The sequence below is a fragment of the Armigeres subalbatus genome, chromosome 1, assembly GCF_024139115.2.
Source record: "Armigeres subalbatus isolate Guangzhou_Male chromosome 1, GZ_Asu_2, whole genome shotgun sequence".
NCBI classification, from domain to species: Eukaryota; Metazoa; Arthropoda; class Insecta; order Diptera; family Culicidae; genus Armigeres; species Armigeres subalbatus.
In genome coordinates, this window is record NC_085139.1 from 15,115,661 (window position 1) to 15,187,749 (window position 72,089).

General features: G+C 39.9%; 1 pseudogene; it reads right to left on the minus strand.

The window, feature by feature from the left end:
- Nucleotides 1–20,815: 20,815 nt before the first annotated feature.
- Nucleotides 20,816–49,832, minus strand: LOC134205976 (poly [ADP-ribose] polymerase tankyrase-like; annotated as a pseudogene).
- Between the last annotated feature and the right edge of the window lie 22,257 nt (nt 49,833–72,089).

Consider the following 72,089-nt stretch of genomic DNA (forward strand, 5'->3'; position numbering starts at 1 on the left):
AGAATGGAACGGACCTGGGATTGAACTCACGACCTCCTGCGTATGAGGCAGAAGCAGTAGCCATATGACTACCAAGCCCGCTTCACAAGATCAGTTTTTGCTTGAGAATAGATAAAGAAAATGTAAAATACGAGAAGTAGAAGGCATTGATGGTTTTTTCTTCTTGAACCTGGAAAACTCAACTCATGACAGCATAGACAAGATCAGTTATTGCTTACGGGTAGATGTAGAAAATGTGAAATAGAGGAGCAGAATACATTGAAGACTATTTTTCTTGATTTTGATGCTTGATTGACATTTTCATCAGCTATGATAGATGGAGAACATATGAAATACAAGCGGAAGAAGACATTGCTGACTATTTTCTTGGTAGAAAGAGAAAGTGTAAAATGCGAGGAGAAGAAGACAATGTTGACTAGTTTTCTTAATTTTAATGCTTGATTGACATTCTTGACCCTGGAAAACTCAACTCACTTCACTTTTTGCTTACGGATAGATTAAGAAAATGTGAAATACGAGGAACAGAAGACAATGATGACTATTTTTCTTGATTTTGATCTTGGAAACCCCAATTTATGACAGTATAGACAAGATCAGCTATGGTAGATGGTAGTAATGTATAAGAAATAATAATAGCCCGTAAAATGTATTTGATATTTCTTACCGTGTTTAGCTCACGGATCACACCCTTCAGTATCGTCCCGGTAAACAACACCGTGAACGCGTACTACAAATTTGGAACTGTCACTCTCTCGGGAAAAGAGACAAGAGAGTAAAAATAGAAATGAGTAAATTTGGACTCGACAGTAAGCGAGAGCAAGGAAAGCGAAGATAGAGCAGGCAGTTAGTCGGATATAGTTGAACGCAACGGATGTGTTGCGATTTTGTGCTAGGACGGATTTGGCTTTTGTAACTGCACCAGCATTCGGCTGGTACAGTTACCACATCAGTCACACTTAAAACCCTGTATAGAACTTTGCCATCAATATGATTGTCTAATAATATTGGAGATACGGTGTTTTTTGGCATATTTGGCAGATTGGCATTTTTCCACGCTGACGGTCAATTTATTCGGTACGGCACCAGTCGGCAAATAGAGTTAACGATACTTGCAGCCTGGCAATCCAACGTTCGTACAACAATGTAAAGCTTCATATGATCAGCGTACACCAGTTAGAAGCATTCACCAAGACCCAAAGCAGCATCGTTGAAGGAAAGAATGAATAGTAGAGAGGGGAGAACATGTGTAGCAGAATTTCGTGGTCGATTTTATCGAAAGCTGCTTTCAAATCTGTGTGAATAGTATCGACTTGCACTTCGTCCTCCATGCTTGAGTCACTTCGATGTATAACTCAACAAATTCGTGGCAACCGATAGCCCGGGCTTCGTTGACGGCCGCTCGACAACGGGCCAGATCTTTACTGCACGGCAAATCCTTCAAAAAATCCGTGAATACCAGGTCTCAACTCACCATCTATTTATCGACTTCAAAGTGGCATACGACAGTATGGACCGCGTAAAGCTTTGGAAATTTATGGACGGGAACAGCTTCCCCGGGAATGTTACTAGACCGATCAAAGCAACGGTGGATGGTGTGCAAAACTTTATGAGGATTTCGGGCGAACACTCCAGTTCGTTTGATCACGCCGGGGACTAAGACAAGGTGATGGACTTTCGTGCCTGTTGTTCAGCATTGCGCTAGAAGGTGTCATGCGGAGAGCCGGGTATAACAGCCGGGGTACGATTTTCAACAGATCCAGTCAATTTATTTGTTTCGTTAATGACATAGGCGTTGTCGGCTGAAAATTTGCAAAGGTGGCATAACTGTATACCCTCCTGAAACATGAGGCAACAAAAGATGGACTGATGGTGAATGCATCGAACACAAAGTACATGCTAGTAGGCATACAAAACGCTCATAAGACCAGTGATCCTCTACGGACATGAAACTTGGACCATGTTAGAAGAGGACTTGGAAGCACTCGGATTATTCGAGAGACAGATGCTTAGGATCATTATTGGCGTTGTGCAAGAAGACAATTTGTTGGCGGCGACGGATAAACCACGAGCTCGCCCAGCTCTATTGCGAACCCAGCATCCAGAAGGTAGCTAAACCCGGAAGGGTGCGATGGGCAGGGCAAGATCGACATAGGACCACGGATAAAGAAGGCTAGGGCTGCTTTTGCGAGTTTACTAAATATATATGGGGATCCAATCAAATTAGTCAACACACTAAATCTTGAATAATCAACTCTAACGTGAAATCTGTATTGTTATACGTCAGTAAGACTTGTGTGTTTCAGCAGAGATCACGCAGAAACTGCAAGTATTCATCAACCGATGCTCACGTTTTATAATTCGGGCCTGTTGACCTCACAACTGGTCTCACACAACTTCATCGACGATGCCATCAAAAACCGATTTTCGGGAGCGTAAATGGAGGTGGGTCGGTCACATATTATGAAAGAGCGGAGATAAAATCTGCATGCAAGCCCTGGACTGGAATTCGACAGGGCATCGCAACAGTGGCAGAGCTAGGGGTTCGTGGCGACGTAGCCTTAACAGGGTTTCGACTTTTCGTTTCAATGAGACCAAAGCAAGCGTTTTTTGGGCCAAGGGAAAATCTTTTTTCGTTGTTTATGTTGAGGATCATCTTTCACCCATCAATATTTTCTCTAGAATTGCATTGGAAGATGAACGAAAATCTTTCCTATTAGATGAAAATCCTTTTTCATTTCATTACTTTCACCTCTCACTCACTTTTCGCGAGAATTATCGCAGAACAATTACAAAATTGTATGGCCGCGCCGGGATTCGAACCCAGAATAGTAACAATAATAGCTGTGGGGATGCGCTTACTTTAGCCACACCACCACGCTATCTGTATGAAAGCGTTAAGTTGTTTGTTCCCATAAGCTACTACCATTTGCATTGATGATGCCACGAAAAGACCACGAAAAGACCAGGCTGTTTTTCTTTCCCGAAAAGCGATTTCTCCCCGAAAACTTTCGTGAGGGAAAATCATGTGCTCCTGAGATTGAGTGAGCATTATGAACCCTGAGCCTTAACAAAGAATTAAAAAAAGTCGACAGGAATCTGTTCTGGGTTCAGGTCAAAGCTAAAGTGAGCAGCTGCTCAGTTGGTTCTATGTACACCAAGTGGTCCTCAAGACATGTGTACAGAACTGAACTGAAAGGCGCGAATCCTTATTTTTGTTATTCAAAAATTTATTTTTTTAAATTGTTTAGTTATATCCTAACTGTAACTGTTCGCGAATTGTTTCGAGGTGATTTTAAAACACGGTGGCTTAAGCGCCACTCTCGAAGAGAGACCACCGGTCGTGTTCATTATTTGCCCGACTTTTACAGACCCTTTACCTCTAGGATGCGGAGGGAGCGGCGGCCGGTCCGGAATAACCGTTCCCTCAAGCTAGTAGCTTCCTTTCCCTAACGACCCGGCTTCGCGTACCTTTCCGGTTCACCGAGCGAGGACTAAAAGGAAGACTACTAACCGTCGGTTCGGGTTCGGTCCAGCGTACGATTATTGGCGACGTACGGGGACCGCACTCTCGGGAATGATCCACGGGAATTGGCTTGGGGATCTTACCTTCGACGGTTGATTGGCGACCGCCGAGTTTTCGCTTTTTGACGAGCGACTTCACTCCTCCTCCGTTTAACTACCTTTACAGGCGGGCCTTAACGCACGCTCGAGCTCTCGATGTCCGTTGGACGAAAAGACGGACCCTGTAGACGCCACACGTAATCCCGTACCCGACTCCGGTCGAATACACAAAATCCAGCCCGTACCAAAAAGCGCAGTGCGCTGGAAAAGTCCAACGCGAATTCGTTTCGTTAAAAAAAAAACTTTACATTAAACATTAAAATCCGTTTTACCTTTTTGGACGTTTCACTAACTAACACGGTGTTCGCGGAATTAAAAAAAAAAACACGTCCTAATGACGTCTGCTACGTTAACTGTTAATTTAGAAATTTTATCAAAATAGACACAGAACAATTCACTCCAATCACACTTTACCTTTTAGTCAAACTAGCCAAAATCAACTTTAGTTATTGAAAAACTTCGTAATCTACTCGCAAACACTTCTAATCACCAGCCGTTCACTTAGCGAAATGATCGAGTTCTTGGCTGATTTTTATAAAGAAACTTATCGTTTGAAAAGTCGTCAATTATTTTAAATTTGCGCCAAATAAATTTGAAATTGCTACAAAGAGTCCGTGCCTTCGGTGAGTCGATAAAAACGAGCACATGAGAACACTACCCGCTCGGAAAGATCTTCTAGAAGTCTCCCGTGATATCTCTGAGACAAAAAAATGAGTCTCCTAGATTTTTTCTACGATGTCTAGTACCTGTCAGACCTCAAATCCGCATCAAATGCAACAACCGTTTCAACTGGTGTCTACCTCAAATTTTAGACGAGTAAACCGTTTGAACCGGAAAGGATTTGACATATCGGTTCTCTTAGATGACGCAGAGATATCTCCTAGACATGGGTACTACAGCTGTACTAGATTTTTACTAGATATGGTTGAGAAATGGGTACCACGATTCATCTTCTTAGTACCGTCAACTGGGGGGAAGATGATCATTTTTAAGACAAAACATGCAATAACAATGTGTGTTTACATTTTAAATCGAAACAAATATTTTCAAAACATGTACTGCTATACGTTGCAATAATCAACAACTTTAGTTTTCTGAAATGCGTTCACATTTATTAAAATAAATTAAATTATCACACAGTTTTTGAGTAATCTGGTTTGGGGTGAAGTTGATCAAGACAGCTCTACTAAAATCATTATGACCTAGCAGTCAAAATACACTAGGTTATTTGTATGAATGTTGAATTTACTACGTAAAGTCTAAGAAGTCAATATTTGAAACGAAAATAGCGTCATTTATGACTATCTCTCGCTTTCTTCCACAAAATACATTTTCATGATTATAATCGAAAAACTCGGGTTTTCTACCTAGCGGCAATATTACTTGAACGGAGAATATTGTTGACTACCGTTTCATAAAAAAAATTGGCACTTTTGACTGACACATCAAATGATCATCTTCACCTCAATGATCATCTTCCCCCCAGTTGACGGTATTCTTTTTATTTATTTTTTATTTTTCGGTTTGATAACAAAATGTTTTTTAAACATATTTATTTTAGTTTTTTTTTTTTTCTATTTAATATTTGTACATTTCTAATGTATAAATAATAAAATATTGGAATTTACCATCTGCTTCGTTGACAGTCGAAGTTTGTTTTATTCGACGAGCACTGGAACCCCCTCTATGGGGGACAGAGGACAAAAATCGATCCATTTTAATGGAGTTCGGAAGAAAGGAAAGTCTGAGGAAATGCAGAGCGGATTCTTTAAAACGGCTTCATGCGGAAATTGTGGGCGGCTTCATTCGGGAACTCTATGTCGATTCCTTTGGTGATATTGGATAGATTCATTCGAGAATTATGATAGGAATCCTTCGGGAAAATCGGGCAGATTCTTTCGAGAATTATGGGCAGCGTCAATCAAAGCTTGGCTTTCCGAAAATTCAGATTCCTAGAATAATGCTAAGCGCGGTTTCCTTTGGGAATTCTAGGAAATCATTGGCACATTCATTAGAAAAAATAAAGCAGATTCCTCCGTGAAATTCGGAGCGATTTCTCAAAGAGTTCTAGGGTGGTATGGACTTCTAAAGTACTGTGCAAATAGATAGGACAAGTAATGGTCAAGAAATGATTCCGCTGCTCACATTCCTTGAATAGTACGGAGCTCGCAAGGAAAATGAACAATTTAGGAATAGCAGGCGTATTGCAGTGAAGATAACACAAACCGATATCTTTCCTTGCGGAATAATGCACTGATGCATTATTCCGCAAGTAAAGTGACGTTTTGTTTTCTCTACATTGTTTTTTAATTCGAAATTAATTACAGATCTACTATTCTACTACCGGTTTTGGTGATTCTCAGATGTACCGATATGGGAGGAAGGAAGTGCTGCGAATGGCCATGGTCTAGGAAGCAGTTGCAGGTCGTTTGCGTTCGTCAGCCGGCGGGCGCAATAGAAGCTGAACTTCTCAATACTAGGATTAATCTAATCTCTTTCCCTTGGTGGACCTGAGCCTTCAAATATCGTTTACTGATTTTGATGGGATAGCTTATGGAGTGCGTGTGCATCTCTGAGTTTTTTCATCACTGTGAAAGCTATTTCCAGATCGGGTGTGATGTTGCAGTTCTGAATGGAATGGCTACCTCTAAACGTTCGCAGCATATATCACCTACAACACACCTGCAGTGCTACAATATCGAATACGTAATAGGTACTTCAGATCATCGGCAATCATACGTGTGTTTTCGGCGAAGAGATTTGCAGTTCCAAATGTTATCGTAGCTTTGTTCTTCACCGATTGTTCCGGTTCGTATTCATTGTAGATGGATTTCTGAGTGATTTCTAGAAGTAATTTCTGTGGGAATTTCTCGATGAATTCCTGAAGGAGGTCGTGGAGAAAAGCGAAAGATTTTCGAGAAGAAATTTCAGGGAATTTCCCGGAAAAAATCCTGAAGGGTTTTATAAATGATTTATTGGCAAAATTTTGAGGTGAATATTTCGGCAGGAAATGCTGGGAGATTTTGTTAAATATTTTCCAAAGGAGTTTCCAGATGGATTCTTGGAGGAAATTTTAGAGAAATTTTCAGAAGATTCCATAAAAAAACGATTTTCCGGGCACACTTTTCTGAGAAATTCTGGGGGAAATATTTGAAGGAATTTCTGGATTAATTTTGGGAGACTTTCTGGAAGGTATTTAAGTTTTTCTGGAGGAATTCGCAATTCAACTCCCTTGAGAATTTATGGATAAACTCTTGAAAAAAAATCCTAGATAATTCCTGGGGGTAGTTGGTGGAAGGGTTTCAAGGAATCATATGCGAGTTTCAAACTGAATTCAGAGAAGATTTATGAGGATCTCTAGATGATTTATATAGAGCTCTCGAAATGAATTATGAGAGTTCTTTGGAGAATTACAGAAGGAACTCCAGCAAGAACTTCAGCAAAGCAAATTTTCTAATGAATTACTGTTTGATAGAGCAGGAGGGGAAGGTGGACAGTTGTCGTCATCTTATTTTTGTTCCTATCTCTCGCTCAAATGACTTTTCCCGTCAAAAATATTTTTGAGCGTCAACGTTCCCAAAGAACCAATATTTTTTCAGGTGGGTGGCACGACGCCATGTTTTTGCAGCCAACATCTCAGTGTAAAGTTCATGATAGTATGTGTTTTGTTTACAAACATCACATATGATTTTCATTGGGATACAGAACTGTCAGTGGGATACGGTCGCGCAATGTTGGCTGCAAAACAAACCTATTGTGTGAGATAGGGATGCCACCGGGCTGTATTTTTTAAGCTCCTCCCTACATAAAAAAATTAAAACAAAGCTTGAAAAAGTGCTACACGTATGAACCTGTCTGAAACATCAGCCTGACAGACATTTGCTCAGTTCATCGAGATGAGTCGATTGGTAACACTATTGGTCTCCGAGCCTTCTATAAAAAGTTCGTTCTTGGAGTGAAATGGTAGCCTTTCGGTACAACTTTGTTGTACGCGAAAGGCAAAAAGAGCTTTTTTTTATTTTTTGTCTAAAATTTCAAAAATAGTCATAGGTGTTAAAAAATATGGGTTCTTTGGAATAAATGTCCTTCAATACATTAAATAATCGATTGAGCGCATAAAATTGATAGTTAATGTGTTTCTGCGAGAACACAAGAATACTAAATGATATGAGTTCAAAACAGTGCAACGTACTTGTAAGTATCAATGAGTGTTCTTAACTTAACCTATTATCATTACATCCCCCACTGCACCGGAAGTTCTTCGGATTGAGACCAAACGAAAAGTAGGTATACGGTACATTTTTTTTGGTTCTGTGTCGAATTGAGTTGCCGCATGTTTTTATATAGTTTTTCAATATATAATTTTATTATTTTTCTTCATTGACCGATTCTCAATATATTACAATCTCCTTCACTTCCGAATATCCCTACATTGAGGTATATAAATCGATATGCTGCATCACCTGCAAATAGCAAAGCCAATGAATGAAACCCTGAAACATGTACATAACATTTAATAACCATAACATCTGAGTTCACATGCATCAGATGACGTATGTGGCATTGTTTGCTGCGCTCCATGATATTGTAGGTTTCTGTAAACGCATTGAAGTTCTGTTCCACATGCGCTTTTAACGGATGTCCCATAAAAGGCTGAAAGCAGGAAAATCTGAAACTGGGAGTATAACAAATATTGGACAATCCAGACGATGAATGAAGCAAAAGGAATACATAATAAATAGTAAAGAATAAAAAATAAATAAATATAAAGAATAAAGAATAAATAATAAAACATAAAGAAAGAAGCATGAAGAATAAAAAATGTTTTAAATACTTTTCCGTAGACGGTGGTTGTATCTGCTTTTGATAACGAATTTTTCTCCAGTCTGTATTGAAAAGACCAAATTAACCCACCTACGGTGAAGATGCCATTCTAGATTCAATCGTTTTGTTTCGTCTCCATGTGATACTTATCAAAATAATAGCCAACCTGACGGCTTTTCTCCAGGAAATCCGTTGGAAAATCCACAAGAAATTCCACCGGAAGCTCCTCCAGGAATGCCTTCGAAAGCTCCTCCAAGAATTCCGCCGGAAGCTCCTCCAATAATTCCTCCGGAAACTCCTCCACGAATACCTCCGGAAGTTCCTCCAGGAATTCCCCAAGAAGTTCCTCAAGGATTTTTTCCGGAAGTTCCTCTAGGAATTTCGTCGGAAGTTCCTCCAGAAACTCCACCGGAAGCTCTTCCAGGAATTCCTCCGGAAGCTCATCCAGGAATACCTTCGAAAGCTCCTCCAGGAATTCCTTCGGTAGTACCTCCAGGAATTCCTCCGGAAGTTCCTCCAGGAACTCCTGCGGAAGTTTCTCCAGGAATTCCTCAGGAAGTTCCTCCAGGAATTTCTCCGGAAGTTCCTCCAGGAATTCCTCCGGAAGTTCCTCCGGAAGTTCCTCCAGGAATTCCTCCGGAAGCTCCTCCAGGAATTCCTCCGGAAGTTCCTCCAGGAATTCCTCCGGTAGTTCCTCCAGGAATTCCTCCGGTAGTTCCTCCAGGAATTCCTCCAGAAGTTCCTCCGGAAGTTCCTCCAGGAATTCCTCCGGAAGTTCCTCCAGGAATTCCTCCGGAAGTTCCTCCAGGAATTCCTCCGGAAGTTCCTCCAGGAATTCCTCCGGAAGTTCCTCCAGGAATTCCTCCGGAAGTTCCTGCAGGAATTCTCCTCCAGGAATTCCTCCGGAAGTTCCTCCAGAATTCCTCCGGAAGTTCCTCCAGGAATTCCTCCGGAAGTTCCTCCAGGAATTCCTCCGGAAGTTCCTCCAGGAATTCCTCCGGAAGTTCCTCCAGGAATTCCTCCGAAAGTTCCTCCAGGAATTCCTCCGGAAGTTCCTCCAGGAATTCCTCCGAAAGTTCCTCCAGGAATTCCTCCGGAAGTTCCTCCAGGAATTCCTCCGAAGTTCCTCCAGGAATTCCTCCGAAGTTCCTCCAGGAATTCCTCCGAAGTTCCTCCAGGAATTCCTCCGGAAGTTCCTCCAGGAATTCCTCCGGAAGTTCCTCCAGGAATTCCTCCGGAAGTTCCTCCAGGAATTCCTCCGGAAGTTCCTCCAGGAATTCCTCCGGAAGTTCCTCCAGGAATTCCTCCGGAAGTTCCTCCAGGAATTCCTCCGGAAGTTCCTCCAGGAATTCCTCCGGAAGTTCCTCCAGGAATTCCTCCGGAAGTTCCTCCAGGAATTCCTCCGGAAGTTCCTCCAGGAATTCCTCCGGAGGTTCCTTCAGGAATTCCTCCGGAGGTTCCTTCAGGAATTCCTCCGGAAGTTCCTCCAGGAATTCCTCCGGAAGTTCCTCCAGGAATTCCTCCGGAAGTTCCTCCAGGAATTCCTCCGGAAGTTCCTCCCGGAATTCCTCCGGAAGTTCCTCCAGGAATTCCTCCGGAAGTTCCTCCAGGAATTCCTCCGGAAGTTCCTCCAGGAATTCCTCCGGAAGTTCCTCCAGGAATTCCTCCGGAAGTTCCTCCAGGAATTCCTCCGAAGTTCCTCCAGGAATTCCTCCGGAAGTTCCTCCAGGAATTCCTCCGGAAGTTCCTCCAGGAATTCCTCCGGAAGTTCCTCCAGGAATTCCTCCGAAGTTCCTCCAGGAATTCCTCCGGAAGTTCCTCCAGGAATTCCTCCGGAAGTTCCTCCAGGAATTCCTCCGGAAGTTCCTCCAGGAATTCCTCCGGAAGTTCCTCCAGGAATTCCTCCGGAAGTTCCTCCAGGAATTCCTCCGGAAGTTCCTCCAGGAATTCCTCCGGAAGTTCCTCCAGGAATTCCTCCGGAAGTTCCTCCAGGAATTCCTCCGGAGGTTCCTTCAGGAATTCCTCCGGAGGTTCCTTCAGGAATTCCTCCGGAGGTTCCTTCAGGAATTCCTCCGGAGGTTCCTTCAGGAATTCCTCCGGAAGTTCCTCCAGGAATTCCTCCGGAAGTTCCTCCAGGAATTCCTCCGGAAGTTCCTCCAGGAATTCCTCCGGAAGTTCCTCCAGGAATTCCTCCGGAAGTTCCTCCAGGAATTCCTCCCGAATTCCTCCAGGAATTCCTCCGGAAGTTCCTCCAGGAATTCCTCCGGAAGTTCCTCCAGGAATTCCTCCGGAAGTTCCTCCAGGAATTCCTCCGGAAGTTCCTCCAGGAATTCCTCCGGAAGTTCCTCCAGGAATTCCTCCGGAAGTTCCTCCAGGAATTCCTCCGAAGTTCCTCCAGGAATTCCTCCGAAGTTCCTCCAGGAATTCCTCCGAAGTTCCTCCAGGAATTCCTCCGAAGTTCCTCCAATAATTCCTCCGGAAGTTCCTCCAGGAATTCCTCCGAAGTTCCTCCAGGAATTCCTCCGGAAGTTCCTCCAGGAATTCCTCCGGAAGTTCCTCCAGGAATTCCTCCGGAAGTTCCTCCAGGAATTCCTCCGGAAGTTCCTCCAGGAATTCCTCCGAAGTTCCTCCAGGAATTCCTCCGGAAGTTCCTCCAGGAATTCCTCCGGAAGTTCCTCCAGGAATTCCTTCGGAAGTTCCTCCAGGAATTCCTCCGAAGTTCCTCCAGGAATTCCTCCGAAGTTCCTCCAGGAATTCCTCCGAAGTTCCTCCAGGAATTCCTCCGGAAGTTCCTCCAGGAATTCCTCCGGAAGTTCCTCCAGGAATTCCTCCGAAGTTCCTCCAGGAATTCCTCCGGAAGTTCCTCCAGGAATTCCTCCGAAGTTCCTCCAGGAATTCCTCCGAAGTTCCTCCAGGAATTCCTCCGGAAGTTCCTCCAGGAATTCCTCCGGAAGTTCCTCCAGGAATTCCTCCGGAAGTTCCTCCAGGAATTCCTCCGGAGGTTCCTTCAGGAATTCCTCCGGAAGTTCCTCCAGGAATTCCCCGGAAGTTCCTCCAGGAATTCCTCCGAAGTTCCTCCAGGAATTCCTCCGGAAGTTCCTCCAGGAATTCCTCCGGAAGTTCCTCCTGAATTCCTCCGAAGTTCTTCTAGGAATTCCTCCGGAAGTTCCTCCAGGATTTCCTCCGGAAGTTCCTCTAGAATTCATCCGGTAGTTCCTCTAGGAATTCTTCCGGAAGTTCCTCTAGGAATTCGTTTGAAAGATCCTCTAGGAATTTCTCCGAAAGTTTTTCTAGGAATTCCTCCGGAAGTTCCTCTAGGATTTCCTCCGGAAGTTCCTCTAGGAATTCCTCCGGAAGTTCCTCTAGGGATTTCTCCGGAAGTTCCTCTAGGAATTCCTCCGGAAGTTCCTCTAGGAATTCCTCCGGAAGTTCCTCTAGGAATTCCTCCGGAAGTTCCTCTAGGAATTCCTCCGGAAGTTCCTCTAGGAATTCCTCAGAATGTTTCTTCAAGAGTTCTTCCCAAAATCCAAAAAAAATCCATCAAAATTTATCCAGCAATTCCTCAGGACGTTTATTCCAGAACTTCTTCTAAAAACCCCAGGAAGTTCCTCCAAAAAATATTTGAGAAGTTTCTCCACGAATTCCTCCGAATGTTTCTCCAAGAATTCTTCACGGAACTCCTAACAGAATCCATTCAAACTCCTCCAGCAATTTTTCAGAAAGCTTCTTCAAGAATTTCTTCGGAAGTTTTTTGTAAGACTTCCTCCGTAAGCTGCTTCAGGTGTTCTCCAGAAGTTCCTTCAGGAATTCCTCCTGAAGTTCCTTCAATATTTTCTCCGGTCACCCAGGAATTCTTCGGGAAGCTTCTTCCGGAAGAATTCCTGGAGATGCTTCCGTCCTTGAAAAACTTCCAGGGGAATTCCTGGAAAAATTTCCAGATGAATTCCTGGAGGAGCTTACGGAGGAATTCCTGGAGGAGCTCCCGGAGGAATTCCTGGAGGAGCTTCTGGAGGAATTCCTGGAGGAACTTCCGGAGGAATTCCTGGAGGAACTTCCTGAGGAATTCCTGGAGGAACTTCCGGAGGAATTCCTGGAGGAATTCCTGGAAGAACTTTCGGAGGAATTCCTGGAAGAACTTTCGGAGGAATTCCTGGAAGAACTTCCGAAGGTATTCTTGGAGTAACTTCCGGAGGAATATCTGGAGGAATTCCTGAAGAATTCGTTGTTGAACTTTTGAAGAAACTCCCGGGAAATTTTGGCGTTTGAAACCGATGCACGCCGCGCCGCCGCCGTTCACTAACGGCATGACGCCGCCATGTAATGCACACAACATGGGATATGTAATGCCAATGAAGAAGAGAAGAATAAGAAGTACTTGGAAGTAGATGAAATGTGACTGGAAATGTGTATTTTTGGCAAGAGCTATATAAAACTTCAGTAAAAATATACGAAACTTTTCTGCTTAACCTTCCTAGTGCATTGAGGTCCATTTCGATCCAAGCACACCCAAAACAACGCTGTAACTTTGTAACGTAATGAGATAAAAATCTGGCCAATTCTAAAAGTTCATCCCAGAGCTTCGAGATTTTTTTGTAACCATCCATTCTGGCAAATTGTGGGTGCAATCAATAGTAAAAGTCTTTTGTGACCTCCAAATGCTCCAGAAACGGGTATCCGGAAGATCCGGAACATCTATAAAAGAGGCTAATTCCAAAAAATAATCCCAGAGCTATGCGATTGTTTCGTAACCATTCATTATGGCAAATTGTGGCTGCAATCAAAAATAAATAAACCGTCTAAGACGAATTAAGTACTGTCCATTTAATTCCACCAGTTAATTTTCGTTATCTTTGCAGATACGTATTTCGACCACAACTGTGTGGTCGTCTTCAGTGTCTTGTACTTGACTCGACTTAGTCGACTTAGTTGACTTAGTCGAGTCAAGTACAAGACACTGAAGACGACCACACAGTTGTGGTCGAAATACGTATCTGCAAAGATAACGAAAATTAACTGGTGGAATTAAATGGACAGTACTTAATTCGTCTTAGACGGTTTAATACATTCCACTAAACGAGCTTAATATATTTTTCCAAAAATAAATGTCTTCTGCGACCTCCAAATTCCCCAGAAATAGTTCTCCAGAAGAACAGATTCGCGATTTTTTCGCAGCAATCCATCCTGGCGAATTATGGATGCAGCCAATAGTGAATGTCTTCTGGCATGCGAATTGTGGGTGCAATCAATAGTGAAAGTCTTCCGTGACGCCCAAATGTCCCAGAAACGGTCCATCGGAAGATCTGGAACATCCGTAAATGTGGCCAATTTTAAAAAGTTCTTCACAGAGTTTTGCGATTTTTGCGTAGCAATCCATTCTGGCGAATTATAAATGCAGTCAATAGTGAATGTCTCCTGTGACCCTAAAATGCTCCCGAAACGGCTCTCTGGAAGACTCCGGAAGACAGTGACCAATTCCAAAAGTTCATACCGATTTTTTCGTAGGAATCCATCCTGGCAAATTCTTGGTGCAATCAATAGTGAAAGTCTTCTGTGACCCCCAAATGCTCCCGAAATGGCTTTCCGGAAGATCCGGATCATCCATAAAAGTGGTCAGATCCAAAAGTTTATCTCAGAGCATCGCGTATTCAATTCCAAAGTAATGTCGGAGGAATTGCCGGATGAACTCCCGGAAGAACTTCTGGAGGAATTCCCGAAGAAACTTCCAGAAGAACTATCGGAGGAGCTCCCGGGAGAAGAAGAAGTAGGAGAAGAAAAATAAATTGAAAAAACTTCCGGATGAATATGCGGAAGAGCTTCTAGATGTATGTCTTTAGGAACTTTCCGAGGAATTACTTGATGAACTTTCGAAGGGATTGCCATTATGAATGCGCAGCTTTAGGATGAACTTTTAGGATTAACCTATTTTACGGATGTTTCGGATTTCCTGAGGACTGTATGTGTGGTCATTTCGGATCACAATAGACTTTCACTATTGATTGCACAGACGTTTCGCCGGTATGAAAGCATCGCGAAACTCTGTGATGAATTTTTGAAACTGGCCACTTTAACGTATGTTCCAGGAAAACTTTCACTATTGTCTAAGACGAATTATGTACTGTACTTATGTACTGACAGTACTTAATTCGTCTTAGACGGTTGAATACATTCCACTATAAGAGCTATATATATTTTTCTTTCACTATTGATTGCATCCAAAACTCGTCAGGATGGATGATTACGAAATAATGCGAATCTCTTGTATGAACTGTTTTAGAAGCATTTGGAACCGTTTTGGAAGCATTTGGTCTCAGAGCACTTTCACTATTGATTACATACACAATTCGCCGGTATGAATGGTTTCGAAGAAAAGGGGGAAGCTCTGGGATGAATTTTTGGAATTGGCCACTTTTACGTATTTTCCGGAATATCCGGATGATCGTTCCTGGGGCATTTAGGGGTCACTGAAGACTTTAGTATGGATTTGCACCAAAATTTTCCAGATTTGATAATTACGAAAACATCGCGAAGCTCTGGGAAAAACTTTTGAAAATGGCCACTTTTTCGAATGTTCCGGATCTTCCGGAGAATCATTTCTGGGGCATTTGGAGGTCGCAGAAGACATTTACTATTGATTGCACCCACAATTTGCTAGAATGAATGGTTACGAAAAAATCGCAAAGCTCTGGGATGAACTCTTACAATTGGTCTCTTTTACGGATGTTCCGGATCTTCCAGAAGGCCTTCAATGACCCCTCAAGGGTTAAGAAATGACGCATACAAGATAGCAAATATAGTTGGGATCATTAGAGCACATATTCGCAAACAATTTTTTAGAACGATACTAGAAAATTAAGTGCCAGATTGAGATTGAGAACCTCAATGAATCACCTCATGGTCTTATTCTAGAAACCTACAGCTTTCATTGACAAAAAAATAATGAAAAATAAACAGCGCGTAAATAGTTTTTAGTGTAAGTTTCAGTGAATTTTGCTATCTGCGTATACACGTCATATACATCATCTACTCAGTGAACAGCGGTGAATATAATGATCAACGTAAGTTCTAAGTATAATTAAGAAGAAGCAACAATATAAAATGTGTAAAATAATGTATTAAGCTCATATTGTCGACCAACACTACAGTTTTAAATTTTTAATTTAAAGGATTTCTAACAATTCTACTAAAAATCTGTCAAAACCTGTATAAGAACTAGGAATATGCGAAATTGTTAGATTCTTTTGCAAATCTTATCTTACTTACAATCTTATCTTACAATTTTGCAAGCTTTTTAACAATGCCTAACAATTTTTGTTTAAGAATCTAACAATTTCAAATATGTCTAGTTCTTATACAGGCTTCGACAGGTTCTTAGCAATACGAGTAATAATAACGTATCATGACGTTCCATATTGAGATATACTTTATCAAGTATTAAAGCTTGTGGTCGGAATACCCCTTAAGTTTAAAATATAGAAGGTAACAGGGTGTTCAAAGCACAACTGATAGAATATCTTGATGTCATAGTTCACAAATCAAATTTCCACTGAATAATGTAGAGCCTCGTAGTCTGATTATTGTTAGAATCGATTGATACAGAACATAGAAAATAGTGAAAAAAGTACTAGAATGCAATATTGTTTTTTTTTTCATACTCACTTACTTAATACTCACTACTAAATTTTAACTTTAGAGTCATTCCATCATATGACGCGTGTTCCGTTTTGTGAAAAGATTCAATTTAATTTGATTCAAAAAGCGGTCGAAATTTAACACGACACTCTGAAATTTCCGTCGAAAAATTTCTCTCCTCTGAAAAAAAAAACACAATTGTTTGTCATCTGGACCAAACTATAAAAAAAGAAAACCAAATTAAAAATAATAACTATTTCGAAGCAAGGTCTATATAAGGCTTATCAATTATCCCAATCTCGTGCTCGAATATCCGGCTGTAGTCCCACAGAAGTTGTATAGTCAATGCACATGGTAATAAATCTGCTTTTGAGAATCCTTTCTGGATGGCATTTAGCATTCCGTATTGCCGCATTTATTACAGTACCATCTGTAAAAGTAATGTATGAAATAAGATGAATGATGTAAGAACCTTGGTGTGAAATATATTTTTGCCTTAAATTTGTTAGTTACAATTACCTGCATGACATTTTGTCAAACTCACTAACGAATGAACACAGAAAATGCTTTATTTTTCGCCTACTTGTTCAATTACGTCGTTCTTCCATCAACATTACTTCGGTAATTATATCAAATTTTCCTTGAGCATTTTCCTTGAGATCTGCGTACTAAGCTTCTGTATGGATTGAATAAGGAAATTCCTCAAGAAGTATGAGCGGATTACTTTGTGAATCCTGGGCGGGTTCCTTCAAGAATCGTAGGCAGATTCCTTTAGGAATTTTGGGTGGTTCATTCGGGAATCATGAGTAGACTTCTTTGGTGATACATATTGGGTAGACTTTTTCATGAATTGTGAGCAGATTCATTTGGGAAGATCGGGTAGAATCTTCCGAGAATTCTGAGAGATTCCATCGAGGGTTCTGATCAGATTACTTCTGAAAATACGGGATTAAATAGAGAATTCTAGGTGAATTCCTTCGAGAATTATGAGCGGATTACTTTAGGAATCTTACTTAGACGGAATTTTAGAAATTTTGGGTGGTTTCCTTCAAGAATCCTGAGCGGCTTCCTTCGGGGATGCTGAGTTGATTCCTACAGAAATTTTGGGCGGTTTCATTTGGGAAATCTTGGCAAGTTCCTTTGGAAATATTGGGCTGATTCCTTCGATGAATCTGAGCAGATTCTTTCGGGAAGTTTGACCAGATTCCATCGATCACTTTAATCAGATTTCTTCGGATAATTCAGGCTGACTCCACAGAGAATTTTGAATTCTGTGTGTCCTGAGGAAATGCATACGTAACCTTCGGTTTATTCGGTAAAAATGGATATATAACTTTAAAAATATTGAGCAGATTCCTTTAAAAAATTTGAGCGGATTCCTTCGGGAAATTCGTGAAGATTCTTTAGGTTATAATACAACGCAGATTTCTCCGAGTTTTCCGAAATTCCCAATGGAATGATCCCGGAATTGATGAAATGAAATCTCTCAAAATTCCTGGAGGATCTCTACCTGAAGTTCCAGAAGGAATTCTCTCAGAATACCTGGAAGAATTCTCCCGGAATTGCTTGAAGAATTTGTCCGTAATCCCTAGACAAATTCTCTTGGATTTTCTGCACAAGTTCTCTCGGAACTTGTGGAGGAATTCTCCAGAAATCATCGTAAGATTTTTTTTTGAAAATGAAATACATAGACGGATTCTATCGAAACTTCTGAATTCTTCCGGTAAATTATTCGGTAAATCATAGAAGAATTTGTCCAACATTCATAAAGAAATTCTACTCGGAATTCCTCCGGAGCTCTTGAAGGAATTATTCGAGAATTATTGGAGGAATTCTTCCGAATCTCTTGGAGAAATTCTCTTAAAAGTCATGGAGAAAATCTCTTGGAATTCCGGGAAGGAGTCTTCCAAAATTACTAGAGGAATTATCCCAGAGTATCTGGGCGGATTCTCCCGGACTTACTGGAAGATCTTAACCTGGAGTTCAAGGAGTTTTCTCGGAATACCTGGACAAATTATCTCGGGATTCTCGACGGTCGTTTTCCGGAGTTACTGGACGAATTCTCTCAGCCTGGGAGGATTACTTGGAGAAACCTGGGCGGATTCCGTAGGGAAGCATGGGAGGAGGATTCCTTGGAAAACCTAGGAGGATTCATTGGGAGAACCTGAGAGGATTCCTTGGGAAAAACTGGGAGGATTCCTTGGGGAAACATAGGAGGATTCCTAGGATAAACTTGGAAGGATTCCTTGGGGAAGCCTGGGAGGATTCCTTAGGAAAACCTGGGAGGATTCATTGAGAAAGCCTGAGATAAGCCCTTAGGAAAAACTGGGAGGATTTCTTTTGGAAACCTGGGAGGATTCCTTTGGGAAACCTGGGAGGATTTATTGGAAAAACCTGAGAGGACTCCTTGAGAAAAACTGGGATGATTCCTTGAGGAAACCTGGGAGGCTTACTTGGGAAACATGGGAGGATTCCTTGGGAAAACCTTGGAGGAATCTTTGAAGAAATATGGTAGGAATCCTTGGGAAAACCTGAGAGGATTCATTGGAAAAGCCTGAGAGGATTCCTTGAGGAAACCTGGTAGGATTCCTCGTTGAAACCTGGGAGGATTCATTAGGAAAACCTCTGAGGATTCCATGTGAAAAACTGGGAAGATTCCTTGAGAAAATCTGAGATAATTCCGTGGGAAAAACTGGGAGGATTAATTGAGGAAACTTGGAAGGATTATTTGGGTAAACCTGTGAGGATTCCTTGAGGAACCCTGGAAGAATTCCTTGGGGAAACCTGGAAGGATTCCTACGGAAAACATGAGGATTGTTTGGGAAAACCTGGGAGGATTCCTTGAAGAAGCCTGGGAGGATTCCTTGAGAAAACCTGAAAGGATTCATTGGAAAATCCTGGGAGGATTCCTTTGGGAAAACTGGGAGGATTCCTTGAGGTCACCTGGGAGGATTGATTAGGGAAACCTGAGAAGATTCATTAAGAAAAACTGGAAGGATTCCTTGGGAAAGCCTGGGAGGATTCCTTGAAGAAGTCTGGGAGGATTCCTCGAGGAAACCTGGGAGAATTCCTCATTGAAACCTGGGAGGATTCATTGGTAAAACCTGAGAATTCCGTGGGAACAGCTGGGAGGATTCCTTGGGAAAACCTGAGAAGATTCCGTGGGAAAAACTGGGAGGATTCCTTGGGGAAACCTGGGAGAATTATTTGTGGAAACCTGAGAGAATTAACTAAAATAAAGAAGGAACGCCAGCTTGATTCCCGAAGGAACTCCTACTGGATTATAGAAGGAATGACTACTGGATTCGCAGAGGAACGCCTATTGATTTCCAGAAGGAACGCCTACCGGATTCTCAATGGAACGCCTATTTAGTTCCCGAAGGAATGCCTGGTGGATTCCCGAAGGAACGGCTATTGGATTCTCGAAGAACGCTTATTGCATTCCCGAAGGAACAACTTCTGGATTCGCGGAGGAACGCCTAATGGTTTCTTGATGGAACGTCTACTGGTTTTCCAAAGAGACGCCAACCAATTCTCTATAAGGAACTCCTACTGGATTTGCGAAGGGACGCCTACTGGCTTGCCTATGAAATGCCTATTCGTTTTCTGAAGGAAAGTCTATTTGATTCCCGACGGAACTCTTACTAGATTCTCGAAGAACGTCTATCGGATTTTCGAAGAATGCTTATTGTATTCCCGAAGGAACAACTTCTCAATTCGCGGGGGAACGTCTATTTATTTCTCGAAGGAACGTTTACCGGATTATCGATGGAACGCTTATTTGATTCGCGAAGGAACGCCTGGTGAAATCCAGAAGGAACGGCTATTGGATTCTCGAAGAACGCTTATCGTATTCCCGAAGGAACAACTTCAGGATTCGCGGAGGAACTCTTACTGGATTTTCTAAAGAACGCCTACTGGATTCCCGATGGAACGTCTATTGCATTCTCGAAGAACGCTTATTGTATTCCCGAAGGAATGACTACTGGCTTCGCGGAGGAACGCCTATTGATTTCCCGAAGGAACGCCTGGTGGAATCCCGAATGGACGGTTATTGGATTCTTGTAGGAACGACTTCTGGATTCGCGGAGTAAGGCCTATTGATTTCTTTAAGGAACGACTTCTAGATTCGCGAAGGAACGTCTATCGATTTCTTGAACGAACGTCTACCGGTTTCCCGAAGAAACGCCAACTGGATTCTCAAAGGAGCTCCAACTGGATTTGCGAAAGAAGGCCTATTGGATTGCCCAAGGAATGCCTATTGGTTTTCTGAAGGAAAGTCCATTGGATTACCAACGGAACACCATTTGGATTCCAGAAGGAACTTTTACTGGATTCTCGAAGAACGCCTGTTGTATTCCCGAAGGAACGACTACTGGATTCTCGAATGAACGCCTGCTGGAAAGAATGCCTACCGGATTCTCGATGGAACGCCTATTTGATTTGCGAAGGAACGCCTATTTAGTTCTCGAAGGAACGCCTGGTGGAGTCCCGAAAGGAACAGCTATGAGATTCTCGAAAAACGCTTGTTGTATTCCCGAGGGAACGAATTCTGGACTTTATATAAAATCTAATCCAAATCCCGTCAAAATCCAATATCATCCACCAGAGTGACCATTATCCCGGTGCTCTCTTATCGTCGGTTGCATTTCTTCTTCGACGGTAAGTAATCCCTTTTCGTCGGGAAGTAAATCCACCAGAAGGGTGCCCGGGTTCGGAGTTCGCTGCATTGCCTCCTGCATTATTCTGGCCTGTGGTGGCCCGGAGGGTGGCGATGCCTTTCAGAATTTTTTTCACCGCGAAGCAAATCTGTCACATCTTGGTCGCCTTCCCGAACCAAATCTTATGGCGTTGCCCCATCACGATTCTTCTTCGTTACGTCTGCTCCATGCTGCACAATTGGAAAAACGATTCATTATATTTTTTTTTCAAACTTGAATGAACAAAAAACTACTTCTATGAGCAGCTTTCCAATGTCATACTTACCCTTGGCAACTGCTTCATGAAGCGGACTGATCTTCCACAGATCGGCAACGTTCACATTGGCCCCGTGATTTATCGGTTACTTCATAATGCCCATACGAGCAAGCATTATGAAGCGGTACCAGCCCTCCCTTGTCGGATGCGTGTACCTCGGCACCATATTCCAAGAGGAACTCCACCACCGGGGCACGATTGTACCGGCGAATTGCAACGGCATCGAATGACGTCCATCCAGATCCCGACAGTTAACCGTCATCGGATTTGACAGGGCAATCCGTCGCACAGTATCCAAATCACCAGCCTTAACTGCCTCCAACAGTTGGCACTCGAGATCCACCGTATCCGATGGTGGATCCTGTAGAATTTTCAGTACATTTTCAGTCGCTAGCTAAGCAGCAGCGTATCCTTGGAGCGAAACAACACTAGTGTCAATATTGTATGATAATAACAGTCTACATGCTTGGTTGTTATCTTCCCGGGCGCACCGGTGAAGCGAACTCTGACCGAGCCCATCCAGTACGTCTATCTTGGCACTGTGACGTAGCAGCACATCCATTATCTCGTAGTGAAAATTGTCCGCAGCGATGTGCAGGGGCGTGAGAAAGTCTTTGTTCTTTTCGTTCAGTAGAGCACCTTTCCTGATGAGAACCTCCAATACCTTTGCCTTTCACTTCGGATAGACGGACTCAGCAACGGCATGCAGAGGAGTGTCACCACTGTACGGATGGATAAAATTTATAGTCTCATTGGTAAGGTTCTTTTTTAGTCGCCTGGCGGCAAGCGTCCAGTACACAATGTCCCTTGTATTCATCTGAAAGTGAGCAATATATTGTATAAATTTTATTCCATTGAGTTCATTTGAACCCCAACTTACATGTGATCTTTTCCTGAAGCTCGCGTGTTGGTGCGGAATCGATAGCAGATTTATTATGGCAGTTAAGTAGCGTCCGATCGGCACCTTCAGCCAACAACAGACTGCACACCTCCACCCGACTTTTGGAAGCGGCCTCATGCAGTGGTGTGAAGACCCAAAGATCATTTGCGTTCACGTTGCCACCGTGCTTGATGAGTAGTTACTTCGAAGTGACCGTAGGAACATGCGTTGTGCAGCGGCACCAGACTGCCTTTGTCCTTGGCGTGCACATCAGCACCATGCTGCAGTAGAATTTGCACCACCCGAATTCAGTTGTAGCCAGCGGCCAGATGCAGACGAGTGGACTTGCGACCATCACTGGCATGGCAGTTGACATTCAGTGGGGTCAGCTATACTAACAGTCGATCTTCGGACCCGAACCGCGCTGCCTCCAACAGTTCATCCTTCCTGTACTCACCCGTCAGAACCGGCCGGGTACAAGAATCAGCAAGATCCATAGGAATTTTGTTCTCAGAATTCCTAATGTTTGGATCAGCACTATGCTGCAGTAGGGCAATGCACACATCCACCTTACCCTTGCTGTCGGCCTCGGTATAGTTCCAGTTGTCCCGGGTATTTGGATTGGCGCCGGCTGCCAGCAGCAAGCGAACGACATCGGCATGACCAAACGAACACGCATTATGCAGCGGGTGGAGTCCTCCATCGTCTCGGGCCTGGATCGATGCACCGTTGATGAGCAGAAATTCAACCACTTCCCGGCGACCGTAACATGTGAAAAAAGATGGCGACAACAAAAAGCGCGGAATAAACTGGTCTAAACCGATTCAACTGATTAGCAAAGTGATGGAGGTGTAGAGGTAAACAAACACACTCGCAAAAACCCGAGGGCAAAATACACTTGGTTCGAACCCAAACTTATTTTGAAACTTGACTATGATGGTTTGTGTCCTAACGAGGTAGATTCCTGTTCGCTTTTAGACATCCTTCCGTGCGGGTACAACAGTACATGGTCAATTTCTATTTGGATAATAATTGAGTCAAGACACAAACCTCGTAATCGACATACAAATAAAAATTCAAATTTCTTTTCGTCCGGTTTGCAAATTATTCACGTAATGTAATGTTTCACTATTTGTCGGGTACTTATTCAAAAGAACGTATGTGATTTTGTAAACAATGATTTCAACGTCGATTTGTCCCATCTGATAGCACTCCCACGCAAACCAACACCACCAATAGGTAGCCGAATGCTTCCCCTACCTGTCTGTGGTGATGGTTTGCGTGGGAGTGCTATCAGATTGGATAAATCGACGTTTGAATCTTTGTTTACAAAATCACATACGTCCTTTTGAATAAGTATCCGAGATTTAAATAATTCCAAATAATTTTAACCTATGATTTTACTTGAAAAGAGAAAAACGTCATAAATTCTTATTTTGACTTAATCAAAACTTGATCGCAAAAACGAAATTATTTTTATTTTCTGACCCTACAAAACAAAGAAATTGCTACCTTAAAATTAATTGAAGCCATGTACATATTAACGCATAGAATATTAAGGAATGTAAACCTTAATTGTAGACTTAATCCATGCTTTGAAAAACAGGTAAAATAATGAGGAAACACTGTTTGATTCAAATCACTTGTAACGTTAAACCATTCCATCGTAACGGATAATTGAATTCACAACTCTATGAATCTCTTAATCGTAGATTACAATGGCAAAGCCTTCTGCGGGAAGCGAAACCCGTATAGGTGAGCTCGTTTTCCTCCAAACTGTTCCCTTTAATTCAATGAACCGTGTCAAAGAATTCGCTGACGGCAGCTACTCTTCCACCCGACCAACCAACCATGCTCATGTTTGCTTTCGGTTCCAGTAGTAATAACAGTCGTCATCATCATCCCCCGATAAAAAGTGATCACCGTTATCGCCCGAAGATGAAAGTTTGGAGTTTTCTTTCGAATGAGTTGAGGGGACACCAAGAGCCTGACAGGCGGAGCAGTTCCCTGTTTGGAGGCAGTGGAAAACGTGGATATCATTATACGCTTACCTTGTGTTATTATCTTCATTCTATTTCCACCCTCCGATGATACCGGGGATGACTATTCGCCTCGTTTGAACTAGAATCGTTCCCTACAATGGGGTGCGGGGATGGAACAACCCTCTGGAGTTTACTTTGGAAGCGATAGCCGAAGATTAGATTATTGTTTGGTAATAGAAACTTGATTGTGTTGGGTTCCGTTCTTCCGATTCGAAAGTTACCGACGACAGGTGCCTGCGGTGCTGCGGTGGAGGGTTGGAACTTTCATTGGCTCAACTTGTGTTTTACGAGCCGTAGGCATTCGGACGACAACCGCCGTACATAGTTGGGGAAAGTCGAAAATAATGGGAAAAAGGGTGGTGTGTTAGGGAACGCTGACAATCGTCAAGGGGAACGCCCCCCATTCGGACGACGCACGGTGTTGAGAAAATGACGAACGGTCAGAGAACCAACGAGACGTTTGCGGTGACAGTTTTATTGGAAATGAACTTCTATTAGGTTTTGATGAACCGCATGTTGTGGACATTATTAAGTGATTGGTTTTATCGTTTCATTCATGGTACGTGTCAGATAAGAGGACCTTTTCAGAATGGATGAGTCATGTTTGTCCACCATTAAGGTTTGACTGTAATAAAAATAGTTTGGTCCATATATTCATATTCAGGATGTTGGCCTTTAGGATAAAATGCAGGTTGCTAAATATGACGTCACTATGCTAGGCGGTTTAATGTCTCTCTCCTAATGAGAAGGGTCTAGTTCCGCAGTCATTATTATTCGAGATAGACTGTGTTTTCAATAGTCCTCTGAAAACGGTATTATTATTTTTATTTTCCATGATTTTCTAAATCAAAGATTAAGCGCGAACTCCTACAGGTGTTTGAAAATTTGGAAATTTTAGTTAAAACAGGTTCAGACGAAAAAGTCACCATTGGTAATACGTCGATCAATTTCGTTTTTATTACGGCACGCTGATAAAGTTTCTTGGAGCGATTCAGATTCTAATTTGTAGAAAAAAAGTGACTGAGAAAACAAAAAAAAACACATTTGAAGAAAAATGAAAAAGCCGATGAAAAACGGAAGCCGATTCGATTCAATATGAATTATATATCAAAACCAACCTAGTTCTATTGACCTCTCATTTATTCCATATGTGGCCCGCAAATAAAAAAACCCAACTCCCTCCCCATTTTCCCGCACTCCCACACTGGCAGTTTGATTTATTATCGCCAAGGGGTCGCAGAAATCCATTTGATCCGACGAAGAGCTATACCGATAGGCAACCGCATTCTATTTTCATCTGCTTATGCACATCGCACAATCTACCGATTTGAATTGCAACTTAGTTCGGTGCAGCTTTCCTTTACCGACGGCTCCGATTTTTCTCTTGCACAGGAACTTGGCAACTTGGTGCCAGAGCGGCCTGCCTCACGAAGGGGCACGGGAATCGTCGATCCAATCTTTAGCCACAGCTTCCCATTTATCTCCCGTATCGGAATTTGTGTCGCACCCATGTGTCTCCTGCTAGGGTTGAGGCGCGCGGTATCATCTATGAATATGTGAATACATGTGACGAAGTCAGCCACTGCTGCTGGGTGAGCCGGAGGGACCTCCTTCAGCCGGTCCAACTGTTCCATTCACAAGGAATTCCGATCGTAGCTGAGAAAGTGGAGTCTGGGGACGCACGAACACATGCTTTGCTCACGAAAGCGAGCGACGACGCTACAAGCATACATATTTTCAATAAGTCTAACCAGAAAAAAAAAGAGGAAATTGGATGATTTTTCGTTCGCTTTTTTTCGCCGGCGCATCCGTCCGCTGCCCAATGCCGATTCGTGCCGATTCTAACCGCGCATCGTTCTGCATCTGGATGGAGTGGTTGTAGTAAGGAGGTTGGAATGGGTATTACGAAATTATTCAAAAGTTCAGAAAGCGACTTATTACGAAGGAGTATCGAATGTGATTATGAAAGATGTTCTCAAAAAACTTCTCGAGGTAAATCAAGAGGAAAACGGACATTAAACATCTGTGAGAACTAACGTTGAAAGTCTTCAGGACTTTCATAAGAAGCTTTGCGGACTTCTGTCAGAAGGCTTCAGAGCTTCTGTAAGCAACTTCCGTCAGAAACTTTCAGGACTTCTGTAAGAATCCTTCAAAACTTCTGTCTAAAGCCTACTAGACTTATTGCAAGAAGTTTTCAGGACTTCTGTCAGAAGCAATGAAAACTTTTGTCAGAAGCTTTCAAAATTTATGTTGAAAGTCTTTAGGACTTCTGTTAGAATCCTTCAAGGTTTCTGTCAGAATCCATCAAGACTTCTTTCAGAAGTCTTTAGACCTCAGTTGAAAGTCTGTAGAAATTTTGTCAGAAATCTTCAAGACTTTCAGAAGTCTTTGGGACCACCATCAGAAGTTTTCAGGACTTTTGTCAGAAGTCTTCAGGACTTCTGTCAGAAGTCTTCAGGACTTCTAACATAAGTCTTAGGAGCTGCTAAGAAAAGCCTTCAGAACATGTGCGAAGACTTCAGGACTTATGTGAAGAGTCTTCAGGAATTATGTGAGCTTCAGGACTTCTGTCTAAAACTTCGCACGAGGCTCAGAAGCCTCCTTTCAAGAGGCTCGGAAGCCTCCTTTCAAGAGGCTCGGAAGCCTCCTTTCAAGAGGCTCGGAAGCCTCCTTTCAAGAGGCTCGGAAGCCTCCTTTCAAGAGGCTCGGAAGCCTCCTTTCAAGAGGCTCGGAAGCCTCCTTTCAGGAGGCTCAGAAGCCTCCTTTCAAGAGGCTCGGAAGCCTCCTCTCAAGAGGCTCGGAAGCCTCCTTCAAGAGGCTCAGAGCCTCCTTTCAAGAGGCTCAGAAGCCTCCTTTCAAGAGGCCTCAGAAGCCTCCTTTCAAGAGGCTCAGAAGCCTCCTTTCAAGAGGCTCCAGTCTCCTTCAAGAGACTCGGAAGTCTCCTTTCAAGAGGCTCAGAAGCCTCCCTTCAAGAGGCCCAGCCTCCTTTCAAGAGGCTCAGAGCCTCCTTCAAGAGGCCTGGAAGCCTCCTTTCAAGAGGCTCGAGAGCCTCCTTTCAAGAGGCTCAGAAGCCTCCTTTCAAGAGGCCTCAGCCTCCTTTCAAGAGGCTCAGGCCTCCTTCAAGAGGCCCAGCCTCCTTTCAAGAGGCCTGGAAGCCTCCTTTCAAGAGGCCTCAGGCCTCCTTCAAGAGGCCTCAGAAGCCTCCTTTCAAGAGGCCCGGAAGCCTCCTTCAAGAGGCTCAAGCCTCCTTTCAAGAGGCTCAGAAGCCTCCTTTCAAGAGGCCTGGAAGCCTCCTTTCAAGAGGCTCAGAAGCCTCCTTCAAGAGGCTCAGAGCCTCCTTTCAAGAGGCCCGGAAGCCTCCTTCAAGAGGCCTGGAAGCCTCCTTTCAAGAGGCTCAGAAGCCTCCTTTCAAGAGGCTCAGAAGCCTCCTTTCAAGAGGCCTCAGAGCCTCCTTCAAGAGGCCTGGAAGCCTCCTTTCAAGAGGCCTCAAGCCTCCTTTCAAGAGGCTCAGAAGCCTCCTTCAAGAGGCCTGGAAGCCTCCTTTCAAGAGGCTCAGGCCTCCTTTCAAGAGGCTCAGGCCTCCTTTCAAGAGGCCCGGAAGCCTCCTTTCAAGAGGCTCAGAGCCTCCTTTCAAGAGGCCCAGAGCCTCCTTTCAAGAGGCTCGGAAGCCTCCTTTCAAGAGGCCTGGAAGCCCTGGAGGCTCAGGCTCCATTCAAGAGGCCTCAGCCTCCTTTCAAGAGGCCTCAGAAGCCTCCTTTCAAGAGGCCTGGAAGCCTCCTTTCAAGAGGCCTGGAAGCCTGCTTTCAAGAGGCTCAAGCCTCCTTTCAAGAGGCCTGGAAGCCTCCTTTCAAGAGGCTCAGAAGCCTCCTTTTAAGAGGCTCAGAAGCCTCCTTTCAAGAGGCTCAGAAGCCTCCTTGCAAGAGGCTCAGGCCTCCTTTCAAGAGGCCTGGAAGCCTCCTTTCAAGAGGCTCAGAGCCTCCTTTCAAGAGGCCTGGAAGCCTCCTTCAAGAGGCCTCAGCCTCCCTTCAAGAGGCCTGGAAGCCTCCTTTCAAGAGGCCTGGAAGCCTCCTTTCAAGAGGCCTCAGAAGCCTCCTTTCAAGAGGCCCAGGCCTCCTTTCAAGAGGCCTGGAAGCCTCCTTCAAGAGGCCTCAGAAGCCTCCTTTCAAGAGGCTCGGAAGCCTCCTTCAAGAGGCTCAGAAGCCTCCTTTCAAGAGGCTCAAGCCTCCTTTCAAGAGGCTCAGAAGCCTCCTTTCAAGAGGCCTGGAAGCCTCCTTTCAAGAGGCTCGGAAGCCTCCTTTCAAGAGGCCTGGAAGCCTCCTTTCAAGAGGCTCAGGGCCTCCTTCAAGAGGCTCAGAAGCCTCCTTTCAAGAGGCTCAGAAGCCTCCTTTCAAGAGGCTCCTCCGAAGCCTCCTTTCAAGAGGCTCAGAAGCCTCCTTCAAGAGGCCTCAAGCCTCCTTCAAGAGGCCGGGAAGCCTCCTTTCAAGAGGCTCGGAAGCCTCCTTTCAAGAGGCTCGGAAGCCTCCTTTCAAGAGGCTCGGAAGCCTCCTTTCAAGAGGCTCGGAAGCCTCCTTTCAAGAGGCTCGGAAGCCTCCTTTCAAGAGGTTCGGAAGCCTCCTTTCAAGAGGCTTCTGAGCCCGAGTTCGGGATTTCTGTTAGAAGTTTTCTACATTTCTGTCAGAAGCCTCCATGATTTCTGTTAGAACTCTTCAAGACTTCTGTCAGAAGTCTTCAGGACTTATATCAGAAGTCTTTGGGACTTCTACCAGAAGTCTTTAGGACATCTATCAGAAGTATTTAGGACTTCTATCAGAAGTCTTTAGGACTTCTATCAGAAGTCTTTAGGACTTCTATCAGAAGTCTTTAGGACTTCTATCAGAAGTCTTTAGGACTTCTATCAGAAGTCTTCAGGACTTCTATCAGAAGGCTTCAGGACTTTTATCAGAAGTTTCAAGACGTCTATAAGAAGTCTTCATATTTCTATCAGAAGTCTTCAGGACTTCTATCAGAAGTCTTCAGAACCTCCAGTCTTCAGGACTTCTATCAGAAGTCTTCAGGACTTCTATCAGAAGTCTTCAGGACTTCTATCAGAAGTCTTCAGGACTTCTATCAGAAGTCTTCAGGACTTCTATCAGAAGTCTTCAGGACTTCTATCAGAAGTCTTCAGGACTTCTATCAGAAGTCTTCAGGAATTCTATTAGAAGTCTTCAGGTCTTCTATCAGAAGTCTTCAGAAATTTTATCAGAAGTTTCAGGACGTCCATAAGAAGTCTCCATATTTCTATCAGAAGTCTCCAGGACTTCTGTCAGAAAGTTTCAGAACCTTCAGCCTTTAAAGCTTACGCCAAAAGCCTCTCAAGATTTTTGGCAGGCCTTCAACAACCTTAAAGGCTTCTGCCAGAAGTCTTCAAGTTTTCTGACAGAAGCGTTCAAGATTCCTTCCAGAAGGACTTGCGTCCTAAGCTTTCAAGACTTCTGTCAGATGCTGACAGTGTTATCAGTGCTCTTTAGGGCATTTAGGTCGATGGCATAGAAAATGTTTTTGAAAAACTCGATAAACTTTGATCAAAGTATTCTGCGTTAGTTTCATTCCTACAGCAAACAACGCATCGCTACGCTCATGTTCTCAACCGGCTGGATCCATCCTCATACAGAATCCACATGACGTGAGTCTCTTCCTTTTTCCGGCAATTTTTTTTCCTCCTCATTCTGCGGCAAGTCGAACTAAGTGTTTCTGTGGGAAAGAACGCCGCGCCTCGCGCTCCACCCCAAATTTGAATACGCAGTGCGCTTCGTTCGATTTGTGTGGAACGATACGACACTTGTACATGTGTACACATTGGAAACGTCAGCCACTCGCCCCATTCGCCTTCACCGACTGCCCCCCCCCCCCTTTCAGTCATTTATTCGCCAAGCATCGAACGATCGATCGGGGCACCGCCGCCGCGCGAAATAAATTTGAACTCGTTCCAGTTAAAGGTGTCTCAATTTAGTTTCCTGACTAATGCCGTCGTACGTTTCGGAATCGATTGATTTTTGCACTCGGGTAGCAGGAAGCCAGCTATTGGGGATCAGCCCCCAGTCAGACATATCTTCGGTACGATGCGAGAGGTGCGGTTCGGATGGCAGAAGCTTTCTGCATTTGATGCGAGAGTAAATTTAGAATTCTGGAAAACTTTTTTGTCGGACGTCCTTGTTGAAGCGATGTCTTCCGCGTATTCAAATCGGGATCCGTCGGGTTTATTTGTAGCTAGGCATGGCACTGTCACCTGGAATTGGTTTTCAAAGAGGAACACATTTGGAAAGCATTTGACTGATTTTAGTTTTGCCCCAGACAGTAGTTTTTTTTGTAATAATTTATTTTTATAATAGATAACTCTTTGAAATTTAAATAACTGTTGGTGAAACATTAGAAAAATATCTCTATAAGTAGATTTATGATGATTATTAAATTATTTGCTCTACTGTTTGCAGTTTAATTTGGGAGCTTCAGATGCGCAACGTTTATAAACGATAGGCCTGAATACAAAGCAAAAGCTGATTAGTGAAGCTAATGAAGCTAATGATGCCTTTCTTTAGAGACGACTTGCCCAACAAGTTAGGAAGCTAAATTTTTCTCGAGCTATTTTCTTACCAACTGTGTTCAATTAAAGTGCTTTGGGGCATCAGCTTTTGGATTCGGCTCAATACTTGTCATGAAAGAACATTCTCCTCCCGGATAAATATATTTGCATAAGCTCGTGTATGAAAATGGAAAATTCATTCATTAATATTTAATTAACAGACTAATTTGGATTTTTAATTACTTCGCATTAACATTGGATTAAAATAAATGTTGTTCATTTTCGCTTCGGTCTTTCGGGACCCTTTTTGCACTCGCCATACACTAGCAGGTGGGGGTCAGTCGTCATTGTTTTCAGCCGTAATTTATTATTTATCCCCAGCAGTTGATTGTTGTTGAAAGCATTGCACTTTGTACATCGTTCGTTTTTGATGGTTAAATAGTCCGAAACAGCGTGGTCGGGTTGCTGCAGGAATTCGGAATCCGTCCTGGGAAAATTTTCCAATAATGAATGCGACGAAGCACCACAGAAACCAACAATGCAACTACGCGCATCGAATCGAGCCGCAATATCAAAAAGTGTAGCCGAATGTTTGGAGTAATCCGAGTGTGAGGGGGTTACTGGAGACCTCCTGGGAACAAGTAATTCATATTCATAAGACAAACCCGCTTTTATGTGTTCTCCCAACTGTTTAAATGTTTTCCAACAGTGGTGCGCAACTGACGATTCTGAAAATAATGAAATAAAATAAGACAAAAACTTAGAAAAAATATTTTAAAAATTTAAAAATTGAAAATTTAAACATTGAAAAATTTAAAAATTTAAAAATTTAAAAATTTAAAAATTTAAAAATTTAAAAATTTAAAAATTTAAAAATTTAAAAATTTAAAAATTTAAAAATTTTAAAATTTTAAAATTTAAAAATTAAAAAAATTAAAAATTTAAAAATTTAAATATTCAAATGTTTTCCAAGAGTGGTGCGCAACTCACAATTCTGAAAATAATGAAATAAAATTTTAAATAAAATAAGACAAAAACTTAGAAAAAATATTTTAAAAATTTAAAAATTGAAAATTTAAACATTGAAAAATTTAAAAATTTAAAAATTTAAAAATTTAAAAATTTAAAAATTTTAAAATTTAAAAATTTAAAAATTTAAAATTTAAAAATTTTAAAATTTAAAAATTAAAAAAATTAAAAATTTAAAAATTTAAATATTCAAATGTTTTCCAAGAGTGGTGCGCAACTCACAATTCTGAAAATAATGAAATAAAATTTTAAATAAAATAAGACAAAAACTTAGAAAAAATATTCAAAAAATTCAAAAATTGAAAAATTTTAAAATTTAAAAATTTAAAAATTGAAAAATTTAAAAATTTAAAAATGTAAAAATTTGAAAATTTAAAAATTTAAAAATTTAAAAATTCAAAAATTTGAAAATTTAAAAATTTAAAAATTAAAAAAAAATTAAAAATTTAAAAATTTAAAAATTTAAAAAAAATTAAAAATTTAAAAATTTAAAATTTGAAAATTTAAAAATTTAAAAATTTAAAAATTTAAAAATTTAAAAATTTAAAAATTTAAAAATTTAAAAATTTAAAAATTTAAAAATTTAAAAATTTAAAATTTGAATTAAAAAAAAATTAAAAATTTAAAAATCTAAAAATTTAAAAATTTAAAAATATAAAAATTTGAAAATTTAAAAATTTGAAAACTAAAAAAAAAATTTAAATTTTAAAAATTTAAAAATTTAAAAAAATTTAAATTTTTAAATTTCAAAATTCTAGAATTTAAAAATTTAAAAATAAAAAAAATTAAAAATTTAAAAATTTTAAAATTTAAAAGTTTAAAAATTTTAAAATATAAAAATTTTAAAAATTTAAAAATTTAGAAATTTATAAATTTAAAAAATTTAAAAATTTAAAAATTTGGAAATTTAAAAATTTAAAAATTTAAAAATCTAAAAATTTAAAAATTTAAAAATTTAAAAATTTAAAAATTCAAAAATTTGAAAATTTAAAAATTTAAAAATTTAAAAAAATTAAAAATTTAAAAATTTTAAAATTAAAAGAAATTAAAAATTTAAAAAAATTTTCAAACGAATATCGACATGATGTAACAGGGTTTGACTGTGAAATTCGGGAATTGATTTCAAATTAATAGTCAATTTACGTAACTATTTTAAATCGAGAAATAATTTAAATTTACACATGCGGTTCTTGGTTTTAGCGTCAATCAGTTTTACGCACCATATCTTCTGATTTAGCTTTTATCATTACTTTTTCATAGCAATGATATAAATAGTGTTTTTGTCCTTATTTTAAAACTTGATTTTTTGTACTATGAATATAAATGAATTGTATAATATGTTCAATTCATATGAAATTATTAAAGTAAAGCAAAAAATGTCAAGTTTCCAAAGACCAGCTTTGGAGTAAATCCGTAACGTAACGTATTAGATTTTTTTTAAATCTATCACGTAGAGATGTGAAAACTTATGTTGTAGTCCATAAACTCGTATTGCATTATTTTCTGGTAAAACTTAAAATCTATTGATCATTTTGATACCGTCATTGGGTGTGACAAAGAATCAAATGGGGTTGAAAATAGGTCACTGCCAACAACTTAAAATGTTTTTAGTAGCAAGAAAACTAATTAACCATAAGAGTCGTTTTCCAACGATTTTGTTATCGACCTCTTGGCTGCCAGTAACAGCGATGACTCATTCTTAACTCATCGTCTCCCCTGATGGCGGTATTTGAAACGATCTTCGTTTTTAATAGTTTCCAAATAAATATAAACGGCTAGATTTCATGATTTTCTAACATTCACAATTTATCAAATTCTGCAAGGGCCTTTTGTTTTTTTTGAAGATTTTTCTACATTTAAATATGTTACAAACAATAAACAAAACGCATAAGAAACTACTTTATACGTTTTCAATTTGCAAAATTAAATTACAGAATTTGTGTAATATTTTGTGCATTATAAAGTAGATATTTAAAAAAAACATTAAAAACAAGACAAAAATATTACATAATCATATTATGTACATCTTTACAAATATTACAACCTTACATAAATCTCAATAATATTTACTCGCTATATGATATTTGATAGATTTGATTGATTACACTCAGAAATATAACAAATCCACGCTAGTATCAAAACTAATCTCTTCTTATATTCATAAAAGTTATACTTAGCGTCGTTTAAAAAGTAATCGACTCGAGATTACAATTTAATCTATTGGCGAATTTTGCAAAAATATTCCCCTAGTGTATTGGCTGCTCAGAAAATTAACAAAGTCACGTTTCTTGCCATTTTGATTCCGAATAATTCAAGAATTTAAAAATAAAAATTTAAAAATTTTAAAATTCAAATGTTTAAAAATTTAAAAATATAAAAATTTAAAAATTTAAAAATTTAAAAATTTAAAAATTTAAAAATTCAAAAATTTAAAAATTTAAAAATTTAAAAATTTAAAAATTTAAAAATTTAAAAATATTGAAATTTAAAATTTAGAAAATTTGAAATTTTAAAAATTAAAAATTTAAAAATTTAAAAATTTTAAAAAAATTAAAAATTTAAAAATTTAAAATTTGAAAATTTAAAAATTTAAAAATTTAAAAATTTAAAAATTTAAAAATTTAAAAATTTAAAAATTTAAAAATTTAAAAATTTAAAAATTTAAAAATTAAAAATTTTTTAAATTTAAAAATTTTAAAAAACTTTAAATTTTTAAATTCAAAAATACAAAAATTTAAAAATTTAAAGATGAAAAAAATTAAAAGTTTTAAAATTTTGAAATTCAAAAGTTTAAAAATTTAAAAATTTAAAAATTTAAAAATTTAAAAATTTAAAAATTTAAAAATTTAAAAATTTAAAAATTTAAAAATTTAAAAATTTAAAAATTTAAAAATTTAAAAATTTAAAAATTTAAATTTTTAAATTTTAAAATTTAAAATTTAAAATTTAAAAATTTAAAATTTAAAATTTAAAAATTTAAAATTTAAAAATTTAAAATTTAAAAATTTAAAATTTAAAATTTAAAAATTTAAAATTTAAAAATTTAAAATTTAAAATTTAAAATTTAAAATTTAAAATTTAAAAATTTAAAAATTTAAAATTTAAAAATTTAAAATTTGGATATTTAAAACATTAAAAATTTAAAATTTAAAATTTAAAATTTAAAAATTTAAAATTTAAAATTTAAAAATTTAAAATTTAAAATTTAAAAATTTAAAATTTAAAATTTAAAAATTTAAAATTTAAAATTTAAAAATTTAAAATTTAAAATTTAAATATTCAAAAATTTAAAAATTTAAAAATTTAAAAATTTAAAAATTTAAAAATTTAAAAATTTAAAAATTTCAAAATTTCAAAATTTCAAAATTTCAAAATTTCAAAATTTCAAAATTTCAAAATTTCAAAATTTCAAAATTTAAAAATTTAAAAATTTAAAAATTTTAAAATTTAAAAACTTAAAAATTATAAAAAAATTAAAAATTTAAAAATTTAGAAATTTAAAAATTTAAAAATTTAAAAAATTTAAAAATTTAAAAATTTAAAAATTTAAAAATTTAAAAATTTAAAAATTTAAAAATTTAAAAATTTAAAAATTTAAAAATTTAAAAATTTAAAGATTTTAAAAATTTAAATTTAAAAATTTAAAAATTTAAATATTTAAAAAATTAAAAAAATAAAAATTTAAAAATAAAAAATTAAAAAATTTAAAAATTTTAAATTAAAAAAAATTTAAATTTTTAAATTTAAAAATTTGAAAATTTAAAATTAAAAATTTTTCAAATTTTTAAATTTAAAAATTCAAAAATTCAAAAATTCAAAAATTTGAAGATGTAAAAATTTAAAAAATTAAAAATTTAAAAATTAAAAATTTAAAAATTAAAAATTTAAAAATTTAAAAATTCAAAAGCTTTAAAATTTAAAAAATTAAAAATTTAAAAATTTAAAAATTTAAAATGTTATAAATTTAAAAATTTGAAAATTTAAAAATTTAAAAATTTAAAAATTTAAAAATTTAAAAATACAAATTTAAAAATAAAAAATTAAAAAATTTTAAAATTTAGAGATTTAAAAATTTAAAAATTTAAAAATTTAAAAATACAAATTTAAAAATATAAAAATTAAAAAATTTAAAAATTTAAAAATTTGAAAATTTAAAATTAAAAATTTTTAAATTTTTAAATTTAAAAATTCAAAAATTTAAAAATTCAAAAATTTAAAAATTCAAAAATTTAAAAATTTGATGATGTAAAAATTTAAAAAATTAAAAATTTAAAAATTTAAAAACTTAAAAATTTAGAAATTTTAGAAATTCAAAAATTTAAAAATTTAAAAATTTAAAAATTTAAAAATTTAAAAATTTAAAAATTTAAAAATTTAAAAATTTAAAAATTTAAAAATTTAAAAATTTAAAAATTTAAAATTTAAAAATTTAAAAATTTAAAACTATTAATTAAAAACTTAAAAATTTAAAAATTTAAAAGTTTAAAAATAAAAAATTAAGAAATTAAAAAATTAAAAAATTTGAAAATTTAAAAATTCTACAATTTAAAAATTCAACATTTTAAAAATTCAACAATTTAAAAATTTAAAAATTTTAAAATTTACAAATTAAAAAATTTTAAATCGAGGGTTCCAAAATTTGCAATTCTAATAATTTTCAGATAAAAAATAAAAACAAAATTAAAAAAAATTAAAAACTTAAAAATTTAAAAATTTAAAAGTTTAAAAATAAAAAATTAAGAAATTAAAAAATTAAAAAATTTGAAAATTTAAAAATTCTACAATTTAAAAATTCAACATTTTAAAAATTCAACAATTTAAAAATTCAACAATTTAAAATTTTAAAATTTACAAATTTAAAAAATTTAAATCGAGGGTTCCAAAATTTGAAAATTTAATAATTTTCAGATAAAAATAGAGAAAATAAAAAATATAAAAATTAAAAAAAATCGAAAAATTCGAGGAATTTGAGAAATGCGTGTGAAGCCATAATTTGAAAATTGAAAAATCTAAAAAAGTGACTTAAATGTTTGGATAGTGAAAATTCAGACAATTTGAAAATTAGAAAAAAATTAAAATTGGAAAATAGAAAAAAAATCTGTTTAATTAACCGTGATGAACTTTATAATTTAAAAAAATTACGTTAATGAAGATTAAAAAAAAACTGTTAAATTAAGAGAATCTTAAACAAAGGATTGAGATTAAAAAACTCGTGTGTATCAAAATTTAAAAACTCAAAAAATTTGAAACTTGGCTTTAAAGGTTCGGATAGAGGAAATTAAGAACATATAAAATTTGGAAAATAAGAGAATTGAAAAAAAAGAAAAATTGGAGAATTATAAAATTGAAAAATTGAAAATGTGGAAAATTGGAATTTTGGAATGTTGGAAAATTTTAATAATTTGAATAAATTAGAAAATTTTTAAAAATTTCAAAAATTAGGAAAATTTTGAATATTTGGAAAATTTGAGAATGAAATTCTGGAACATAGGAAAATTGGAGAACTGAAAATTTTTCAAATTATAAAATTGTAGAATTGAAAAAAAGCTGTTCAATTTAGGAAATATTAAACAAAGAATTATTGTCTTTCATAATCAAAAATCAAAAGCTTAAGTTTAAGAAATTCGTTTATATCAAAATGTGAAAATTTCAAAAATTAAAAACTCGGCATTTAAAGGTTTGGATAGTGGAAATAAGAAAGTATAAAATTTGAAAAATTGGAAAATTGAAGAATTGGTAAATTGGAAAATTTAAAAATTGAAAAATTGGGATATGGGAAGATCCATAAATTACGTTACGCGAAAAATGGCCATTTTCAACCATTTATGTCACACTTTTTGTATGAAGCATCTAAAAATTTTGTATGGATCGTCACACTTTCGACAAGCCCACCTCCCCCCTCTAAGCGTTACGTAATTTATGGAAATTAGAAAAATTGTAAATTGGAAAATTAAAAAATTGGAAAATTGGGAAAATGGGAAATTTCAAAATTGCAATACTGGAAAACTGGAAAATTTGAATTTTTTGGATAATTTTGATGATTTGGAAAATTTAGAATATGTATGTATTTGGAAAATTTGAGAATGATAATTTTTAATATTGCAAAATCGGAGAAATGAAAAACTGAAAAAAATTAAATAATTGAAAAATTGGAAAATTAAAAAATTGGAAAACTGGAAAATCGGGAAATTGGAAAATTGGAAAATTGGAAAATTGGAAGATTGGAAAATTTGAAAATTGGAAAACTGGAAAAGTGGAAAAATGGAAAATTGGAAAGTTTAGGATATTTGAAAAATTTCAGAACTAAAATTTAAAATTAAAAAAAAAACAAAAATAAAATTTAAAAATTGGAGAATTGGGAAATAGAAAAAAATATTTAATTTAGTAAATATCAAACCAAGAATTGAAAAATACCAAAATCAAAAGATTAAAAATAAAAATTCATGTATATCAAAATTCAAAAATGAAAAAAAAATAAAAACTTGGAATTTAGGTTCGGATAGTGGAAATTAGGATAATATGAAATATGGAAAATTGGAACATTAAAAAAATAAAATAAGAAAATTGGAAATGAAAAACAAATTGAATATTGTAAAACGTAAAATATGGAAATTTATAAATTTGAAAAACTTGGAGATTTGAAAATTTGAAATTTGGAAATTTCGATATTTGGAACTTTGGAAATTTGTAAATTTGTAATTTTTTTAATTTTTAAATTTGGAAATTTGATAATTTGGAAATTTGGAAATCTGGAAATTTGAAAATTTGTAAATTTGAAAATTTGTAAATTTAGAAATTTGAAAATTTGAAAATTCAGAAATTTGGAGAATTGAAAATATGAAAATTCAGGAATTTGTTCATTTGGAAAATTGTTTATTTGGAAATTTGGAAATTTGTGAATTTGGAAATTTAGAAATTTGAAATTTTTTCTAAATTTGAAAATTTGGAAATTCGGAGACGAGCCAGCCTCGGGCGGAAAGTCTCTTTAATAAAGATACAAAAAAAAAAAAAAAAAATTTGGAAATTTGGAAATTTGGAAATTTGGAAATTTGGAAATTTGGAAATTTGGAAATTTGTAGAAGAAATTTGGAGATTTAGAATTTTGGAAATTTGGGGAGTTGGAAATTTGGAAATATGGAAATTTAGAAATGTGGAAATTTGGAAATTTGGAAATTTGAAAATTTGGAAATATAGAAATTGGAAAAAAAAATCAGTAATTTGAATTTTTGGGAAAATTTTGAATATTTGGATGGTTTAGAGAATTTCAAAAATTGGAAAATTTCGGAAAATTTGGAAAATTGAGAAAGTTCAAAAAAAATTAAAATATAAAATTTGGAAAATTGGAGAATGCAGAAATGAGAAATCGGGAAATTGGATAACTTGAAAGAAATTGAAAAATTCGAAATGTACGTCCCAATTTAAGTTTTCGCGGCGATTTGTCACCCCAAAATATTTCGAAAATTTTAGTCGTTCTTTCTATTTTTGTAAATAATATCGTAAACAACAAAGATTTTCCAGAAATAACTTTCACCGCCTTTGGTTCAATATGAATCATTTCTTAGTTCCTGTTAAATATTTTGTAAACTGTTTTGATAACGATGATCGTTGTAGGCTTATAGGATGAGCACCTTTATGTGAGCGCCGTGACGTCTCTGTTTCTGATCTTCTGAACTCCAAAGTTGATTGCCCTGGTCTTTTAGTTAGTTTGAATCTAAATATTCCCTATAGACAGCTTCGGTCAAACAATTTTCTGTTTCTTCATGGTGCTCACACAAATTACGGGCATAATGAACCTCTCACTGGGATGTGTAGGACGTTCAACCGTTGTTTATCGGAATTCGATTTTCACCTTTCACGATTAACTCTTAAAAAGAAATTCACCCATCTTAACCTTAACCGCACGGCTAAGGAATGCCCCTGCTAGTTATAAGTAGTACAAAATTGTATATTTAAGACTATGATGTATCATTTATAGTCAATGTAAATGTAATGATAAAGATAAGGATAAAGATAAAGATAAAGATAAAGATAAAGATAAAGATAAAGATAAAGATAAAGATAAAGATAAAGATAAAGATAAAGATAAAGATAAAGATAAAGATAAAGATAAAGATAAAGATAAAGATAAAGATAAAGATAAAGATAAAGATAAAGATAAAGATAAAGATAAAGATAAAGATAAAGATAAAGATAAAGATAAAGATAAAGATAAAGATAAAGATAAAGATAAAGATAAAGATAAAGATAAAGATAAAGATAAAGATAAAGATAAAGATAAAGATAAAGATAAAGATAAAAGATAAAGATAAAGATAAAGATAAAGATAAAGATAAAGATAAAGATAAAGATAAAGATAAAGATAAAGATAAAGAAAAAGATAAAGATAAAGATAAAGATAAAGATAAAGATAAAGATAAAGATAAAGATAAAGATAAAGATAAAGATAAAGATAAAGATAAAGATAAAGATAAAGATAAAGATAAAGATAAAGATAAAGATAAAGATAAAGATAAAGATAAAGATAAAGATAAAGATAAAGATAAAGATAAAGATAAAGATAAAGATAAAGATAAAGATAAAGATAAAGATAAAGATAAAGATAAAGATAAAGATAAAGATAAAGATAAAGATAAAGATAAAGATAAAGATAAAGAAAAAGATAAAGATAAAGATAAAGATAAAGATAAAGATAAAGATAAAGATAAAGATAAAGATAAAGATAAAGATAAAGATAAAGATAAAGATAAAGATAAAGATAAAGATAAAGATAAAGATAAAGATAAAGATAAAGATAAAGATAAGATAAAGATAAGATAAAGATAAAGATAAAGATAAAGATAAAGATAAAGATAAAGATAAAGATAAAGATAAAGATAAAGATAAAGATAAAGATAAAGATAAAGATAAAGATAAAGATAAAGATAAAGATAAAGATAAAGATAAAGATAAAGATAAGAAATTAAGAGTTCCGTTCACCTATTTTGCCTCAGCAAGGCACTGAATGATTCATATTTGAAAAAAAAAATTAAAAAAATTTTGTCACTTTTCTTATTTTATCACCCCAAAATTCACCACGAGGGTCGTAGAATCGGGATAAGACTGCATAATGGGAAAATAAAAATCGATAAAAATAAAACAGCAATACAAATGTACAAAAAGAAAAATAAGTGGTAAAGAATATAAAAAAATATATGAAAAGGGAAAAAATAGGAAAGGAAAACTGATAAAGAGGAAAAATTAAGAAAATGGATAGGGGAAGTTTGGAATAGGGAAAAGTAAATTCATTCAGCTCGCAAAAAATGAAAGCGCAGCAAATACATTTGTAATAACTTTTATTTAAAATAAAATTTGAGAAAGAAATCTTTAAAATTAAAGATTTCATATAAGCTACTTTGCAGAAGGAAAACTAGAAAAGGGGATATTATAAGTAATAAATTCAAACAGTGAAATGATTTACAGCTAAGCTATGAAAATAAAAAATAAGAAACTAATAAAATACATTCAATTCTGAAAAGTACTCCTTTTACAAAAAATTAAAAAAATTTCTGCAATGGCATTTGAATATTTTTGATGAACAAACACTGGTTCAAGGGAATACTGCTGCAGTTGTTGTTTGTTAATCGAACTGCCACTTTCCAATCAATTGCCAAACACTCACCCAAAATGGACTCGCAGAATGGGTCAAATGCACGGGATGGTTGTTTTTTTGTTTCTCTTTGTTCTGTGCTGAAAGCGGGTCGGAAGGCATTTAATTTAATTAACCGTGTAGAGTTCAAAGCGATCGGGTGGCGCACTGCACCCGATCTGTCGATGTTGGAAATGGCATCGGACCAGTGTGGAGTGAACTTCGTGGCCCTGGGTTGCATATGACGCATTTGGATGGGAAATTCCGTAGCGGCCGAATATGGGCGTGGGAAAAAATGGAAACTGCCAAAAGGGTACTCTCGGTGATGCAAGTTTAATTTACTGTCCGTTGTCGAGGAGGCGGGATGAGAAGGTCCGATCCATTCGATGAAAGATAATTCACGCAATTTTTTGGTTACTAATGGAATAATATGATCGGCTGCTTGACTGGTAATTGAATTGGAGAGTGAATATGGTTGTGAGTCGATGGATGAACGTGAGACTTTCTGATTAACATTCTTTCAAAAATCTATGTATTTTTTACTGCAAATTCGAGTATACGCCCAATAAACAAATTTTATTTAAAATCCGCCATCCGCTGGCTGGGTGTAAAGATGATAAAAGCAATTATATTAATTCCAGTCCGCTAAGTTCTAACCAAAATACCCTTTCGATCTTTACAGGAGAGCAAACCATTCAGTTGGCAAACGGCACCGACGATACCGGGCACGATGGGAATCACACCGAGTGGACATCCGTTCGTAACCAAAGTGGACACAAGCAGTAAGTAGCCATTGAAGTTCTGTTCACCCTGTCGGCAGCCCAGAATTAATCAACCGGAGAACCGCCAGCAACGATGGTATTGCACATTCCTAGAAAGCTATATTTTCCGCATCTACGTCGATAAACAGAAAAAAATATCTGATAGGCTTTGATTGGATCGGGTACGGTTCGCAAAAGGGGCCGGATTTTCATCTGTGCGTATGCTTAGCTGCTACCCACCTGTCCATATCATTTGAAATCCTAGCCGGTGGCAAAGCTTTGCTGTGCACACACATGGATGAGATATTTTTCCGATATTCCCTTTGGGTAAGGCTTTGCCCACATATCGCACATATCGAGGGAAGACCAAAGCTCTAAAAACTGTAACGTGACGAATGCAACAAGAATATCGTTTCGTTTGTTTTTCTTTAATCTATCGCAATGTGATCAAACATAGAACCGAGAAATCCATGGAAACATCCTGCCCCGGAACCGAAAACAGACTAAGGATGTTTTTCCCAGCCAGTGATGCGCAGCAAGCCCAAGCACGATTGAACGTGAAAGTCCTTCCGAGATATCCGGCCAATCTCGGCTTCAAAGAGCTCTCGTTCTCGGTTATGTTTCGCTAGGAGAAAAGGGGCAAAAACAGAATCACCCCACATAACATCACATTAATTATTCTCTTTCTCAATAAACGTGTCAATTCCTGGCAGCGTATAGAAAGAATTCCAAATTTCTCGCAATCAAATATTCACCGGATGGCGTTCTGGTGCCGGTGCTCCGTGTTGCACCCAGAGCAAGGTGTACCGTTCCGGAAAGGGACTCGACGTTGTTAGATTTTCGGAAGGTTTTCCGAAAAAGAATCTGAAATTCAAATCATCTATCGCGGAAAGTGCTCGCGGAAATGGCGGGTTCATCGCTGGACAATCGAAGTCACCCTCGCCCACGGCCCGGTGGGCACAATTTTCCACCCGAATCGAAGATGGCCTTGCCGCGTGGCACAAGATGCCCAGGCTACTTTGTTTAATGCCCGGAATTCATTTTTCGATGGGACTTTGTGCAGCAAACAGAAAGGGTTCAACGTCAGCACGTCAGATTGGCTGAGTTGTGAAGTTGCTTGTTCTTGGTCGCCTACGCTCTGAACGCTGTGAGAATGCGCACCTACACAGCCCCTTGGGGAACTTTGTTGCTGATGGAAAGTTGGAAGTCTGCGAGCGAGGCTGCTGATGGAGATTTCCACCCCTTTTCCGAAGCGATAGAATATTTATAAGTAGCTGGCGATGGAAGCGTGGAGCACAGCACAGTTCCGGAGTTGGTTACTCGTCCAGCTTTTGATTTGTTTTTATCTTCTGAGTGCAGCAGCCAACCGTGGGAGGTTTGAATTGCAGCACTACTGCAACGAAGTGCACACCCAAGATTGTGCGCTGGGTGCTGCTGTTTTGGTTTTAAGAATAGTGTTGAATGCTAATAAGGGGCTTGCGGACGAGAAATTTTGAGGAATTTCGACAGCTAGAACAAGACGGATTACTACGAATTTACGAATATAAAATAAAAAATGTGTAATTCCAAAAATTAGTATTTGATATCGCATCTAGAAATAAAAATATCATTGAACGTCCTTCAATCGAACTTTTCGCGGAAAATAGAAAATTATTCTTTACCTGTCGCCCACGTTCATGTTCAAAGTGTATCTTTCCTTTCTATGTCAACCGGATCAGTTCTTAGAAACAATTTCATTCGGAATCTACATTCCGACGACAAGTCTGGCCACAGCTGATATCATTATTGGTAGACATCAGCAAGCCCAAATACACAAACTGTTCAAACATTTATATTTCAATCTAATTTCTAGGCGGGAAGCCCACAGTGTTTTGTCTCATTTAGCTTTTTCTTGGATGCTATGATGACAAATCTGATTCTCTTAAAGTCTGTGCCAGACCATAACTATGCTATGCTATGCTAACCTCACTTTTGTGTTTGTAATTTTGATTGTTTTAACAAACTCGGCCAACCTACCCCAGTCCTGGGGTTCGCTGGGCGAATTTTTCCGCCGCATTTGTCAATTTGTTTTCATCGATCAAAATATGTCACAAGTGTACTAGTAGTAGTAGTTATAGTAGTTTAATTAACTTTAAAAGCTGGCTTTAAAAGCTAAGCCTTATTCGCCCGCCACAAAACAAGTGTACTCGAGACATGTAAGCTTACGACAGTGGAAACCGTTTTTCGAAAAGTCTGACCAGAATAAGTACAGACGGAAGCAAAATTCGGCCCCCGGTCTCCCCTACAGCTGTTTACGAGCATTTTTTTTATCTGTTTACTAAAATTTATAACGCTATGACTAGGTATTCCGTGTTTAGTTATGTGTTGTTTGCACGATCCATTCCACCAGAGGACGAAGCCTTCGTGTACTTTGTTTGTAAATTGCAGAATAGATTTTACTTCAATTACTTAAATTCAGTTATTTTTTTTCTATAGGGTAACGGTACCAATAGTGGAGGTATTAGTAGATCCACAAAAGAAAATATTTTTTAAGTATTGATAATTATGGAAAATTTACAGCTTTAATATCTTAGCCAATAGATAAACTAATAAATTTGCTAACAAAAATGAGATTGATGTCATTTAACATCAACAATTACCAAATACTGCTTGCACCACTATGGGTACACGGTTCCTTTAGTGGCGGTAAAAATTAATTTTGGTTCCCATAGTGGTGCTATCCATTGGTTTCTAATGAGACTCGCCACTATTGGTACAGTTGCACCACTATAGGTGCAAGGGAGTCAATTTTGTTAAGGAAAATCATTGTTTTCAATAGCTTTTCAAGCGAAATCTTAAGATAAGTTGCATTTAACAGGATATTAAACACACGACGCATCAACTGAAACCATCGTGAAGTGTATAAATATGATTAATCTCATTAAAACCCCACTACCTCCACTATTGGTGCTACCTCCACTAAGGGTACGGTTACCCTATGACTTGCACTATGAAGACAAATTTTCTACCTTCTATGGTGTTTATGGTGGTACTGCAACAAACGGATTTTCAATTCACAAATCACGCACCGCACCCATACGTTAGTTCGAAATGTTTTTCTCATAAAATGTTTTTTTTTTCTCATAAAATGTTAGATGAACAGATCCGATTTTCTTTTTACAGTTGCAGCGGGCCTTTCTAATAACTAACAGCAACCAAATGATGGTCCAAAAAACGCGTGGAAATTTCTTTTGGGTGCTGCTGCTGTTACGCCACATAGGAGTACGCAGTGTAAAACGTGGCCAACACTATGTCAATCATTTTGTTGTCTTCAAATGCATATTGTGCATTTAGACCAAAACTGTATGTATGACGCTAATGAACTGGCAGCAAGGCCCACCTCCGACGAGATTCACACGGAAAATAAATATGCAGCACTACACGGTGTTATCTGTCACAAAATCGAGCTTGTTTTGTCGCTGACATCGTCGCTATGGCACCAAATTGAAGTTCGGAAGTCGATTTCCGCACTTCCGAACACTTCTCCGACAATGTTTTGGTGGCAAACTTAAATTTTGTTCTGACGTTCATGATGTCGGAAGTAAGTTCGGAAGTAAAATGTCGGAAGTCGGAATTCAATTTAGTGCTGGCGACACAATACAATAAACAGCAAAGCGTATTCTCTTTTGTTTTTGTGCTCTTTGTATTGATGAAGCATTGATGATATATGACCACTGGTTGCGTCAGTTTTTGATATTATTGATAGAGAACCACTTGGCTGCCTTTGAGAACTACAGCGTGCTTGCGACGAGTGAGGCCCACCTCTGACTCCGCCACTGAGTATGATTTTTATGTTACTCTTCATTGTTTAATTTATAATTACTAAATTCTAAAAAAAGTTGTTTTTTGTTTCTTCACTTCGGCTATATAAATTTGTCATCGGATAATGTGGAAGTCCCAGCATAATCCATTGATATTACAATCATTGGAGCAGATCAAATAAATACGAAGTGCAAATCTCTTAGTTCATAATTCACAGGTTTCATATACTTTTACATTTAAGTAGGAATAAGGTTTTTAGACTTACATTTAGTCCCCTAAGTATGCTCGTCTGTTCAGCGTAGTCGTAGTTTAGATCTAGTTTATAATGTATAAAGTTTCATTTTAGTTCGGAACAATTCAATAGTTTGGGTTTGCTTACCGTGGATGTAAAGTCGTACAACAGCGTGAATATAGGGTAAGGAAAAGGAATAACTAATTGTGGCAATTTAGTACCTAGTTTAAAGAATTCATGTTGTAATTACAAATAGAATAATATCTAATCTTTATAAATACCTAATTCAACCAATCCATGTCTGTAGATTAGATTTTAACAGTATATAATAACTTTAAATGTTTTAGCTTCCGCAATAATCAATTAGGATACGTACGTTGTTTGTTTTGTTTTAATTTCTTGTCGGTGTGTGCGGCCCAAGGTCCCTGATGAAAGGTGCGCGCTGGCAACCGGGTTGCCAACACAACCATTTATGTAAACTTTGTCGATCTTAAATTGAATATTAAAAAAAAAAGTGACTCAGTTTGTTTGAAATCACGAGCAGCTGTCACGGCAAAGGTGCGCGTGAATAGCTGCTGTTTTCCTTCCTGTCACGTTTTTTTCTGCCCTGTTTTTTTCATTCGGCTAATGAAATTTCCGAAAAAATGTGTCGATCCTAGTTCCAGTTCGGAAGATCGGGTGTGAAATCATAGCAAGGATCAAGGTGTTTTCAAGACTATGAAGCGGGTACTGAAGAGAAACCTATCAGCAAAGACATAACCCATATTTTGTGAGTCCGTTTCATGCTATGATTTCTAATTGTATAATAGGGTGCGGGATCATTTGGGCAGCACTCCTATACCCGTTCGCAATGTTAATAACTCGACCGCGTTCCAACCAAATACAGGTAATCTTCGATATAACGTACCCCCGATATAACGTACACTCGATATAACGTACATTTTTCCCCGTTATAACGTACACTTTGAAAAATAATTTTAATTTTGGTAGTTATTACAAAATAATTTACTAAATCGTTATGATCATTCATGTAGGGATGGCATTATTGTATGGAGTTTAATTATATCAGCTAGAGGCATTAATTACTGTTTTCCTTACTTTGCATTATCCTCAGAATTCTCCCGAGGTATTGGATGATATTGAGTTGATGAGGTTTTAGGCATGTCTAGTTGATATTAGTCAAAGTCAGAATTGATGACGGGTTGTTTTCAGGTCTAAATCAGCTAATGTCGAGTGAAGTAATGGTATTGTAAATCCAGGCTTGAAATGTGTACCAGATTATTTTAAATTTAATCCTAGACGAAGTTCCTGGAGAAGCTCCCAAAATAATTGCTGGGAATCCTGTAGGAAATTCTAAAAGAGTTCCAAAAAGAATCTCCGAATTAGTTCTTTAAAAAATCTGATTGAATTCATGAAGGGATTAAAAGAAACTGAATAAATTTTCGAAACGAATTCGTAAAGTAATTTCTGGAAGAATATTTTAAAGAATGTCCAATGGTATTTTTGAAGAATTCTTAAAAGAATCTCCGAAGGAGTTTCTTGAATATATTTTCAAGCAATTCCTAAAGGTATTTAGGAAGGAACTCTAAATAGAATTTGCGAAGAAATTCCAAGATTTCTACAGGAATTCCTTCGAAATTCCTTCAGGAACTGCGGCAATTCCCGGAGGGATTTCTCCAAAACATCATCCCGAAATTAATCCAGTAATTCCTTCGAAAATTTTTCCAGGAATTCTTTCGGAATTCCCCTTACACATTAGGTCAATACTTTCACATCGTATTCTTTCTTTAATTTCTTTCAAAATCCTAAGACCTCCGGACCCCCTTCGGAAACTCCTTGAGCAACACTTTTAGAAATCATCCCAGGAATTTCTCAAACAATTCTAGAATAAAATGTGATGAGTGATGAGTGTTTCCGAGAAATTCGTGAAAATATAGTCTAATGCGTTAATTGTTTGTAAATGGCAGGTAAAACTCGTCTCGTAGGTTTTCCCAGTACTTTAGCAACTGCAGTAGAGCAGGGCATGATTAGAAATACTAGAATAAGAGATCAGCGAAGACGCCATCTTGTTTCCAATCGAACCGTCAAAAGCGGTTCCATTTCGAATTGTTTACTTTTTGCATCCATAAGAAGCAAGCAAAAAGTACAAGTGCTGCAAGTATTTTTTTCACGATTTCATGCATTTTCATACGTTGCCATTTCGAAAATTTTTCACTCCGCCGGTCTCTGGTTATAGGGTTACTAGGCATGATTAGCCTCCACCACCCTGTAAGACCGCATCCAACCACTCACCAGAGTCCTCCAACCCAACACCAGAAGTACCTTCGTTAAGTAGCCATTAAGGGGTGGCGTAATTGAGTCGATACTATGAGACGAGGTCACTGACTTGAAAAAGGAGTTCATGAGCCTGGGTTGCGGTCATTATTCCAAAGTATTTTGAAGCGAACGGATGTTACAAAGTTACCAAAGTTGGAAGTTGAAGAGTAGAGAGAAAGTACTTGGGACAAGAGAAGGTGTTGAGGACAACCCCACGGTCGTTACGTTGAAAACCCAGCAAGAACCGCCGTAATTCCCTGGTTCCGTAGTCGGCCCAATCCGGCATTGTTTCGCCCTTCTTATTGGTCGAGTTGTAACAATTAAAGCAAGAAGCTAGGAAGATCTCCAAGCCAACCGGCTATACCATCGGTAAGCCCACACAGCCACAAAAGGAAGGAAGGAAGAAGAGGAAGGAAAGAGTGGTGCAGTGCTGCGAGGAAGGCCAGGGCTCTAAAGACAGGTTAACTAGTTGGGATTTCTTTGAAAAATCATCCGGAAACAACTTCGGAAATAAATTCAAAAATTATTTCTAAATTCCTCCTCAATGTTTTTTTTTTGTGTGTCTTTATTAAGGAGACTTTCAGCCCGAGGCTGGCTCGTCTCCGTCCTCCTCAATGTTTCTTCGAAAAGAATGAATTTTAAGAATTACTTCAGAATCTACCTAATGAGTTCCTTTGGAATTCAAAACTTCTTCCTGGAATTCTTTAGGAAATTCTTCGAATCATTCATTTAGAAATATATTCACAAATTCCATTTAAACATTATCCGGAAAAACCTTCCGAAACTCCTTTAGAAAGATCTACGGAAAATATTTTAGTAATTCTTTCGGATATTCCTTCAACAATTCCTTTGGAGATTCGATCTGGAATTCCTTTACAAATTCCTTCGGAAAATTATTAAGGGTTTGAAAATTCGCTTAGGAATTTCTTCGGAAGTTGCTTTTTTTAGGAATTCATTGAGGAGTTCCTTCAGGAATTCCACCGGAAATCCCTATGGAGATTCTTTCGTAAATACCTTAGGAAATTTCTTCAGAAATTCCTGTTAGCGTCAAACTGAATTTCTGAATAAAAATAAAAAAAAAGACGTGTTGTATTAAACATAATTTCAAATGACATCGCACACCCTAATGATAGATATTTGATTTTTGATATTGAATTGTATTAGTCAGTAGTACCTATAAAAATAGTTGAATTCGCTCCAAACGCCCATATCTCACCTCTCTTCAACCGAGCACAGAAATTAGATCTATATGATACATGTACAGATACAAGTATGAATATGCGTTACCGAAAACTGATCGTCTGGCGATGAGGAGGAGAGACTGGCCAGTATGAAACGTGTTCTCAATCGTGACGCAGTCGTCGTCAATCGAAATAAAGTAATTCAGTCTAATCAAGTAATATTCGCAAGCATTTAATGTGATCTGGTGAAGAAACTATCCTAAAACATCGTACGCTATCGTTGAACAAGTTTAGCCGCAGTTCCCATACCAACATTGGTGCCGAAACCCGGGATTATTCGGCTGCGGATATCCATCGCCTCTGCAGGAGGTTAGCGTGGGCTCGACCAGTCATCACATTTCATCGCATTTCCAAGCTCTTTGGACACTCATTCGGATATTCGGACGGACCTTCATTCGACACAAGAGAAGCCGTAACCAGCAGCCTGGCAAGAGTGCAGGGACTTAGTGGATCATCCCATAATTGCTAATAGAACACGTGCACGTAGGTTAGCCAAGTGAGCACAGGGTTATCGCAAACACAAAGAGCAGGTGAGTGAATAGTCTTTATATTCCTACTTCAACAAACCGTCGTCATCGAGAACTTTCTGTAGTGGGAAAAATGGCAACGTCGAGCCACAAGAAGACAAAGGACACCAAGAAGTCCAAACGTTTGATCATTCGTCGGAACAATATTCTTGGTTCTGCAAAACTCATAGGAGATTTTAATGAGAAATATAATCGTGAAACGGATTTCCTTCAATTAAAGTTCCGCATTGAAAAGCTTGATTCTCTATGGGATAAATTCAATGAGATACAGGCTGAAATTGAATTAGAATATGGCTTGAGCGTAGAACTTGCTGATGAAAAGGCAACGTTTGAAGATTTGTATTATCAGTTGAAGGGCTCCTTGGCCAGCAAGCTTGCTCCAAATGCCGCTGCTCCCACATCAAGTTCTAGTTCCTCATCTCCTGTTGCTCCACCTACCCATGCTTTTGGTGTTCGCCTTCCAGAGCTCAAAATTCCTGAGTTCAAGGGAGATTTCGATGAATGGATGAATTTCCACGATTTGTTTTCCACACTTATACACCAGAACCAACAACTTTCAACTATACAAAAGTTCCAGTACTTGAAGGCAGTGCTAAAGGGCGATGCTCTCCGATTGGTACAATCACTGGCGGTTACTGCGACAAATTATGGTATTGCCTGGGATCTCTTGAAGAAAAGATTTGATAATAAAAACTTCCTTATCAAGCAACACTTTGCCGCTCTTCTGGCTACTCCTTCCTTGAAGAAGGAATCCTCATCGGCACTTTCGGACCTTGCAGATGTCTTCGAAAAGCACATTGGTGTGCTCGACAAATTGGAGGAAACGGAAGATCACTGGAATTCCTTCTTAGTAGAATTTCTCAGCAGCAGGCTAGATTCTACATCCTTAAAAGAGTGGGAAAGTCAGTTGCCTGATAATCAGCGGCCAACATATAAGGATTTGGTTGCATTTATACAGAAACGATCTCGAATCCTTCAGTCTTTAATGCTCTCCCATTCGTCGAACAGCAATATGAAGCCCGAAACACGATCCACTCGAGTTCATGTTGCCTCCCACGCTACTACCACCAGTGATACTTCGAAACAGCAATGTGTTGCATGCCGAAAAGATGCTCACACACTCTCGTCGTGTGAAGAATTCTTGAAGCTGTCGCAAAAACAACGTTTCAATGTTGCCAAGAAATATGGACTATGTTTGAACTGCTTGAGGCCCTCACACTTGGTGAAAGATTGCTCCTCCGGTTCATGCAGAACGTGCAACAAACGACACCACACACTGTTGCATATGAATGCCTCTACCACGTTAGCAGTTCAGGTGGACGACCCGTCGAGTATAAACATTCCACCCCCACATTCCCGACCTAGTTCACTATCGACTCCGATCGTCGAATCGTCGTCGTCGGTCCGAATGTGCACTGCCGATCAGTCGCACGTGGTCTCTCGGGAAATGAGATCTGATCTACCGCCGTCGCGAGGCCAAGGTCAATCGGGTTCGTTCGCTTCGTCGCCGTCGGTTACAGCGTCAGGTTCGGGTCAAGGGTCTTCGCCGGTGACAAGTTGCTCTGCAGTCACCCCTTCGTCCACCTTTGCTACAAGGACGAACTCCACAGTATTTATGCTCACGGCCTACGTAAGGGTTCGTGACATTGATGGACATTACTCACTCGCTCGCGCTCTGCTAGATTCAGCATCGGAGCGTAATTTCGTGACCGAACATTTGGCTCAACGGCTACGCCTCAAAAGAGATAAAGCAGAAGTTGATGTGTATGGCATTGGCAATAGCGTACAACACGTTACTCATTCAGTATCGGTCAACCTTTCCTCTAGAGTAGGTCCATTCAGTGCAAACATCGAATTTCTAGTACTACCTAGTTTAACTAGAATTTTGCCTTCCACGAACGTGGATATATCAAAGTGGGTGATTCCTCGCACCCTCCCACTAGCAGATCCCAAATTTAATATTGCACATGGCATCGATATGATACTTGGAATATAATGGTTCTTCACACTGTTGGAGGACGAGCAAATCACAATGGGTCCACAGCTTCCACTACTACGCAAAACAGTATTTGGGTATGCCGTGGCCGGCAATCATGCAAACACTGAGCAAATAACAACAGTAGTTTGTAATGCAGCAATGACAATCGACAAGTTAACTACCGCGGTACAACGGTTTTGGTAGGTGGAAAGTTTTGAGAACGGGAAGGCAATGTCACTGGAGGAACAATACTGCGAAGACCACTTTCGAAACACCCATACAAGAGCCCCTGACGGTCGTTACGTAGTTCGGTTGCCGGTTCGTGAAGAAATGTTATCGGAACTAGGAGAATCGTTACCGGTTGCTCAACGACGGTTCCAAGCATTGGAGAAAAGGTTTCTCACCAACACCAAATTGCACACCGATTACAGTCAGTTTATGGAAGAGTACGAATTGCTCGGACACATGGAAGCTATCGACCACGGCCCTGTCAATCCACATTTCTTTCTTCCACACCATGCTATATTGCGGCCGGATAGTACGACGACTAAGACCCGAGTCGTTTTTGATGGATCGTGCAAGTCAGCAACCAACATTTCGCTCAACGATATTTGCTATATTGGACCAACAGTACAGCCACCTCTCCTCACCACTAGTATGAATTTTCGCATGACCAAATACGCAGTTACAGCAGACACTGAAAAAATGTACAGGCAGATATGGGTGCTTCCCTCGGATCGTGCTCTGCAACAAATAGTTTGGAGGAAATACCAGAGCGAACAGTTGAAGCTCTACCATCTCAATACAGTGACGTACGGTACCGCATGTGCGCCTTTTCTGGCTACGCGTTCATTGAACCAACTCGCAGTGGACGAAAGGGATCAGTTTCCGCTGGCAGCTCAACTGGTTAGGCGTTTCTACGTCGATGATTGTTTGGCCGGCGACGACGATAGGCAGCGCATGATAGAAGGCTGTAAGCAGCTTATTGGACTACTCGCTTCTGGTGGTTTTGTGATCAGGAAATGGAACTCCAATGATCCCGAAATACTCTCCCATATTCCAAAACATCTTCGAGACACTCGTGATAATATGGAAATTGATAAATCAAGCTCCGTGAAAACTCTTGGTTTATTATGGCATCCTCAAACTGATTGCTTTGGATTCAAAGTGCCACCACTATTGGACACGCAACCAATTACAAAACGCATCGCTTTATCGGAAATGTCCAAATTATTCGACCCCATGGGCCTTGTTGGATCAGTAATTGTCTCTGCAAAAATCTTTTTGCAATCACTTTGGTTGAATTCATTTACCTGGGACTGTGTGTTACCACAGAAATATCACGACTGGTGGAAGATTTTTCGGGATGAAATTAAAATTTTGTCCGCTTTGAAGGTTCCACGGAGGGTTCTTATTGATAATTACATTGCAATCGAATTGCATTGCTTCGCGGATGCCTCCGACAAAGCATATGGTTGTTGCCTCTACATGAAATCATCTGACAAAAATGGGAATTCAGCTTGCAACCTACTTATCTCCAAGTCAAAGGTGTCTCCTCTCTCGAAACAATCAACACCACGACTCGAATTGAATGCTGCGCTGATGGCTGCGCAGCTAGCCGACAACGTAAGGAAGTCAATCGAGCTATCTTGCTCTATCACATTTTGGACCGATTCAAGTATCGTATTGCATTGGATAGCTTCTTCGTCGGCAACTTGGAAGGTGTATGTATCCAATCGTATTGCCGAAATCCATCGGCTCACTCGTGGAAGTGAATGGCGATATATACCTTCGGAGAACAACCCAGCCGATCAAATATCCCGTGGAATCCCCGCTTCACAACTCTTCGATAACAACCTTTGGTGGCATGGGCCATCATTTTTAATGAAGCGGAGAACACATTGGCCACAGAATATGATCGAACTCTCTCCACTCCACACTCAAGCTCGGGACCAAGAAGTGCGTCAAACAGTATCGTTAGTCACAGCCTCTTTGCCTGTAGTAGCTTCTCTCATCCAGAAGCATTCGGCTTTGAGATCACTCACCCACACATTCGCATGGGTTCGACGATTTGCTTCTAATTGTCGGTCTAGAGAAATAGGGCGAACAGTAGGTCCACTCACTCCCAAGGAAGTGGATGAGTCACTTAAACTTCTAATAAAGTACGTCCAGGCTGAATGTTTTCAATCTGAAATTCGCTTCTTATCGCAACATCCAGGATCAGTTAGAAAAGAGTTCAGTTTTAAATCTCCATTGAAGAAGTTGAACCCGTTTTTGGATGCAGACGAGCTCCTGAGAATGCACGGTCGCTTGGAATCTCTAGATGCACCATTCGATACTCGTTACCCTATCATACTACCTGCGAAGCATCACTTGACCAATCTGATCGTCACTAAGACTCATGTCGAAACTCTACACTCTGGCCCACAACAACTACTGGCCACACTGCAGCAAAGATACTGGATAATTCGAGGAAGAGATGCAGCAAAACGAATAGTCAACAAGTGCATAACATGCTTCCATTGCAAGCCAAAGTCAATCCATCAAATAATGGGTCCGCTACCGGCAGTGAGAGTGACTCCGTCGCGCGCGTTTGTTAAGTCCGGCGTGGACTATTGCGGTCCGTTTTTCGTTCGGCCGCCGAGTCGTCGCGGCAATTCGGTTAAAATTTTCGTCGCGATTTTCGTCTGTATGGCCTCGAAGGCAGTCCATATCGAAATGGTCTATAGCCTGACGTCCGATTCATTCGTGAGTGCGCTGAAACGTCTCGTATCACGTCGTGGTCGTGTTACCGACGTATATTGCGACAACGCAAGAACATTTGTTGGGGCAAATCGAGAGCTCCAAGAGTACAAACAGCAATTCGACACCATTCATCGCTCTTCTGGCCTAGCGGCCAGTTGCACCGAAGCAGGAATCAAGTTCCACTTCAACCCAGCGCGGTCTCCTCATTTCGGAGGACTGTGGGAGGCCGCAGTTAAAGTTTTTAAACATCATCTCTATCGTGTAATGAAGAACACGCTGCTTACCGTTGAAGAATTCCAAACTCTCATCACGCAAGTTGAAGGCATCATGAATTCGCGGCCTCTCACACCTCTTTCTTCCGATCCTGCAGATGTGGTGGCCCTAACGCCTGGCCATTTTTTAGTAGGAGAACCGTTATACTCTATTCCAGAACCAGACTTGAATGACATCCCCGTTAATCGCCTCACTTCTTTTCAGAACATGACAAAGAAGATCCAACATTTTTGGCAGGTGTGGTCTCGCGACTACATCGGGCAACTACAAAATCGTCAAAGGTGGCCGTTAGCCCAACCAGATATACAGGTTGGAACGATGGTACTGCTGAAAAACGAAGCTGCTCCGCCTATGAAGTGGCCTCTAGGTCGGATTGACACCGTATTCCCCGGAAAGGATGGCCACGTACGAGTCGTCCAAGTGCGTACTGCCAATGGAAGTTATAGACGGGCGATTACAAAAATTTGCCCACTACCGATCGACGATGGCTTCGCCGCCAACTATCGCTCAGGTCCTGCATCAACATCGACCCTCTCCCCCTCAACGCAGCATTCTTCGGTGCACCATGGGACTCCATCGGACCAGTAATTTTTTTTGAAAGCTTCTTTCAACGCGGCCCGACATGTTGTATTAAACATAATTTCAAATGACATCGCACACCCTAATGATAGATATTTGATTTTTGATATTGAATTGTATTAGTCAGTAGTACCTATAAAAATAGTTGAATTCGCTCCAAACGCCCATATCTCACCTCTCTTCAACCGAGCACAGAAATTAGATCTATATGATACATGTACAGATACAAGTATGAATATGCGTTACCGAAAACTGATCGTCTGGCGATGAGGAGGAGAGACTGGCCAGTATGAAACGTGTTCTCAATCGTGACGCAGTCGTCGTCAATCGAAATAAAGTAATTCAGTCTAATCAAGTAATATTCGCAAGCATTTAATGTGATCTGGTGAAGAAACTATCCTAAAACATCGTACGCTATCGTTGAACAAGTTTAGCCGCAGTTCCCATACCAACAAGACGTTAACAAAAGTTTAAAAAAATCAGGATTTTCTAAAAAGTCCTCCAGAAATTCGTTTAGAACTTTCTCCAGCAAATATTTCAGATCTTTCTGCAGGAAATTACTATGGACATTCCTCAGTTTTTCCCGCAACTCTTTCAGAAATTTCTTCGGAAATTCCTATGGAATTTTCTTCAGAATTTCCAGAATTTCTTTAAATATTTCTTAGGAAATTCCTTTAGAATGTTTTTCGGTAATACCAGCGGAAAATGCTTCGGAGAATTCTTTTGATTTATTAGGCATTTCTTTGGGAAATAGTTTGGAAATGCCGTTTGGAATTTCTTGGCATATCCCTTTGAGAAATCTTTGACTTTTTCGTTGAAAATTCTATAAAAAATTCCTTCAAACAGTTTGTTGAAAATTCGTTCAAGGAAGTAATGAAATTTCTGGAAGAATACATCCAACAAAATATCGGATAGAATTCAGGTATTTTGTATAATTTAATTGAAGAAAAGAATTCCTAAAGGAATCTCTGAAAAAAATATCAAATGAATTTCCGATGCAAAAATCGTAAAATTCTCCAAACTTGTATTCAGGAACTTCTCTAGAAATTCCATCGGAAATTTCGAATAAAATTGTTAAAAATTACCCTAATATCAGTTTTTTTTCAGAATAATGTTGGCGTATATAATTAAATATTTATGAACATATTCAATTTGGCGAGTCACGTGCCCCATCGTTCCCTACTTTAAATCCACTAAAGATCGCGGATACTCAATAAATAAAACAAACGGTGCAACGAAAAGCAAGCCTTGTGTTTCCAGTGCCTCTTAGCCTCTTATTTTCTGTACTTGATATAGAAATAAAATGACGAATACAATTCTTCGGGTCATTTTTCTTAGCAACGAACAAGTTGGTAGGAATTGTTCACAAGAAAAGCTGTTTCACACTGCTAGCTGAGCATTATATAAAAAAATAAAATTTGCCCATAAAGTACATGATAGTACAACATTTAAGTAGTGTAAAATAAGCATGATTACTCATGCTTCGATATAACGTACAATTCGATATAACGTACAAACTTGAAATCGATATGTACGTTATATCGAAGTTTACCTGAAGCTAGATTGTTTGTACATCACTAGATGTCGACAGAAACTAACCATGTACTAAAACCCAAGTAATTCGGTTGAAATGCGCTCGAGTAATGAACGTTGCTGACGGGAATAGGGGGTGCTGCCCAAATGGTTCTCTACCCTACCATGTATAATGGCAGGAATTGAATTATTGCGGTGCTATGACTTGACTTAGCGCCTGCTTGAGGCAAGCGTATTTTGATATGTTTCCTTATTTCCTTATTCCATATCTTCTTATGCTTTTAGTTTGATCTCCGGAAGATGGATTACTTTCAAAATATGATAATAAGTTAGGAGAATGTGTGTTGCCAGTCGATAAAGAACATAAAATGAAGCTATTTGTTGAACAAAACTAACAAGACCAACGGATCGAACGCAAGGAAGTATTTTTCTAGTTTTATTAGTATACTATACCTATATTTTTGTATTTTATATGTGTTCAGCACAATAGAGTCTTTGAATATCTCGAGTGAAAAATTAGAAAAGGTTTAGTAGACATATGTACTTTTTAGGAAATTTTTCAACTAACTAAGCTTAACTAACGATCCAGACAAAAAATTAATGATGCTTTAGATAGCGAGTTGAAAAGGCCAAAATCCGCGTTATGTGATTAATATATTTTCCCTGAGTTAATTTAGCTTTTTTCCTGTTTACAAAAATAAATAAAAACTGTTTCAAACTGGGTTAAAAGACTATTATTCTTCCATTTACTTCCACTATTCACTTTTTATGTATCAACAAACAGATCAACTGCTCATATTGTGCATTTTCAATCTGCTAACATAACACGCAATGGGGCACTTGAATCGTGATACGCTGTGCTTAGTGGAATGATAATTTTGATCACACTCAATCTAAAGGTCTACTACCACAGGTTTCTTGGTGCCATTCAGTCAGTTAATTTTTAATATAGGCGGAAATTTGATGAAACTAGTTCAATCAAGTTTTGAATAGATGTGTCGAAGCGTATAGTCCTTTTAGAAATATCTGCCGCTTCCCTCCATACATTCTCAACATTAGTAATATTCCATTTATTTCACATAGGGAAACTGCTCCTTGAGTTCATTCCATGTACCCAAATCAATACCATTTGAAAACAAAGAGTTGGTGCGCGAATTGTTCTATTTCTCATTTTTGTGATTTTTTCAGCAGTGAGCACGCCGGATAACAACAAAATACGACACAAATTGAGCCTAAATTGCTTGTTTTGCAAATGTTATTTATATGGGAGCATTTTATTTATAGTGGAACAGATACCCTACTTTGTTTTCTTTTGGTTTTCTATAAACAAATTTGAAATTTGAAAATAAATGCTTTGCATAGAACTATTTCTCTCTCCTTCAATTTTTATAGAACTAATAAAGTTCCTAAAATCAATACGTCTTTTATACGACGAATGAATGAGCAATAGCACTAGAGTCCTCCAAAAATTTATTCTCATTATGTATTCAATGTATTCAATGTCACTATTAAAGATGAAAATGGCTTCATCAGTGCTAGGATTGCTCACTTGGGGTAATTGATATATAAACATTCATCTTAAATGTAATAATTGTGAAGTGAATACGATACAAGGTTTTTCATTTCATCTATCACAGGCTATTTATTTGATAGTTTAATGGTAACTTTTTAGTTTTAAATTTACAATAGAACCACCACAGAAAAGGTCAAGTAAATGTATTTTGAGTAACTTTCTTTGTAGTAGCCAGACTTCGTTTATTTTTTTTAGACTGTTTTTCACAACATCTATGGACTTTCTATATATATTCGATACACAAAACATTTTTCTTCTAGTAAATAGAATAAATTGATAGGATTTCAACATGCTTCTCTTTTTTTTGCATTTAAAAATTCATTGAATAGTTCGTCATAATAGGTGACGACTTATGTTAGCATTAATATACCGGTTAAATAATTAAAAGCAACCGTCTAAGACGAATTAAGTACTCTCCATTTAATTCCACCAAGTAATTTTCGATATCTTTGCAGATACGTATTTCGACCACAACTGTGTGGTCGTCTTCAGTGTCTCGTACTTGACTCGACTCGACTTGGTGGAATTAAATGGAGAGTACTTAATTCGTCTTAGACGGTTGAATACATTCCACTAAAAGAGCTAAATATATTTTTCCAATTAATAGCATTTTTTTCATATTATCAAAGTTGCATGGATCGCATCACTTACCAAGGTAAATCCTGATCCGTGTAACTACCTCGCCCACTAATAAGATTCCCTCCTGTGGCAACTGTGGAGATGCAGAGGTGATCTCGGTCTCTAGTAACAACAGATGTCACACCAACTATTCCTTCTCTTCCCAGATGACCGTAAGGACGTGGCCGGGGCCTTTATTGAACCTTTAATTACTGAACTCTCAATCTGTGCACATTGAGGTTGGAAAGCTCCAGCTATTGGTTCCCAGTACAATTTCGATTGTTCTGGTCAATCACGGAGTAGTAACTACAAATTGTGCGGTCATCAAGCTCAAGCTCAAATTGAATATTCAAAAAGTCTAACTTTTAAGCAAACATCACAATATTAAAATAAAAACAAGTCACGATTGCGTGAGGATGCGTGAAAAGTTTTTTGTGGAGCTTATTAAGAAAACTCCATTTTTTACAGTGCTGACAATTTTGTTGCTTGAACGTGTTTAGAACCTAATCAAAAGTTATATAAATCAGGCCGTTACAAATATTAAATTACCATTCTGTCCTACTGGTTTCAAAATAGCCAAGGGGGGGGGGGGGATATTTAAAACTAAATATTAAAATGAAAAAAAATTTGGTCAGTCGTTTGGGTATTGATGTCGTCCTTCAAGGAATCTACATGGAAAACCTGAATATTTTTTTTTACTATTTATTCTTGACTGCTGTCGAATGTTAAGGTTCCGGAAGACTCTCTGTGACCGTAATAGTGACCATAGTTCAATCAATCGTAAAGTGGGTGTTAAACCTATTGTTTTAAACAGAAAAAACTTTTAAATAAGCTACTCTCAGATATTTCTTTTTTCAATTGGCTCCCCCAACCCGATCCCGGGGGTCCCTAAAACCCAAATAGCAATGAAAAATAACACGAATTCATATAAGTGAAAGAAACCTAGCTTTGCCTGGGTGTTTGTGTTGCAAATGTCATGTACTGAACTATGAACATGAACATGAACAGAACAACATGAAAGCTATTGATTGCAGTATTCAAATTAATTCATGAAAAAAAAAAATGTTACTTAGGTCCTTTTGAAAAGTTAAGCGAAAATGATGAACGATGGAACATGTTTTAAGTGAGACGTCTGATTCTCTGTGCTGCAAGCATTTTGAAAATTCAACGACAACAACAACAACGAAAAGTCGAGTCAAGTACGAGACATTGGATACGACCTTACTGTTGAGGTCGAAATACGTTTCTGTCAAGGTACAATTAAGTGGTGGAATTAAATGGAATTGTACAAACTCGTCTTATGACAAGTGAAGACATTCAACTAAAAAGCTCAAAATAATTTTCTTAAATACTTGATTTACAAGATTTAAACTGAACTGTCATGTCATTCGAACGATCTTTTGGTAACGACTGTATATGAAATAATCTAATTTTGTTCGGAAACCGTCAAATTATCACACAAATCTCCCAATTTTTAGCCTCGTACTTTGGAGAAGCACAAACCATTTCATATCAACTATAAATTATGTATCTTCGAAAACCAAATGCATAAAATTACACACCAAGATGCAGGAAACGTCCGCTCCGTAGGGAATTCTGATGTACCGAAGCATCTTCGTTCTCGAGCGACAACCGGCTCTTTCCATCCCAAGTAGAAAGCCAAAAATCCACCCGTCTCTTCCGTTTTGGTGGCTTACGTGCATTGTGCAAACTGCTTCCGCCGTAACGACCCCGTAGAGCGCGTGAGATGCTATTTTGCCTTGCAGCAGAAACAGCAGCAGCCTTGCCAAAAACCATGCCACGAAATACCTCCTTCCATCGAGCACGCGATCCGGGGCGGGGCGGTACCTTTCTATTATTTTTTCCCTATTTTATACATTTAATATCTGAGCGCATTTTTATGCTAGATATCGCGCGCTGATGCTACTTTCAACATATTCTCGCCATGCACCGCACCGAAAAACACCCAGCGAAGAGCTTTCCGATGTCGGGATCTTTGATGATGGAACCGGCGAACGACCGTATACGAAAATTTCACCCCGTTATCAATTTACTATCAGCAGAAGTATGAAAATAATAAATAATGTGTGTTATATTAAAAATCCAAACAGAAGGCAGCTTCCATCTATGCGAATCCCATGACACGAACAACGAGCCGGCAGCGTTGTCGAAGGATGCTCTCTTTGTTCGTTCGACTAGTTCGCGCACAGTGATCCGAAAATAGCTAAAATGTGCAATTTGATTCTGAATTCATACAAATTCGAGTTTCGGCTTAGTGTTGCATTTGCATTAGTTCTTCTTAAAGTAGAACAAACCATACATTCACGTTTATAATTTAGTTCTGCAACTGATTGATGTTTTGGAATTTGTCTGAATCGATTTGGCTGGATTTGACTGGATTTGACTGACCGGATTGGATTTGGACTGGATTCATTGACCTGGATTGACTTGACTGGATTTGATTGGATTTGGATTGACTGGATTGGATTTGATTGGATTTGGATTGATTTGGATTGACTGACTCTGATTTGATTGATTTGGATTGACTGGACTGATTTGGATTTGGATTGACTTGATTTGACTGACTTGACCTGGACTGGATTTGACTGGATTTTGACTGGACTGGACTGGATCGACTGATCTGATTTGGACTGGACCTGGATCTGATCTGGACTGGATCTGGACTGACCTGACTGACCTGGACTGGATCTGGACTGACCTGGACTGGATCTGACTGACTTGGACTGACCTGGACTGGACTTGACTGATCTGGACTGGACTGACTGATCTGGACTGGACTGGATCTGGACTGGATCGATCGGACTGACCTGGACTGGATCTGGACTGATCTGGACTGGATCTGGACTGGATCTGACTGACCTGACTGGACTTGACTGATCTGGACTGGATCTGGACTGACCTGGACTGACTTGGACTGATCTGACTGGATCAGACCGACTGGGACTGATCTGACTGGATTGACCGATCTGGACTGGATCTGACTGGATCTGGACCGATCTGGACTGGATCTGGACTGACTTGGACTGACTTGACTGATCTGGACTGGATCTGGACTGACCGATCTGGACCGGACCTTGACCGACCTGGACCGGATCTGACCTGGCCTGACTGGATCTGGACTGGATCTGGACTGGATCTGGACCGACTTGGACTGATCTGGACTGACCTGGACTGACTTGGACCTGATCTGGACTGGACTGACCTGGACTGGATCTTGGACTGATCTGGACTGGATCTGGACTGGATCTGACTGACCTGGACTTGGACTGATCTTGGACTGACCTGGACTGACTTGGACTGGATCTGACTGACCTGGACTGACCTGGACTGGATCTGACTGGATCTGGACTGACTGGATCTGACTGGACTGATCTGGACTGACTGGACTGACCTGGACTGACCTGACTGCACCTGGACTGGATCTGGACCGACCTGGACTGACCTGGACTGGATCTGGACTGACCTGGACTGGATCTGGACTGGACTGGACCGACCTGACTGACCTGACTGGACCGCACCTGACTGGACCTGGACCGGATCTGGACTGGATCTGGACTGGATCTGGACCGACCTGGACTGACCTGACTGACCTGACTGGATCTGACCGGATCTGACCTGGACCTGACTGGATCTGGACTGACCTGACCGACCTGGACTGGACCTGACTGGACCTGACTGACCTGGACTGGATCTGACTGGACTGACTGGACTGGACTGGACTGGACTGGATCTGACCTTGATCTGACTGGATCTGGACTGGATCTGACTGATCTGATTGACTGACTGGATCTGGACTGGATCTGGACTGACCTGGACTGACCTGGACTGATTTGACTGACTGACTGGACTGACTGACCTGGACCTGGACTGGACTGACCTGACTGACCTGGACTGATCTGGACTGGACCTGGACTGGATCTGGACTGACCTGGACTGGACTGACTGACTGACCTGACTGATCTGGATCTGGACTGACCTGGACCTGGATCTGACTGGATCGGACCTGACTCTGGACTGGACTTGACTGGACCTGACTGGATTCGACTGACTGGACTGACCTGGATTGATCTGGACTGACCTGATTTGGACTGACTGACTGGATCTGGACCTGGATTGGACTGACTGATCTGACTGACCTGGACTGGATCTGACCGACCTGACTGGATCTGACTTGGATCTGGACCGGATCTGGACTGACCTGGACTGACTTGGACCTGACCTGGACCGATCTGGACCGGACTTTGGACTGATCTGGACCGGGACCTGGACTGATCTGACTGATCTTGGACTGGATCTGGACCGATCTGGACTGGACCTGACTGACTGGACTGATCTGACTGGATTTGACTGGATCTGACCTGGACTGACCTGGACTGATCTGGACTGACCTGGACTGGATTTGACCTGACCTGGATTGATTTGACTGGATTTGGACTGGATCTGGACTGATCTGGATCGGACCTTGACCTGGACTGGATCTGGACCTGACTGGATTTGACTGGATTTGACTGGATCTGACTGATTGGGACTGACTGGATCTGACTGACCTGGACTGATCTGGACTGACTTGGACTGGATCTGACCTGGACCTGACTGGATCTGACTGGATCTGGACTGGATCTGACCGATCTGGATTTGGACTGGACTGACTGGACTTGGACTGGATCTGGACCGATCTTGACCGATCTGACTGACCTGGATTGGACTGACTTGACTGGACTTGACTGATCAGACTGACCTGACTGATCTGACTGATTTGGACTGACCTGGACTGGATCTGACTGGATCTGGACTTGACTGGACCTGGACTGATCTGGACTGACCTGACTGGACTGACCGACTGGACTGACCTGGATCTGACTGACTGACTGGATCTGGACCGACCTTGACTGACCTGACCGATCTGGACTGGATCTGGACTGGATCTGGACCGATCTGGACTGACTGGACTGGACCTGGACTGGACCTGACCTGGATCTGACTGGATCGACTGGATCTGACTGACCTGGACTGGATCTGGACTGGATCTTGACTGACCTGGACTGGATCTGACTGGATCTGGACTGACCTGGACTGACCTGGACTGGACCTGGACTGGATCTGGACTGATCTGGACTGACTGGACTGGATCTGGACTGACCTGACTGGATCTTGACCTGATCTGGACTGGACCCTGACTGGATCTGGACTGACCTGGACTGACCTGGACTGGATCTGGACTGACCTGGACTGGACCTGGACCTGGACTGGACTGACCTGACTGGACCTTGGACTGGATCTGACTGGATCTGGACTGACCTGGACTGATCTGGACTCGATCTGACTGACCTGGACTGACCTGGACTGGACCTGGACTGGACCTGGACTGGATCTGGACTGACCTGGACTGACCTGGACTGGATCTGGACTGATCTGGACTGGATCTGGACTGACTGACTGACCTGGACTGGACTGGATCTGACTGGACCTGACCGATCTGGACTGATCTGATCTGGACTGGATCTGGACTGACCTGACTGGATCTGGACTGACCTGGACTGATCTGGACTGGATCTGGACTGACCTGGACTGGATCTGACTGACTGGACTGACTCTGGACTGATCTTGACTGGATCTGACTGGACTGGACTGGATCTGATCTGGATCTGACCTGGACTGATCTGGACTGACCTGGACTGACTTGACTGGACCTGGACTGATCTGGACTGATCTGGACTGACCTGGATCGACCTGGACTGGACTTGGACTGGATCTGACTGGACCTGGACTGACCTGGACCTGACTGGACCTGGACTGACTGACTGACCGACCTGGACTGACCTTGGACTGGATCTGGACTGATCTGGACTGGACCTGACTGGATCTGACTGGATCTGACTGACCTGGACTGACCTGGACTGACTTGGACTGGATCTGACCTGACTGGATCGGACCTTGGACTAAACCTGATCAACCTGACTGGACCTGGACTGACCTGGACTGGACCTGGACTGACCCTGACTGACTGGACTGGACCTGACTGACCTGGACTGACCTGGACCTGATCTGGACCGATCTGGACTGATCTGGACTGACCTGACTGATCCTGGACTGGATCTGGACTGACTTTGGATCGACCTGACCTGGATCGACCTGACTGACCTGGATCTGACTGGATCTGGACTCGACTGGACTGACTTGACCGACTGACTGGACTGACTGACCTGACCTGGACTGGACTGACCTGGATCTGGATCTGGACTGGACCTGGACTGATCTGGACCGAATTTGACTGGATCTGGACCTGATCTGACCGACTGACCTGACCGATCTGGACTGGATCTGGACTGACTTGGACTGGATCTGGACTGGACCTGGACTGGACTTGACTGATCTGGACTGACTGGACTGGACCTGGACTGGACTGGACTGACCTGACCTGACCTGGACTGGATCTGGACTGGATCTGGACTGACCTGGACTGGATCTGACTGACCTGACCTGACCTGACTGGATCTGGACTGACCGATCTGGACCTGGACTGGATCTGGACCGACCTGGACTGGATCTGACCTGGACTGACCGATCTGGACTGACCTGGACTGGATCTGACTGACCTGGACTGGACTTGGACTGACCTGGACTGGATCTGGACTGGACCTGACTGACCTGGACTGGATCTGACCTGGACTGACCTGGACTGGATCTGGACTGGATCTGGACTGACTTGACCGATCTGGACTGACTTGGACTGACCTGGACTGACTGGACTGGACCTGACTGGATCTGGACTGGATCTGGACTGATCTGGACTGACCTGACTGACCTGGACTGACCTGGACCTGGACCTGGACTGATCTTTGGACTGGACCTGGGACTGACCTGGACTGACCTGGACTGGACCGACCTGACCTGGATCTGGACCTGGATCTGACTGGACTGACCTGGACTGACCTTGACTGGATCTGGACTGGACTGGACTGGATCTGGACTGATCTGGACTGACTGGACTGACCTGACTGGACCTGGACTGACTGATCTGGACTGGACCTGACTGATCTGGACCGATCTTGACTGACCTGGACTGGACTCTGACCTGACTTGGACTGACTGGGACTGACTGGATCTTGGACTGGATCTGGACTGACCTGACTGGACTGGATCGATCTGGACTGGATCTGACTGACCTGGACTGACCTGGACTGGACTGACTGACCTGGACCGACCTGGACTGGATCTGGACTGGACCTGACTGACCTGACCGACCTGGACTGGATCTGGACTGACCTGGACTGACCTGGACTGATCTGGACTGGACTGGACCTGGACCGACTGACCTGACCTGGATCTGACTGACTTGGACTGGATCTGGACTGGATCTGGACTGACCTGGACTGACCGACCTGGACTGGATCTGACCGATCTGACTGGATCTGGACTGACTTGGACTGACCTGACTGGATCTGACTGGATCTGGACTGACCTGGACTGGATCTGACTGACCTGACTGGATCTTGGACTGACCTGACTGGACCTGGACTGATCTGGACTGACTCTGACTGACCTGGACTGGATCTTGGACTGATCTGACTGGATCTGGACTGACCTGGACTGATCTGGACTGGATCTGGACTGACCTGGACTGGATCTGACTGACCTGGACCGATCTGGACTGACCTGGACTGGATCTGGACTGGATCTGACCGATCTGGACTGGACCTGGACTGACCTGGACTGGATCTGACTGATCAACTGACCTGGACTGGATCTGGACTGACCTGACTGACCTGGACTGGATCTGGACTGACCTGGACTGATCTGGACTGGATCTGGACTGACCTGGACTGACCTGACCTGACCTGGATCTGACCTGACTGGATCTGACTGACCTGGACTGAACCTGGACTGGATCTGGACTGACCTGGACTGGATCTGGACTGGATCTGGACTGACCTGGACCGGATCTGACCGACTGGATCTGGACTGACCTGACTGGACCTGGACTGATCTGGACTGGATCTGGACTGGACCTGGACTGGATCTGGACTGGATCTGGACTGATCTGACTGGATCTGGACTGACCTGACTGACCTGGACTGGATCTGGACTGGATCTGACTGGACTTGACTGATCTGGATCTGGACTGGATCTGGACTGGACCTGGACCGACCTGACTGACCTGACTGACCTGGACTGGACCTGACTGGATCTGACCGACCTGGACTGACTGGATCTTGACCTGATCTGACTGACTTGGACTGGATCTGGACTGACCTGGACTGACTCTGGACTGACCTGACTGGATCTGACTGATCTGGACCGACTGGATCTGGACTGGATCTGGACTGACTGGACCTGGACTGGACTGATCGGACTGACTGGACCGATCTGGACTGGACCTGGACTGACCTGACCTGGATCTGGATCTGGACTGATCTGACCGATCTGGACTGACCTGACTGGATCTGGACTGGACTGACCGACCTGGACTGACTTGACCTGACCTGGACTGACTGGATCTGACCTGACCTGGACTGACCTGGACTGGATCTGGACTGACCTGGACTGACCTGGACTGACCTGGACTGGACTCCACCTGATCGACTGATCTGACTGGACTCTGGACTGATCTGGACCTGGACTGATCTGGACCGACCTGGACTGACCTGGACTGGATCTGGACTGACCTGGACTGACCTGGACTGACCTGACTGACTGGACTGGACCTGGACTGACTGACTGACTGACTGGATCTGGACCTGGACTGGACTGACTGGACTGACCTGGACTGACCTTGGACCGATCTGGACCTGGACTGACTGGACTGACCTGACTGGATCTGACCTGGACCTTGGACCGACTGGACTGGACCTGACTGACCTGACCGATCTGGACTGATCTGGACTGACCTGGATCGACTTGACTGGACCTGACCGACCTGGACTGACTGACTGGATCTGGACTGACTGGATTGACTTGACTGATGACCTGGACTGATCTTGACTGGACTGACTGATCTGGATTTGACTGGATCTTGACTGATCTGGACTGACCTGGACTGGATCTGGACGACTGGACCTGGATCTGACTGGATCGGATCTGACTGACCTGGACTGACCTGGACTGATTGACTGGGATTTGACTGATCTGGACTGGATCTTGGACTGACCTGGACTGGATCTGGACTGATCTGGACCGATCTGGACTGGACCTGGACTGGACCTGGACTGACTGACCGGACTGACTCTGGACCGATCTGGACTGGACTTGGACTGACCTGGACTGATCTGGACTGGATCTGGACTGGATCTGACTGGATTGGACTGGATCTGACCGATCTGGACTGACCGATGACCTGGACTGGATCTGGACTGGATCTGACTGATCTGATTGACTGACCGATCGGACTGACCTGGACTGGACCTGGACTGACCTTGACTGGACTGGATCTTGGATCCGACTGGATCTGGACTGACTCCGACTGACCTGGATCGACTGACTGGACCGACTGGATCTGACTGACTTGACTGGACTTGACTGGATCTGGACTGACCTGGACTGATTTGGACTGGATTTGACTGATCTTGGACTGGATCTGGACTGGATCTGGACTGATCTGACTGACTGGACTGGACCTGACTGGATCTGGACTGATCTGACTGGATCTTGACCTGGATTTCTGGACTGATCTGACTGGATCTGACTGGACCTGGATCCGATTTGACTGGATCTGACTGGATCTGGATGACTGGACTGGATCTGGACTGATCTGACTGATCTGGACTGGATCTGGATTGACTGGACTGGACTGGACTGACTGGACTGGATCTGACTGGATTTGGACTGGATCTTGGATTGATCTGGACTGGATTTGATTGATTTGGATTGGATTTGGATCTGACTGATTTGGACTGGATCTGACTGGATTTGATTGGACTTGATTGACTGATTGGACTGGATTGACTGAATTTGGATTGGATTTGGATTGGGTTTGGAAACTATTATTCAAACATTTTTTATTTTATACTTCGTTCGCAAATACGCTTTTTTCGCAAAATTGGCTGATTGTTAAAAAGAAAAAAAGACGACACTTTATTTGAGGTTGACATTGTTCCTTGATGTGGTCCTCTTAGATCACCGTGCCTTCGAGCCAAAATATTTGAGGACCGCGGTAACAGTGATGGCAGCGGCCGGCAGCAGTCGAGAGACTTACGGGAGCCAATTTTCCGGAAGCCACCGCACGCGGAAGGATCCGATGCACCATTGTGTGAAATTGGCAAAACAGCAGCACCGTCGTCGTCGTCGCCGTATATTCGTTGTACAGATTCGAAGATTAAACGTTAGATCGTGTGAATATAGGACGAACGATTCGGATGCCGCTCTAGCTGGATATTTGCGGCGGAAAGCTCGTTTCATGTTATGCACATTGCACGGGGGAGCTTAGATGGGAATATCAAAATTCATAAATTGCTGAAGGAGCGCGATGTTCCATCGGAATTGGATGTGGCGGTATCTTAGATCTGTGGTTATAAGAGTCTTTAGTTTGATTTATTGTGTTCTTTGTATGATTTTCTTTTACTTTTTCCAAGTTTTAACAAGAAATTGAATTTTTGAAATTGACCTGTCTATTAATCTTTACAGACAGCTTTCAAAATTGTTGAATCCCCTGCCAACCCTCTGGTGTATCATTCTTGATTCCAATTATTAAAACCTCGTACTCGACACTGCAGTACAAATAATTCTTCTCAATCGCCCAGCTGCGACGCATCCCATTTTCTTCTCGAACTATGTGCTTCTCACATCACTTACCATAATTCATTGGACCCCCCCCCTTTTCTTCGGGTAAATCGACCACAAGGAGCGATGTGCAAGAAACGTGCGGTCAGACCGGCATGAATAAGAATTGAGCTAACCAACGAAAAAAAAAACGGAATAACTTAGTACGCAGCCATTTGTCCAAAGTCCGAAAACATACCAACCCCAAAGCCGGGCGCTCGAGGAGGATGGCCCTCCCGGGAGCTGGGAGACTACAACTGGAAAATATTTCACGGAACGCCATAAATTGTGCGACGAGCCCGCACGTTGCGCATAGTCGTAATACGTAAACTATATTTTATTATTTTTTATGTTAATTCTAGATTTTCCCGAAATCATCTTTTCCCACCGCACACTTATCGCACGCCAAGCGGCAAGCTTCCATTTGGCCTTTTTTTGTTTCTCCCCACGGCGATTTATCTACCGGGAGAAGGCTCACGAATTTCACGTTTCGCACTCACTCACATTCGGCAAGAACAAGGACGGGCCCCGCCCGGCCATGCCCGAAGGGGCACCAACAAGGTCCCAAGCTGCTGCAGGCGAAAATGGGCTATCGGGGAGGGAAAAAATGGCACTGCCAAGCGCCACGAGTCAAGCGACGGGCGAAATGAAATATCACATGAAATATGAAAATACCATAAATTAAAACTACACGCTATTCATCTTTGTTCGCTGGTCCGGATCCGGAATCGTCACCGCAGCACCGCACACCAGAGAAGAAGGAATAATTTGAGAATTATAGTCCTCTGCGGCGACGATGGAGGAATGGGCGCAGGGCTGTTCGCAATGCAAGCGTTGGGGTGACAAAGGCGTGAAAAATCCACTTTCTTACGAATCACAACCTAAAGGGCTTGAAATCATCATATTTTCATGATTTGCATATTGTTTTGATGACAAAAATAATGATTAGTGAAATTAGAGCCAAATTTATCCGGTTCTCATAAATCAATAGAAATAAACACAAATATGAAAATTTATTTGGTTGTATTTCAGTATTTGCTAATCAGAATTTTAATGAAATTTAATCCTAATTGAAATTAGAATCCTAATTGATTTCAAATTCCAACCGTCTTCCATTTGGAATACAAACCGAATTCTATTAGAAATCCCAACACTCTAAATCTAAATCGCATTACCAACCGGATGCCGATTGGAATCCTTAACGGGTTCCGTTCGGCATCCAAATTCATTCCGTTAGGAATCCCATCAAGATTTCGTTCATTATCCCAAAATGGTTTTGTTTGAAATTCTGACCAACAACCATTTGAAACACTTTCTGTTCGAAATCCCAAATTTCGTTCAGAAGTCCGACCAGATCTTATTTATAATCAAATCCGCTTTCCATTCGGAATAACTACCGAATTATATTTGAAATCCCAACAGATTTCAGCTCAGAATTCCAATCCGTTAGGAATATCAACCTGATCCCTTTCGGATTCCGTTTCCGGTATTGAATTCCATCTAAATTCCGTTCGTTTTTCCAAACAAACTCCGTTCCATATCCTAATCAAATTCCGTTTAAAATACCAACCGGATTAATTTCGGAATCTCAACTGGATTCCGATCGAAACTCCATCCGGATTCCGTTCGGTATCCCAATCGGATTCCGTTCCTTATCCCAAATGGATTCCGCTCGAAATTCCAACCTTATTCTGTATGGAATACCAACAGGATCTCGTTAGAAATGCCAACCGGATTCCGTTCGGAATCTCAACCTTATTACATTCGGCATCCCAACCATTCAAATCAAAACCGGATTTTGTTCGGAATCCCAACCGGATTTAATTTGAAATCAAAACCAGATTCTGTACAAAATCTTTACCGAAATCCATTTGGAATACCAACCAAATTCTGTTTGGTATCTTAACCGGATTTCATTCGGAATCAAAACCGGATTCCGTTCGGTTTCCC